This window comes from Megascapheus bottae, chromosome 4 (assembly GCF_031878675.1).
Source record: "Megascapheus bottae isolate mThoBot1 chromosome 4, mThoBot2.hap1, whole genome shotgun sequence".
Taxonomy (NCBI): Eukaryota; Metazoa; Chordata; class Mammalia; order Rodentia; family Geomyidae; genus Megascapheus; species Megascapheus bottae.
Genome location: NC_143512.1, coordinates 11272855 through 11344943, shown reverse-complemented (window position 1 = coordinate 11344943; position 72089 = coordinate 11272855). Strand labels below are relative to the sequence as shown.

Genomic DNA, 72089 nt, shown 5'->3' with positions numbered 1-72089 from the left:
TGGCTGTGTTAAGAAAAACCCAAAGGCCATCTTGGGCTTAGCTGGAATGATGAACCCCAGCTACCATGGGGGTATTTGTGGGAAGTGGAGTCAGTGGATTTCCCTGGCTTGGAGAGCAAACATAGTGTGGGTGGTGACACGCTCTTGCCAGTCGTTTATAGCCTCTCCCATTGCAGTGTGCCATCCCATCATACTGTTCCCCATAGTGTTTCAACATCTCAGGGGGAGAAGCAAAGTCTAATGGAAATAGGAGAGAACAGGAAACCTAACAGTGCGTGAAATTAGCAATGAACGCTGAAAAACTGAACACAGTTCTGTTCTGGGAGAGGATGGAAATCACAATCATTTTATCAGAATAGAAGCTAAAAGAGAAAAATGAGCGGCAGCTTAATAAAAGCACTCTCTTTCAAGTGGTGATCTTACCACCTGCCACCCATAATGGTCTCAGAATTGGATGGAATCACCTAGAGGGGTAGGAGACACACCTCTCATTCTTTTGATAAACAATTCATTATGTGCCAACCACATTATCACAAACAAACAACATATGCTCTTTTTTTCATATATATATATATATATGTATATATATATATACATATATATGTTTTTGGTTTTTTGCCAGTCCTGGGCTTGAGCTTAGGGCCTGAGCACTGTCCTTGTACCTTCTCAAAGCTAGTGCTCTACCACTTGGGCCTCAGCACCAATTCCAGCTTTTGCCTGTGTATGTGGTACCAAGGAATCAAACCCGGGTCTTCATGCATGCTAGGCAAGCACTCTACCACTAGGCCAAATTCCCACCCCAACATATACTCTTTTAAAAAAATGTTACTGGGGCTTAACTCAGGACCATGAGCTCTCATTTAGTTTTTATGCTTAAGGCTCCCATTCTGTCACTTGAGCTACACCTCTACTTGGGGTTTTTTGATGGTTTCTTTTTCTTCCTAGGCAAATTAACTCCATTCGCCACAGTCCCCCTATGGCAGCTGGGGTTCTTCAGTCCTCACATTTCAGCTTCCTTTGTAGCTAGATTACTGGCATGAGCCACTAGCACGTAGCAACATCTGATCTTTGCTCTCAAGCACTTAAAGGCTGATGAAAGAGTCAGGCTCAATAAAATCTGTGTCTGGGGGCCGGGAGTTTGGCCTAGTGGTTAAAGTGCTTGCCTAGCATGCATGAAGACCCGGGTTCGATTCCTCGGTACCACATACATAGAAAAAAGCCAGAAGTGGTGCTGAGGCTCAAGTGGTAGAGCTCTAGCCTTGAGAAAGTCCAAGGACAGTGCTCAGGCCCTGAGCTCAAGCCCAGGACTGGCAAAAAATAAAATAAAATAAAATAAAATAAAATCTGTGTCTGAGTCCAGCACCAATGACTTATCCCTTCTCAAGTCATCATTGGGTGAAGTGGCATATGGCCATCATCCTGGCTATGTGGAAGACTGAGATCAAGAGGTTCACGGGTCTGGGTTAGCCCAAGAAGGAAGCCAATGGACTCCACCTCAAAGAACAAGCTGAATGTGATGGCATGTGCTTTATTTACTTTCAGGGGGGGAGACCAGGACTTGAACTTGGCACCTGATGCTTTGTTTATTGGCTGGCGCTCTACCAACTGAGCTATGTCTCCAATCTTAGCATGAGAGTCTTGTTTTTTTTGTTGTTGTTGTTTGTTTTTTTGCCAGTCCTGGGCTTGAGCTCAGGGCCTGAGCACTGTCCTTGGACTTTCTCAAGGCTAGAGCTCTACCACTTGAGCCTCAGCACCACTTCCAGCTTTTTTTTTTTTTTATGTATGTGGTACCAAGGAATCGAACCCTGGTCTTTGTGCATGCTAGGCAAGCACTTTAACCACTACGCCAAACTCCCGGCCCTCAGCATGAGAGTTTTATTCCAGCAATGATAGGAAGCCTAAAATAAGTTGACGTAGTCCAGGGATGAACAGGGAAGTGAAACTTTATATCAAAAATAACCATTGCTGGGCTGGGAGTTTGGCCTAATGTTAGAGTAGTTGCCTAGCATGCACAAAGACCTGGGTTCAATTCCTTGGTACCACCTACATATAAAAAGCTGGAAGTGGTGCTGTGGCTAAAGTGGTAGAGCTCTAACCTTGAGAAAGCCCAAGGACAGTACTCAGGCCCTGAGTACAAGCCCAAGGACTGGCAAAAAACAAACAAACAAACAACATCATCAAACATGGTAAAAATGGCTGAAAAAGTAACTCAGTGGTAGAGTACTTCATTAGCAAGTGGGAGGCCCTGAGTTCAAACTCCAGCACGGGGTGGGGGGAGGGAGATGAAAAGAGAAAACCACGGAATTGGTTTTATTTTTTTTACCAATTCCAGACAACTGATCCTGTTGAGACAGTGTTGAGGATGATTTTTTGTTATATCTGACTCAGGGCGTGGGCACTGTCCTTGGACACTTTTTGCTCAAGGCCAGTGCTCTTCCACTTGAGCTGCAGTACTACTTCTGGCTTTTTTCTGCGTATATGTGGTACCAAGGAATCGAACCCAGGGCTTCATGCATGTTAGGCGAGTGTTGGGGGCCGAGTAACGCCATGTCTAATAACTTTCTGCTGAGACAAGGCAAGGCGCAAGAGGCAGGGAGCAAGACTTGATTAGCATTGGTTACAAATGTGTTATTGTTTATCACTCTCTGCTGGGACCTAGAGTGAGGGTATATTAGCTGGAGGGACTGCCTCAGGAGGGGGGGGATTATTGGAGAAAGAGATTTTCCTGCCTTGATGAAGCTGCATGGTGTCTGTTCGTGCTCCAGAGAAGGAAGGCCAGAGGTGGTGGGCCCTCTCCTCTCGCGGCTTGGACTGGTCGGGGTGTGTTTTTCCTCATCCCTCCTACTAGTCGAGAGGGACCAGGGACGAAGGACCCCGACAGGGGAGCATTCTAACACTAGGCTATGCTCCTGATCCCTTGTTATTTCTATATGAGCTACACACCAGGCTATTTTTTAAAAGATTATAAAGGCTGGGTGGGTAGCTCAGCAGTGTGAGCTAGGCCTTGGGTTAGATCCTGGCACAGCCCATCTACTCAAATATTCTATAAAAAGAGTATGTTAGCCTTTTCAAAATAATATCTTTTAAGAGCACACTTGTTCTCAGGAACAGAAAATATCCCAAAAGAGATCCCTGATTTATGGCCAGAACCAAGGGTGGATATAGGCATATCTTTATGCTGAGTGTGTGTGTGTGCGCATGCTAGTTCAAGGGCTTGAATTCAGAGTCTGAGAGATGTCTCCACATCTCCACTTCTAGCTTTTGAGTGGATGATTAGAAATAGGAGTTTCCCAGACTTTCCTGACTTGGTTGTCTTTGAATGTCGATCCTCAGATCTCAACCTCCTGATTAGTTAGGATTACAGGCATAAGCCACTAATGCACAGCAATATCTTTTTATATCTAGACAAGGTCTGTTTGCCTTCAAACTATACTTTGTATGTGGACAGAGAGGGAAGGCTTTTATTTTGTTTAGGAGATGAGAATGTCCATGCTAAGTCTATGCTCAGCCCCTGACCTCAGGCCTAGCCTTGAAAGTGGAGTTTAAAACAGAGAAAACTGCTTGTAGAATAAGAATGAAATATCCATTGAACTCAGGAATACAGGAGTAAAATAAGAGAACTGAACCTCTAACATGACAAGGTTTAACTGGCAGAGGCACTGCAAGGTCTTGGTAAGAACAGACAACCCTCCAGTGTAACAGACCACAGACTTTTCCCACAGCTGAACCAAGTTCTAGTCCTAGCTCCTCAGTTCTGTGGTTTGCTTTAAATCCCCATTAGCTCTCATGAGCTCAGTTTAGGGCTGAGTTCTGGATTGCTTCTAATCTCAGTACACCAGGAGTGATCCACAGAAGGCCCCGGCTAGGGAGAGTCCCCAGGTTTGATGGGTGGAAAATCAATGTCACAAGAGATAGCACTAGTGACATTACCCACTCACTATGATTCTCCCCCCAACCCCCACATTGTTGGATATGGAACCCAGGGCCTTGTACATACTGGGCTCTATAAGTAGCTCTATAACTGAGCCACACACCCAGCCCACTCACTAACATTTTGAAAAGGAAGAAAATACCCGAGTAATTGTATATGAGCTAAAAGACTGGATTGGAATCTCAGGCCTTTCTCTTTGAAGTCATTCTGCTTTAAAGAGACAGGTTCTTTCTTTCTTTCGTCCTTTTCTTTTCTTTTTTCTTTCTTTCTTTTGCCAAAACTCCTAAGAAAGGTCCTTCCTGACTGGAAAGAAATATTTTTCTCTTCAGCTAAAGAAGGAATTCTCTTGCCCAGGCAAAAAGAAGGTCCACTTTTGAGTGTGGAAATAAGAGCTACACATTCCCTGGGCACACTGGGAAAGCTGTGTTTTGGAAGGAAGAAGAGAGCATCACTTTTAGGTTACAAATTTCTTCTGGGAGTGCTAATGATGAATAGATATGTTCTCAGACATCTGCAAAGAATTCCAAAGGTAATCAAGTGTCTAGCAGGTTCTGGAGAACAGGACTGTTGTTAAGGGCCAGGGAGCCTCTGCTTGTTCTGAGTCACAGTGTCTGAAATCACCAGCCTGAGGCAGAGTGAGCATGAAGCTTTTTGCTTTGTTTTGATTTGATTTGTTTTTTTTTTTATCATAATTTGGTTGGAACAGCACACCAGAGAAGGGCACAATCCTCCAATTATAAAACGCTAGCTCATACTCTTGCAGAGCCCAGAAGGCCATGGCAATGCATACTAACCTTTAGCTACCTCCTAGTTGTATGATTATGGACATGTGGGTTAGTCTGTCTGAACTTAGTTTTCTTATCTACAAAATGGAAGCTCAAACCCAATTATTTGTCTCTCTCCCTCCTCCTCCTCCTCCTCCTCTTCTTCTTCTCCTTCCTCCTCCTCCTCCTTCTCCTCTTCCTCCTCCTCCTCCTCTTCCTCCTCCTCCTCCTCTTCTTCTCCTTCTCCTTCTCCTTCTTCTTCTTCTTCTTCTTCCTCTCACTATATAGCACAGGCTAGTCTTAAGAGATCTTGAGTTTCTTAAATTTTAAAATTTAGGTGTGCTCTATCATTTTGCTCAAATAAATAGGTTTTTTGTTTTGTTTTGTTTTGGCAGTCCTGAACTCAGGGCTGGAGCACTGTCCTTGGGCTTTCTCAGAGCTAGCACTCTACCACTTCTGGCCTTTTCTATGTATGTGGTACGAAGGAATGGAACCTGGGTCTTCGTGCATGCTAGGCAAGCACTCTACCACTAGGCCAAACCCATGGTCCCAAATAAATATTATTATTATTTTTTTTTGGCCAGTCCTGGGCTTGAGCTCAGGGCCTGAGCACTGTCCTTGGACTTTCTCAAGGCTAGAGCTCTACCACTTGAGCCACAGCACCACTTCCAGCTTTTTTCTATATATGTGGTACCAAGGAATCGAACCCGGGTCTTTGTGCATGATAGGCAAGCACTTTAACCTCTAGGCCAAACTCTTGCCCCCCAAATAAATATTTTTAAAATTACATTTAAGCCTAATCTCTCTCTTTCTCCCTCTCTCTCTCTCTCTCTCTCTCTCTCTCTCCCCCCCCCGTTTCTGTCTCTCTGTCTCTGTCTGTCCGTCTGTCTCTCATACACACACACACACACACACACACATTCTCTTTCATAATCCCTGTTTTTCCAGTCATAGGATAAGATAGAAATAACTTTACCTTTTAGGTTATTATGAGTGGTTAAAAAAAAAAAGTTACCATGTGTATGCAAATTACCGTGCAGAGTCCCTGGTATAAAGTTATGTTCTATTTTTCATAGCACTTTTTCTAGGTCATTGAACATTAAAAATGTGCCTTAAAGCTTTCAGTAGAGGAACTTCGGGGGCAGTGGGACCCTGGATGGCCTGTGAACTGTTACCTTGACCTCACGTATTTATGAGGTTATGATGGCCTCCTGAACAAAGGAGAGGTGGCCAGCGGTGTTTGGTATTCCAAAAACCAAGAACAGAGCCCCCATTCGGCCACTAGGCAGGTGACTATGACACCATGTGATGATGACTCTAATGTTTGTGACATGGTTTGTTATAACCAGCTCTAAAAAGACCTTCCAAGGTACTATCTCACTTTGTACCATCACCTATGTTAGTCAGCTTACGTTGCTGTAACCAATATCTAAACTATCTCATAAGGAGAAAACATGTATTGTGGCTCACAGTTTTTGAGGTTTTCAGTTCATTTTCAATTGGTTCTGTAGCTTTTAGGCCTGCAGAACAAGGCAGCATGTCATGGCAGAAGCCCATAGTAAAGCAAAGCGTCTAATTTTGTGGTTGGGACTCAAAGGAAAGAGAGGGAAATTAGGGTCTCACAGTTTCCTTTAGGGCACATCTCCATTGGTGTAAAACCTTCCACTAAGCCCTATATTAAAGCCCAGACTGACTTTGAACTCTTGAAATCAAATAAATGATCCTTCAGACAGCTTTCTATGTGTTGGGAATTATAGGTATATGCTATTGTGCTTAAGATTTTTTGTATGTGTGTGGTGGTAGTGGTGGTGATGGGTGGTTGTGTTTAAGGCTCTACCCTTTCAAGGCTTGACTCCCTCCTAATGGTGCTGCTGCACTGGGGAACATGCCTTTACCACATGGGCTTCTGGGGGACAGTTAAGATCCAAACTACAACACCGCTGTTTACTCCAAAGGAGCAATGTGACACGAAAGGGGGCCTGTCTTTGGGGTCTATCTTTGGCTATAAAATGTTGTGATGGATAATTTGTTTAAATAATTGGACCAGGATTCCAATACCACCTTAGAAATAGTGGTATTATTTCCTAGCCCTCGTATAGTATTTAGAGCTGGAGAGTTATTTTTTTATTATAATCATTATCATTATTATCATCATTATCTTTCATCATCATTATCATCATCGTGTGTGTGTGTGTGTGTGTGTGTGTGTGTGTGTGTGTGTGTGTGTGTGTGTGTGTGCCAGTCATGGTTTGGAATATATGGTTTAGGCACTGTTCCTGAGGTTCAAGGGTAGTGCGCTACCTCTTGAGCCACGCCTCTACTTTTGGCTTTTCAGTCATTGATTGGCGATGCAAGTCGTGAAGACTTTTGTGCTGGGGCTGGCTTCCAATTATGATCCTCAGATCTCAACTTCTTGAGTAGATAAAATTATAGGTGTGAGCCACTGATGCCCAGCTGGCTCTATTGTTATCTTCTAAGTAGCTGTACAAAGGAGTCTTCCCTGTACTTTGCTTGTGGCCTGCTCTAAGTCACCTGGGCAGTGTTCCTTGGAGACCTACAAGAACCAGTCTGAATCCTCACAAACTACTGCTGTGTTCCAGCCAACATTAGCTCCTTCCACTGGGGGCCCCTGCAGGTGGCTTCCCTATGTGTCATAATTAGCACATATTGCTTGTCCCCTGACACACCCCAGGCAGTGCAAAGCCCCTAGCTTTACCAACTCCCTTGTGTAATTGTGTTTCTTATAATACTCTCTAAACACAAGAAGAAAACTACCATCCTGGGAAATGAGAGAAACCCTTGATTTACCTTAACAGCCTGAGGGCTTGGAGAGTTAATCATCTCTTTTACTCTTAGTTCTTTATTCAGGGTATTTAATTAACTGATTGGAACAGTGTGTTCAAAGATGAGGTTCAGAGACTTGATTTCCTTCTAGGTGGACATTTTGCTCCTTTCTCATTCTTCTGGTTGCCCACAACCAGTAGAAGGGAAGGGTAAAATAAGTTTCCCTATATTATGCTCTAAGTTCTTCACTGAGACCCCTGAAACAAAGGACAAAGTAATGAGGAAAACAAATTTACTATGTGTATACTTCATGTATATGGGAGAGATACCCAGATGAATGAGTAACCCTCACAGAGGAGGCTTAGACTTCAGGTCGAAATACAATCTTCAGCTAAGTCAAAGAATAAAAAAAAAAAAAGAATTAGGGAGGTAAGAGATGAGGTAACCAGGAAAAGTAAAGGAAGGTAAGGTTTGTTTTGTAGTTGGTAAGAGCCTCTTGTGATTTAGAACTCTCTTCCTGGTTTAGAGAGATTCTCTTACAAATAGATATTTCTTTTTGTTTGAATCAAGTTATATCATCAATATAGTTGTGTTTATGTCTTACCACAATGACAAATATATTGAATAATAATAAATGAGCTATGTTAATGTTATCTTCTTTTAAGTCACCAAGTATGCTTGATTTTATTTGGAATTCATGACCATTGTGGCAAACAGGTTCTTTTATTCCATTTAAATCTTTATTAACTCTTAGGTTGCTCATTATACTTCACAGTGATATTTAAGTTATAGAACAGGAAGAGTTAAAGTGACTGGCTGTCACATCTGCAGGAAAGGTTCAGAGGGGCTTATTGAAGACAAGGACAGATTGCTGACCCAAAGCAAGAGTTTATGATGATTAAATATTAACATAATGAACCCAGTCACTAAGATGTTCAGACATAGGGCTATCAAAGCCCTATGAGACATGAAGTAGGATCAAGGTGCAGTGAATCCAGACAAATGGCATTTAGAGCAGTTGTGTGTCTGTGTCCAAAAGTAAGATTGTGTTGAGCTGAAGTCTCTGGAACAAAATGGGGGCTTTGTCACCTGTGGATCCCATTACATTTACACTGAATATCCAGATGGATTGGAGGATGCCACTGTACTCTAGTATTTGGTGCTCTTCTTTATTCATTATCCAGATAAGGGGGCTACAGCAATCCTTTCCTTCCTCCTTCCCTTCCCCTTCCTCTTTTCTATAAGCTCACAAGCCTGGTTTTTCTGAAATGTTTAGTGTGTGTGTGTGTGTGTGTGTGTGTGTGTGTGTGCGCGTATGCATATGTATGCATGTGTGCTGGGACTTGAACTCTAGGGCCTGGACACTTTATTATTTTTGGTGATCATCGGACTTGAACTCTGGGTCTGGGCACTGTCCCTGAGCTCTTCAGCTCTTCTGACATTGTCCCTTAGCTTTATTTATTTATTTATTTATTTATTTATTTTTGTGGGTCATGGGGCTTGAACTCTGCCTGGGCATTGTCCCTGAGATCTTCAGCTCAAGGCTACCTCCCTACCCTTGAACCAAGCCCCACTTCTCATTTTCTAGAAGAGATAAGAGTCTCAGATCCTTTGTGCCCAGGCTGGCTTTGAACCTTGATCATCAGATCTCAGCCTCCTGAGTAGCTAGGATTACAGATGAGAGCCACCATACTGGCTTTTTTAAAAAAAATTTCTTTTTTTTTATTGTAATTAGTAAAAGGGTTACATGATATTTGCCAGATAGAAGGTGCATTAATTCACATACATTGATACCCTTTCACATGTCTTGGTACCCATTTCCCTCCCCCCCCCACACCCCTTAAAAAAATTCTATTATTTATTTTTTGTGTCATGGGCCTTGAACTCAGCCTGGGCATTGTCCCTGAGCTTTTCAGCTCAAGGCTACCACCCTACCCTTGAGCCAAGCCCTACTTCCCATTTTCTAGAGATTAATTGGGGATAAGAGTCTCTGGTCCTTTTGTGCCCAGGGCTGGCTTTGAACCTTGATCATCAGATCTCACCCTCTTGAGTAGCTAGGATTACAGGCATGAGCCACCACGCCAGACTTTTTTTTTTTAATTTTTTTAAGGCTAGAGCTCTATTACTTGATCCACAGCTGCACATCTAGCTTTTGGGTGGTTAACTGGAGATGAGTCTTAAAGACTTTCTGGTCGGGTCTGTCTTTGAATTCTGATCCTTACATCCCAGCCTTCTGATTATCCAGGATTGCAGACATGAGTCACCAGTGCCTAGCCTGCTTTTTGGCTTTTTTTTTTATTAAAGAATTTATTAACATTGATTTTTACATCATATTTCAAATGACAAATTTAACAAACAAGTGTTCAAGAAGGGAATCTCTATATACAATCACTGGGACTTAGTTTTTAGAACTTAATCCAAATTAGGCTAAGGGTTTGTATGTCATAGAAACATATTAATTTATAAAACATTAAGTCTATAGAGTCATAGGTTTTTATGTCTGTGTAGTTGTGTTTATATTTCCAATACCATGTCCATAGCTTTGGGTATGCAAATATTGAGTCCTTGCTCTTGTACTCTTTGGATTTAATAGCCACATATTAAGGATACCATGCGCCTTTTGTTCCTTAGGTCTTGACTTGTCTCATTCGACATGATTCGCTCTAGATTCATCCACTTCCCTGCGAATGCCATTAATTTATCTTGTCTGTTGGCTCTGTAGAATTCCATTGTATATATATACCACATTTTCTGTATCCATTCATCTGCCGTAGGGCATCTGGATTGTTTCCATCGCCTGGCTATTGTGAATAGTGCAGAGATGAACATAGCTGAGCAGGTGTCCTTATCATATCTTGGGTTATGATATTCAGGATAGATGCCCAGAAGTCGTATGGTGGGATCATAGGGAAGGTCTATTTTCAGTTCTTTAAGAAACCTCCACACTGCTTTCCAGAGTGGCTGAACTTGCTTACATTCCCACCAGCAGTGTAGTAGGGTTCCTTTTTCTCCACAACCCACCAGCAACTTGGTTTTTGGCTTTTTGTGACAAGGTCTTGCTACGTTTGCCTTGAAACCTGGTAGTACCAGGTTTTAATGTACTGCATTAAGAGTGAAGTTGGGAGATAGATTGAAATTCTAGCAATAGCTATGCCAATTTGGTATCATTTATGACTGATTTGCAATACAATGTCAATGTACAGTAGTTGTGACAGAGAGCTAATGGCTCACAAATTCTAAAATATCATGTATTTACATAAAAGTTTGCCAAGCCCTATGCTAAGCAAGCGAATCCACAACTTAGTATGCTTTCCCTTCTTCCCATCACTGCAAAGACTCTTTAAAACTTTTTTCTCCCCAGTTCTCATCCATCTGGTCACATAATTCTTATATCTTTCAGCATTCGATAATATAGGAACCTAGGGAGCTTAGAGTCCTGCTTCTATTTAGGCAAGTGCTCTGCCACTAAGTTACAGTCCCACTTCCAACTTGCAAACTTTTTTTTAAAAAATCAAGTGGTTGTACAAAAATTTCCACTTATATAGAGAATGCATCTTGATCAGTGACAGCTCTCCCACAATCACTCCTAATAGGTTGCAATTTCTATATTAAAAAATCTTGACTGTATGTTACTGTTTCCTACTATGTTTCATAGTGAAGATCCAAAGATTGGCCCTTCTATGTCCTGTATTTATTTCCACACACACAGCAGTGTTTATATTTTGAATCTGTAGTTATATTGTGGCTTTGTTACTCCATAGCTGAGCAACTGATGGAAATTTCTTGAGTCCCTTCATCTGCAGTATGGAATTATGAGCATTAAGGAGATGATCTGTGATAGATTCCAAGACATAAAAAGGCCCTACTACAATAGCAATTGCCAGTAGATGATTTCTTTCTTTGTGCTAGGGGGAAATTACCTATTGCCCCTAATAAAACCAACGTAATATGATCACTAAAAGAAATAGTGAGACAATAGAAATGAAATTGCATGGTTTAGTTGGTGCTCTGTAAAGATTAACTGAGACATGCAAGATTTCAGATGAGAGGTTAGACTAATGGGACTTTGAAAGATTTAACACACACTTGTTGGTTACCAAGCACAGCACCACCTATGTCAAGCCAGGTAAGGGTGAGAAAGACAGAAGACTACATCTTTCCTAAAGATTTTTCTCTAAATTCAAGGCAAAAAGCAATACTGACACGAGGTATGTTCTTGTCTACAATGTTTCCCTTCTCTCTCAGAATGGATGATTCAGCATCAGCAGTTCACATAAAAAGTACTGCATATGGAAAGTATTACTGTTATTCTGTGGGGAAATAAGTTTCTAAGTGCAGCAATATGAAATTAGCTTTCTCAGTGGAAACTCTCTTGACAACAACTCAAGATGAAGCCAGAGTGCAATTTTTACAGTCTTGGATTGATTATCTTCTCTGCTTGATTTGTACCAGGCATGGATCCACAGTACAAGAAATTAAGTTTCTCCTTTTCTTGTACAGTTGGTTTGCCAACTACAGGCTTTAGACAGTGGTGACTTGATTTCCAATCTATCTACTTATTAAATCCAGGCAAATACTTTCTATTTATTATAGGATTTAAGAAGACAGAGTAGGAGGAGAGAGGGAGAGACAGAAGGAGAACAAGAAAGAGTAAAGAAGAGGAGAGAAGATGACACCCCGCCCCCAAGTCTTACCGTTAATATAAAACATTTGATTGAGGAATAGAAAAAGGATATTGGAAGTTGTAGATCAACTTTCTTTTGCTTTTGAGAGACAATATTCCCATACGAAAGGATTTTATTATATTACACTAAAGATTTGTATCTATATACAAGTAGTATATAGCTATCAAGATAAATGATAATTTAAGAAATAAGTAGACTGAAAGGAAAGCAATGTCTTTACCAGAAAAAGCCACCGTGCCACAGACATGTAGAAAGATAACAGATGTTCCAGTAGCCATATGTGGCAGAATAGATGTATTCTTTTTTTATTCCTTTTTTTTTTTCCATGTAAATTTAGATAAAGTAGCCTGCCTTTCTATTTTCCACCAATGATTTTTTTTTCTATAATTTCAATTTTGACTTTTTTCCCTGTCTTATATAAGGCATTACGTTTGTTTGGTTCACAGTACCTTATTACATTTAAAGGTATTGACTTTCTGGGCTGTGGATGAAAACTAGTGGTTGAGTGCTTGCCTTCAGGGTACAAGGCCTTCCACGTACAACTCTACACACACACAAAGTAACAACTGAGGGAAAGTAGACCTTATAGTCTGGCCAGGCGGGCGGCGCGGGGCGAGGCCCGGCCGGGCCGGGCGGCGCGCGTTGGGGGCGGGGCGGCGCGCTGCGTCGTCGCCGTCGTCCGTCCCCGCCTCCTCCCCAGGGGCCGCGGCGGAGCTCAGGCGGCGGCGGTGCTTACGGCCTGAGGAGAGCGTCTCTTCCGGAGCGGCGGCAGCCATCGAGACCCCACCCGCGGCGCGACCCCCCTCCCCGAGGCCTCTCTCCGCGTCCCGGCCGCAGCGCCCGCGTCCCTTCGGCTCGTTCCTGCGCGCTCCCTTCCCCGCTGCCGGCTGCGCGATGGCGTTGGCGCTGGCGGCGCTGGCGGCGGTCGAGCCGGCCTGTGGCAGCCGCTACCAGCAGGTGAGCAGCGCCCCGCAGCCTGGAGTGTGGACCCCGGCCCGGCCCGCCGTTTCAGGCCTGCGCGGGGCCGGCCCGTCGGCAGCTCGACGCTGCGGCTTGGCCGGCCGCGCTGGGCCCGGGCGGTGGGGCCTCGGCCTCCATTCCAGGCCGCTGCGGATCCCGAGCGTCCCCCCCCTTGGCGACCCCAGGGAGACCCGGCTTTGGTTTCCCGCATCTCCCGGGGCGGGAGGGTCTCCGGGCAGCGTCCTGGGTGGGTGGTGGGGTGAGGGGGCGGCATTTATTTTTCTCCTTTCCACCTTTGATGTCACTGGAAAAAAAAAAAAAAAGCAAGGGGGAAAAATGAAGTGCGAAAGGAAACTGGGTGGAGAGCGTAGATAGCATCGCCGGTCCTGCGGCGGCGGCGGCTCCCCCGCAGCGGGAGGCGGTCACTCGGGGCCCCTGCGCCGCTGCGGGTCGGGCCCGCCCGCGCCGCCCCCTCGCCGCGCCGCCCCCACCCCGCGCTCCGGAGACAAAACCGACGCGGGAGGCCAGCCCGCGGTTATCTGCGGGCGGCGAGGTGCAGTCGGGGTGGTGCCCCAAGGCGTAGCGCCTGTGCCTGGGAGGGCTTGAACCCCTTGGAAGTGACGTTTGGGGAGGAAATGTATGGGGCAGGATTGCGGGATCAGCTCGCGTGTGATTTGTCAGTCGAGGCCCCCGGGAAAAGGGCTGCCAGGTAGTTTTTTTTTTTTTTTTTTTTACTACGTGTCTGTAGCTGTTTTTCTTGGGGAATGTAAAGGCCTTGTGAAGATATGTTGCTGCTGCTGTTGTTTTCAAAGGCATTAACGTAGCCCATCGTAATTGTGGGAATTGAGCCAGGTAGTAAGTGGTGTTGATTGAAACCGCAGATCACTGTGTTTTTGTTAGGTTTTCAGATGCCTTGGGCATAACTTACACGCAGATGTCCAACCTGCCTTTATGAAATTGAATTTAAAAGCTACATTTTCTTCATTTTACAAATAAGGAGGGGAAAAAAAAAACCAACACCACTGAAACGTGTAGCTTTAACCCTGGTATGGCCAGTTACTGGTTTGCTTTGCCATCTTTTCCTTGGGTGTTGTCACCATCCCCCCTACCCCGCCCCCAGCTCACAGAATGACTGGTAAGAATTTAGCTTCTTGGTTTCGTAAATATCCCCCAAATTGTGGCAGTGTACTCTAACCTACAAATCTCTTTTTCACAGTCTGGAGTCAAATAGAGGCATTTTGATATGACCTTGAACCAGACTCGAGGTTCTTTTCTGCTTTAATAACATTTGAATTCCAGATGTCACTTGTCACCAATGTGTTTCCAAATCACCTGTGTCTATAGTGTCATCAGATTCATTATCTTCATCTTGACTTGTATACGGGAAACAAGCAAAAGCGCCTTGGGTTTTCCTTCTACTGCCATCTTCTTGGATTATGCTGGCATAGTGCTGGTAATAAAATTTGTTAGAGTATCAAAATTATTCATTGCCCAGTCTAATGTGTAATAGCTTGTTCTTAGATAAGATGGAAGTGTGTCAGAGAAGGGCCATCTTATTTCATTCTTTTTTTTTTTTTTTGCCAGTCCTGGACCTTGAACTCAGGGCCTGAGCACTGTCCATGGGCTTTCTCAAGGCAAGAGCTCTAGCACTTGAGCCACAGCACCATTGTTGGCTTTTTTCTATGTATATGTGGTACCGAGGAATTGAATCAAGGTCTCTGTGCATGCTAGGCAAGCACTCTACCACTAGGCCAGACTCCCAGCCCTCTTATTTCATTCTTTAAAAAAAAACAATAAAAACAAAAAATGCTCTTCCTAGAACAGTTGTAAAATATGAACATAAAGCTTTTCCTAACAAAAGTCTTGCATATAGGTAACCAGAGTTAATAGTTAGATGTGTATTCTATGAGTTTACAGCTGATAAATATGCACAAGTTGAGATCAGTATATCTGTGTAAAGATAAGGGACACTAATATTGATTTGTTATGTATCAATCAGCACTAAGTGGTTTACATCCATTTTACAAATGTTTGAGTCAGAATGTGTTCTCACAGTGTAGATGAAGCAGTCAGGTCTCAAAGAAGTTCAGGAACATGCTCAAGGTCACAAGGTTATCTTGTGATTATGAGGTTCTATACATAAATCCTCATGATATATGTATATATCCTCATATATATACGTATATATCCTCATAATGGGGCTCTCTGCCCAAAATAGACCATATAATTAGCAGGTATATGTACAGTATTTGTGTATATGCTCTCATATACACCTATACACATATTTCCAAGCACATCTTTATACACATGCAGTTCTTGGGCACATTTTGTACATGCATTCATGCATATTATGTCAAGCATCTGCAATCACAGGTATACAATAAAATGTCCATATTCTAATATTATTGTGTTTTTTTCACTGTATCCCTTTCTCTTTTGTGTTTGTGTAGGTGTGCACGCATGCACGTGCATGTACACTTACACATGTGCACACAGGTACTGGGGCTTGAACTCAGGGCCTTGTGCTCTTGCTTAGATTTTTTTTTTTTTTTTGCACTAGGCTGGTATTCTACCACTTGCATTGAACCTCAGCTTCTCTCGCTTTTTGCTGGTTCACTGGAGCTAAGTATTGTGGATTTCTTTGCCTTGGCTACCTTCATGCCTCCATCCTCAGATCTCAGCCTCCTCAGTAGCTAGGCACCTAGCCTTGGGTTTTTTTTTTTTTTTCTTTGTGATGGAGATACATTGAACCCTTGACCTCAAGCATACTAGGTAAGTACTTTGCCATATCCATATCAAATATTTTTGGAGTGTACAGAGCACATACATATTTAAAAGTCTTTTGAATTATAGAATGTTAGTGAATTGCCCCAGCAACTTGATAGGAGCATGATAATCTTAGGTAGTTTCAAAAGGCTATTCTGACTTCTCTTGGAACTGATTAATCAAATTGAGATGGTCCTCTAGCCCATGTAATGAAAACTCTGATTCATAAATGCAAACAGATATTTTTTCCTTTTTTTTTTTTTTTTTTGCCAGTTCTGGGCTTGAGCTCAGGGCCTGAGCACTATCCTTGGACTTTCTCAAGACTAGAAGCTGTACCACTTGAGCCTCAGCACCATTTCCGGCTTTTTTCTATGTATGTGGTACCATGGAATTGAACCCGGGTCTTTGTGCATGCTAGGCAAGCACTCTACCACTAGTCCAAACTCGTGGCCCCTTTTTTTCCGTATTTTTTTGTACTAGGGATTGAATTCAGGGCAGAGCGTTGGTTTACCACCTGAGTAATGTCTCCAGCCTCTTTTTGCATATTTTGAGGTAGGGTTTTGCTTTATGCCAAGATCATTCCAGGCTTTGATCCTGTTAGTTGTGCTTCCCATATAGGTGAAATAATGGATCCACACTGCTGTGCTCAGCCATTGGTTGAGATGGAGTCTTAAGAACATATTTTCCCTGGGTGGCCCTCAAACAATGATTCCTAGCCCCCCTGTCTTCCAATAGGTAGGATTATAAGCTTGAGCCACCACACCCAGCTGCCTTTATGGTTTTTATTGATGTGCACAACTTGAATTTAGCATAGTGGCCCCTTATAGAAGGGCTGGGCCAGATATTGGTGGCTCTAATTCTAGCTACTAAAGGGACAAATCTTAGGCACTGGGTTGGGTCTCCAGCTGAGGGAGACAAATCAGGGACTGTTTATCTCCAGTTAAATAGCAAAAAGCTAGAAATAGAGAAAGATGTGCTGGTTCTAGCCCCTGAGGAGTCCTCCCTCCCTACAGGATAAAAGGAAAGAGTGGGCCTGCAGTTTCCCTGTGTTGTGATTTTATTTTCTGTTTTAAAGCTGAGTTTGTGTATCCAAACATGGGAAACACTGTTTTAAGATAGGTCTAAGTGAGTCAATACCCAGTGATGAGAAACCTGTTTTGTGCTACACTCATTCTCTTTTGTCTTCCTGGTATAGCGCTTTGCCTACATCATGAATGTTTCCACTTTATGCCAGTTTTGAGATATTTGAATTTTGAATATAATCTAAGCGGATAGTAGTACTGACACATAGGTAGAAAAACTGCAAATTGAACTCATTTCCTGCTATTTGTAAGCAACACCAGTGAGAGCACATCTGAGAATATTTTTCTAGATCTTTCTTTTTCTTTTCTTTTTTTGGCCAGCTGCTGGCTTGAACTCAGGGCCTGAGCACTGTCCTGGGGCTTTCTCGAGGCAGGCACTTCTACCACTAGGCCAAACTCCCAGCCCCTAATTTCATGTCTTTTAAAACTTTCCTCATATTTAAGTATTAGATGAAATCATGATTATGAAAGAAGAACCAAATAATGTCCTTATCATTTGTTTTATTTTTTAGTTTCAGAAGACACAGTTACATTATGTCACATTACAGGCCTGTAATGTCAGCGGTGGGATGGTTGAGACAGGAGGTTTGTGGGTTCAAGACCAGCATGAGTGCTACATAGTGAGACCCTGATTTCACTACTAAATATATATCACTTATATAATGTATGTGTGTGTGTGCATGTGCATGTGTATGTGCATGTATGTGTATGAGTTGGTTCCAAGGTTTGAACTCGACTGTTCTGAGTTCTTTTTGCTCAAAGTTGTTGCTTTACTACTTGAGTCACAACTCTTATTTCCAGTTTTTTGTGGCTATTTAGACTTTTTTGAAGGAGCAAGCTTTGAACCCTAGATCCTCAGATCTCTGCCTTCTGAGTAGCTGGGATTATAGGCACAAGCTAGTATTATAGGCATCCCTACATAATGATATATATTTATGCACACACATTTATGTTTATTTATAGAGAGGTAAAATGAATACATTGTTTCTTTGAAAACTTAGAATTGTGAATAAATTTGCCATATTAATCTTTGGTTTTGTTTTTGGCTCTTTCGTTAGTGTTTTTTTGTTTTGGTTTGGTTTTGGTGTTGGGGAATAATTCTGTCGCCTTGTGCGTATTAATGTAATTTAGTAGTATTAAGTATGCTTATATCTGGGCAGTCAGTTTCTAAAATGTTATCCTGATTTTAAAGAACTGGATTTTATTTATTTTTTGTCAGTTGTGGGACTTGAGCTCTGGGCCTGGGCGCTGTCCCACAGCTCTTTAGCTCAAGGCTACTGCCCTACCCCATGAGACAGTGCAACTTCCGGTTTTCTGGTGATTAAGTTTCATGGGCTTTGTACTGCCTGGGTTGGCATTAAACTGTGATTCTCAGATCTTAGCTTCCTGAGTAGCTAGGATTACAGGTGTGAGCCACTGCGCCCAGCCAAAACTAAAAATTTTATAACCATTATATTATAATCTGCATTCCTTGCCCAAGTCCCTATTAATTATCAACTTGTAGTGGAATATTTGTCTTACAAGCAGAATCTATTTTTGTCCTTTTGTGTGTGCACGCGCCTGTGCACATGTTGGTGGTTAATTGGAGGTAAGAGTCTCACAGACTTTTTCTGTCAGGACAGGCTTCAGAATTCTCACATCTCAGCCTCCTGAGTAGCTAGGATTACAGGTCTGAGCCACTGGTGTCTGACAATATTTTTCCTTTTGTGACTAGGCTGTTTCATTTAGTATGTCTTCAAGTGTTATCTATGTTATAGTAAGTATCAGAATTGTTTCATCTTTAAGACTGTATAATGTTCCGTTGTGTGTTTATGCTGTTTTCTTTACCCATTCCAGTCATTTGTTCACAAAATACTGGATTTGCCTCTACCTTTGGTTATTGTGTACGGTACTGCTATAAACACAGATCCAAATACCTGTTTGAGTCCTTGCTTTTTATTTATTTTTTTTCTCTGCACCTCATCATCCCTTTGGATGGGCATAGACCACCGCACATAGACTTCTGTCTCAGTTCTTTGGAAAGAGGGAAGACATAGTCTTCCTGTGAATGTAGGAAGGTGTATTGGAATGCCTTTTCTGGTTCTTCCTTCAGTTAGAAGTGACTAAGGGATTGAACTTCATTTTGGCCACTCCTGCTTCAGCAATGGCTGAAAGGGGTTGCTATTGATTCTTTTTTTTTTTTTTGCCAGCCCTGGGCTTGAGCTAAGGGCCTAAGCACTGTCCTTGGACTTTCTCAAGGCTAGAGCTCTACTACTTGAGCCTCAGCACCACTTCTTGGTATGTGGTACCGAGGAATCCAACCTGAGTTTTCGTGCATGTGAGGCAAGCACACTACCGCTAGGCCAAACCCCCAGCCCCTGCTTTTGATTCTTTAGGGATATACCTACAAGTAAAATTTCTCAGTCATGCTAATCTTATTTTAGAGATTTAAGAAATGAAACTTCTGTTTTCCATAGCATGTGTCCACCAACAGTGCACTGTGTTCTAGTTTTCTATATGCTTGACAACACCTAATGTAGTCTTTAATTTTTAGTATTTGTTCTACTGGGGGCCAAATCCATGGCCTTGGTATGTTCTCTACCTGTGAGCTCTATCCTCTTCTTATTCTGTTTTGCTTTTTGTTTGTTTCATTTTGGATGTGCTGGAGTTTGAATTCAGAACCTTGCATAAGTATTCTTGAACCATATTTCTTTCCTGTATTTTTCAGATGAAATCTTGCTTTTTTTCTCAGGGCTGGGCTTAGACTATAATCTTTCTACCTCTGTGTCCTATGTACTTAGATTACAGCTTTGCATGTAATCTAACCATGTTCAGCTTGTTTCTTTTTCTGTTTTGAACTCTGGGTTGAACTCTGGGCCTGGGTGCTGTCTCTGAGCTGTTCAGCTAAAAGCTAGTGCTTTCCCACTTTGAGCTACTGTGCACCTCCCCTCAGCTTGTTTTTTTTGAGATAGAGACTCCATTTATTTTTTCGCCACGGTTGGCTTTTTATTGACAACATCTCATCTCTGCCCTCCTGACTAGCTAGGATTAAGATGTAGGACAAAGCTTATTATGTTTTTTTGATATTCACTATCTAATGGGTATGAAATGGTGTTTTTGCAGTATTGATTTCCACTATTGATTAGTGAGGTTGAGTATATTTTCATTGTATTAGCTATATGTATTACCTTCTCTGGAGAAATATCTGTTCACATCCTTTGCCTGTTTTTAAATTGGCTTTTCTCTCCTTTTTTGGGGGGGGGGCCAGTTTTGGGGACTGAACTCCGTATCCTTGGACACTTTTTGCTCAAGGCTAGCACTCTGTCACTTAAGCCACAGCACCACTTCTGGCTTTTACTGCATATGTGATACCAAGGAATTGAACTCGGGGCTTTGTGCATGCTAAGTGAGCACTCTACTACTAGGCCATACTCCCAGCCTGGGTTTTCTATTTTATTAAATTGTGGGAGTAGGATGATGATGATGATGATGATTATGATTATGATTATTTTGTGTGTCATGAGGCTCGAACCTGGCCTGGGTGCTGTCCCTACCCTTTGAGCCAAGCCCCACTTCCCATTTTCTAGGGGTTAATTGAGGTAAGAGTCTCAGGTCCTTTTGTTCCTGGGCTGACTTTGAACCTTGATCCTCAGATCTCAGCCTCCTGAGTAAGGATTATTATTTTTACTTTTTTTTTTCGAGGTGAATAGTCTTATGCTTTATGTTGCCAATGTTGGGCTCAAACTTGAGATCTTCCCACTTCATCCCCTCAGGTAGCTGTAATTATAGACATACGTTACCATGCTTTCCCTTAGAATTATTTCTGTGTGTGTGTGTGTGTGTGTGTGTGAATATGGTGTTGATCCTGGGTTTGAACTCAGGGCCTTGATGCTGTTTCTGAGCTCCTGAGTCACAACTCCACTTCCACCTGCTTGATGGTTAATTGGACAAAAGAATCTCATAGACTTTTTTGCCTGGACTGGCTTTGAAACTATGAACCTCAGATCTCTGCCTCCTAAGTAGCTAGGATAACAGGCAGGTGCCACAGCAACCAGCTTGAACAATTTCTTAATATTTACCTTTTTAGCTGTTTCAACGAGAATTTCAAAGTTATACAAAAATAAAGAAGTGTAGTAAACCTAATTAACCCGTTAGACTTAGCAATTATGAACTAATGACCAATATTGGAAGCAAATTCTAGAGCTCTCACGATATCATTTTCATTTATACATATTTCTTTGTGAAATCTAAAATAGAAGGATTGTTTTATTAAGCAGATATCACAGGATGATATGAAAGCTCTTTTGTATTCTGTTGCATATATTGAAATAGTTTGTGAATGTGTGGAGCCACAGTCTGTAACTCTTGTATTTGTTAACTCTTGGCAAGCCTTATTCTTCATGTAGTTTTTGTAGTCCTGATGGGTTCTTATTGATCCATATTTATTTTCTTGCCTGATATCACTGATGACTCTTTGCTATGGAGATTTATTTGACTTAGTCATTCTATCAATGTCCTGGAAACAGGGCAGGACTTCGTGATATGGGCAGAAACTAAGACCCAAATTGAGCTTCCCTCAGGAATCCTGCTATAAGAACCTAATATAAGTTCTGTATGTAACTTCGCATTATTTTCTTCCAGATATCAAGTAGTGCATCTCCTGCTATAGGAATCATTTTGTATTTTATTTATAAAGGAGAAGAAAGTTTGAAGAAATTCAAATTATATACTTTGATTTATTTGTTCTTAGGACTAAAAAATGATTCCTTTGGTTTCTTTATGTTATCTTTTAGTGCGGTTGCTTAGTCAGAACCATATTTATGTAGTAGTGGACAGTGGCCATTTAGAGAAAGCAATATAATGTACCTAGAGATTTATGCTGAAAATTAAGTTGAGAGTCGTGTCTTTTTGTCCTAAAGTCATTGTTACTAGTAAGGTAGACTGATGATAAACATCATGTGTGGAATTTTTGGGGCTTTACAAACTTCTTAATTGTTTCTAGTGGCTAGCCATGTGAAAGTCCAGTATGTATTCTCACTTGGAAGTGTTGTAATAAGGCAAATATAATCAAGTATCATTTAGCACATCCTGCTGTTATAATTAACTAGGCTGACTTATTTTTCTAAATAACCTGATTTATAGTGGAAGTCTCATACTACATCTTCTGATCAAGTTTAAAAACACCGCTAGTGGGGGCCGGGAATTTGGCCTAGTGGTAGAGTGCTTGCCAAGCATACACGAAGACCCGGGTTCAACTCCTTGGTACCACATACATAGGAAAAAGCTGGAAGTGGTGCTGAGGCTCAAGTGGTAGAGCTCTAGCCTTGAGAAAGTTCAAGGAGTCCAAGGACAGTGCTCAGGCCCTGAGCTCAAGCCCAGGACTGACAAAAAACCAAAAAAAAACCAAACAAACCCACTGCTGGTGAAGTGTTTTCTTAATGATGAAGCAGTTCCATTCACACATACACACACACATTAATTTCTTACACTCCTTGAAATTTGCCATGAGCTTGACATCTTTCTGTTCTAGCCTTTAAATTAATATAATGATATTTGGAGGTTTTACTAGAGATTGAGCAGTTAATGGATAGAAAAACAGGGTTTATGGGTTGCTCTAGCCTTTAAATTAATATAATGATATTTGGAGGTTTTACTAGAGATTGAGCAGTTAATGGATAGAAAAACAGGGTTTATGGGTTGCATTTGTTTAATAATAATTTTACTTTATTTCAGTGCTTAAGTGTAACATGAAAATTAAACATTGCATGTACCACATGATACATAGATATAGTCTTGTGTTAGATTAAAAGTTTTAATTTAATTAACTTTTAAATTTTATTGTTGGGATGATGCATAGAGGGGTTATAGTTACATTCATCAGGTAATAGTTGCATTACTTCTTGCACATTGATACCCCTTCTCATGTTTTTGTTCCCATTTCCCTCCCCTCATCCTGTCCCAATCACCTTGTTTTCCCCCCTTCCCTATTTCAAATAATATACCGGGTATCAAAGTCAGATACAGTAACAACATGGGATTAACCTTAAGGGCAGAGAGAGAGGGGGGGGGAGAGGGAGTGGGAGGGAGGGAGAGGGAGAGAGAGACACAGACAGACAGAGAGAAATAACATAGCACATTAAGAACAACAAGATAAACCTCTTGTTTCCATATCATAGAGTTCATTTCATTTAGTCTTATCCTATATGACCTTACATTACGTACCTAGGTTTTGAGCTATTGTAATCCTCTGCTAGGAGGGTCCTAGGTGTGTACTAATTATTACAAATGAGGGAAACCATTGAGCCTATGTTCCTTTGGGTCTAGCTTACTTCACTTAGTAAGATTTTTCCAAGCCTTTCCATTTCCTTATAAATGGGCCCATGTCATTCTTTCTGATGGCAGCATAGAACCATTGTGTATAAGTACCACATCTTCCTGATGCATTCATCTACTGAGGTGCATCTGGGTTGGTTCCATATCTTTGCTATGATAATGCTGCATTGAACATCGTTGTGCTCTAGTGGCTTTAGTTTGTCCTTGTTTCTGGACATTTGGTAAGTGCCAAGGAGTGGGATTGCTTGGTCACAGGGGAGCTCTATGTTTAGTCTTTTGAGGAATCACCATACTGCTTTCCAGAGTGGTTGAACTAGTTTATACTCCCACCAACATTGTGGTAGTGATACCTCCTGGCCACATCCCTGCTAGCATCTGTTATTAGATTTCTTGATAATGGCCTTTGTAACTTCAGTGGAATCTCAAAGTTGTTTTGATTTGCATTTCTTTTATGGCCAGAGATGTCAAGCATTTCTTCATGTGTCTATAGGCCATTCTTATTTTCTTTTCAGAGAAGTCTCTCTTTAAGTTTTTAGCCCACCTTTTTTTTGGGGGGGGGGGAAGTAATTGGTCGTGGGGCTTGAGCTCTGGGCCTGGGTGTTGTCTCTGAACTCTTCAGCTCTAAACTACTAGCTTACCCCTTAAGCCACAGCACCACTTCTCTTTAGCCCATCCTTTAATTGGATGTTTGTTTCATTGAGCATTTGTTTTTGAGGGATTCAAATTTTTGAGCTGTAGGTATATTTTAGATATGAGGCCCTTGTCTGTTGTATGGTTAGTGAAGATCTTCTCCACTCTGGGCTTTCTATTTTAATTGCTAGCTATATCCTTTGCTGTACTGAAGCTCTGCAGTTTAATGCAGTCCCATTTGTCCAAACTTTAATTTTGTTGTGTTTCTGGGTCTTTATTGAGTAAATTTTGACCTGTGCCAAGGAGACCTAGTGTATCTCCTATTCCTTCTTATAAGTTTTCAGGGTATCTGCTTTTACCTCAAGGTCTTTGATCCATTTGGAATTAATTCTGGTGCAGGATGACATAGAAGGATCCAACTTTAGTTTTCTGCAGATGCTTAACCAATTCTGTCAGCAACATTTGTTGAAGAGGCTGTCTTTCTTCCATCCTATCTTTTTGCTCCCTTATCAAAGATTAGGTGGCCATAGGTCTGCGTGTTCATTTCTGGGCCTTCAGTTCTATTCCATTGGTTCTCAGGCCTGTTCTTGTGCCAGTACCAAGCTGTTTTGGTTACTACAACTCTGTAATAGAGTCTAAAGTTTGGTATTGATATTCCTCCAGAACTGTTCTTTCTGTTAAGGATTATTTTTGCTAGTCTGGGTCTTTTATTATTCCATATGAATTTTTGAGTGCTCCCCCTATTTCATTAAAGAATGACATTGGGATATTGATGGGAAGTGTAATTTCTTATTTAGATTTCTTACCTTTTCCTTTTAAAATAACAAAATAAACTGCTTATTTATTTATTATTTATTGTTTGAACCCAGGGCTGTGGACATGAAAAACATTTACCAGATCCTTTACCCATTTTTTTACGTGTATTTTTTGGAACATTTTTAAGTTTGTAGAAACATAGCTACCTGTAGGTAGGATGTATTAACATCCTACACACATAAATTACACTGATATGAATATATTTATAGTTGTTTTCAATAACACTTTTATTTTGTGTCTCTTTAACATATCTCCATTTTTATGTGCTTTTTTTTTTTTTGTGGGTCATGGGGCTTGAACTCTGGGCCTGGTCACTGTCCCTGACTTCTTCAAGAAGCTCAACGCTCTCTACAACTTGGAGCTACAGTAACACTTCTGGTTTTCTGGTGGTTAATTGACTTAATTGAATTAATGGACCTTCTTTTCCTGGGCTGGCTTTGAACTGTAGTCCTCAGATCTCAGAATTCAGTCTTCTGAGTAGGTAAGGATTATAGGTATGAGCTATTGGCACTGTTTTTTTGTTTGTTTTGTTTTGTTTTAATAGAGCACTTTAGTACTTTTTTAATATCACTGTAGAGTCATTTTGTATATTTCTTATATTGATATAGAATCAGACGTTCCTGTAGAAGCCTGGTTCTTTTAATTAGAAAATGATACTAGAAACCAGATATTCATTCTTCCTTACTGGGGGTGTTATTGGGTGTAGGTCTTCTAAGTTGACAGAACAAGGTAATAGATAAGGATGTGTTACTCTTGGTTTATCTCTCTCCCTTTCTCCTTTCCTTATTCCCTTCTCTCCTCCCCTCTACCCTCTCTTTTGCTCCCTGTCTCTCTTTTCCTTCCCCCTTCTTTCTACTCCCTCTTTTTCCCTCCCTCTACTTCCTCTCTTTTTTTATTTAAAGAATTTATTAACATTAATTTTTACATCATATTTCAAATGACTTGTTTAACAGAAAAGTATGTACTTTCCCTCTTATTTTCTCACCTCTCCTCTCTTTTTCCATGTTGGGGATTGAACCTGGGATCTCATATATATTAAGCACTCTCAGCCTCATAACTCATGTGAGGTCATCCCTGCAGAGATAATTTCATGCCAATATCTACAGCTTGAATCCATTACCACATGAAGTATTTCTCCATCCTTCCTCACTCCTATCAGTAAGAGATTTGTCTTCTAGCATCTGGCATCTGTTTACCTCGTTATTTCGTTCAAATATTCACATGTGGTACTATCAGCATTGCTAACCCATACACATGTGGGCAACAGTCTTATTCTTTGAAGTCTGTATCTTCAGTTATAGAATATTAATCTCCAGAACTTCCACAAATCTACAAATTTAAGTGTATTGATAGGTGTGTAGTTTAACAAAGCTATATCTGATTGAATTAAAAGGGTTAATGCTTTTTATAATATATATTTTATTTAAGAGTTAAGATTTAATCATATACCTATATATGTTTATATATATATATATTGATCTTAATGTGTATATGTGTCTGTGTATAAATCTTAATGGGGACTAGAAAGTCAAATGAGTTATTGAAACAAATAATTTTGGGGGAGGGTGTCGGTTGTGGGTGTTGAACTCTGACCCTGGGCACTGTCCCTGAGTAGGCTATTACCCTACCCCTTGAGCCACAGCACTACTTCCAGTTTTCCAGTGGTTAGTTGGAGATAAGAGGCTCTGGGACTTTAGTGCCCAGGCTGGCTTTGAACCATGATCCTTAGATGTCATCCTCCTGAGTAGCAAGGATTATAGGCATGAGCTGCCACGCCCAGCTAGAACAAATAATTTTTAAAATTGTTCTTAAAATCTAGAAGAATTCTTAAAAAATGCTGGTGTAGTTCATGCTCTATTGTATTTGTGTATCCTTTTAAATAGGGAATAATTAGCAGCTTGTTTTGCTTTCATGTTTCCATTTTATTGGAATTTTAGCATATCTTAGTAGAAAAGTATATATTTTATTTTTTTGTGAGTTATGGGGCTTGAACTTGACCTGGGCGCTATCCCTGAGTTCTTCAACTCAAGACTACAGTCCTACCCTTGATCCCAAGCCCCACTTCCCATTTTCTAGGGAGTAGTTGGAGATGAGTCTAAGGTCCTTTTGTGCCCAGTCTGGCTTTGAACCTTGATCCTCAGATCCCAGTCTCTTGAGTAGCTAGGATTACAGGCATGAGCCACCATGCCGGCTTAAAAAGTGTGCATTTTTAAAAATAGAATGTACTTACCTACTCACATTTAAATTACATGTTAGATGTTTTGTAAATTACCTTAAATGATTCTAGCTCTTATTTTAGTATTTTTTATTTTATAAACCATCTATCCAGTCAAACTTAAAAGCAACAAGCTATGTGCTTACTCTCAATTTGGATTTAATTTTTTTTTTCCCTCCCTAGATCATGATTTTCATAGAGGATTAAGTGGAGAAGAAGTAAGATTCAGAACAATGTAAAGACCTGGATGTGTTTTTATAAGTGGTTCTGATGTTGGTTTTTTAAAAGAAATTATATTACAGGGCAGAGAGATGTTTTTAATCTGTTTGACAACATTGCTATTCCGCTATTAGGTTCTTCGCCGCAGATTTACCAAAGCTGGGTGTCATAAACCACCGGTGACCATTTGTTTGATCAGGTCTTGGTATAGCCATCAGTTGTATAAAGGCTCCAAAGGCTGACAGGTTCTTGACAAATACCTGATCCCTCTCAAATGTCTGTACCATGGTTGTGGTTGTTCATAGGACTTGAACTCTAGGCCTGAGCACTGTCCCTAAGCTCTTCAGTTCAAGGCTAGCATTCTACCACTCTGAGCCACAGGGCCACTTCTGGTTTTCTGGTGGTTAATTGCAGGTTACAGTTTCACCGACTTTCTTGCCTGGGCTAGCCTTGAACTGTGATCCTCAGATCTCAGCCTCCTAAGTAGATCACAGGCATGAGCCCTGGCATCTGACAGTCATGTACAGATTTTAATGTGAATATGTATTTCAGCTTTTTTTTTTTTTGATAACCCGGGAGTAGAATTGCTTAGACAGTTTGAGAACCAAGTTTTTCTATTGTTATCTATGCTGTTTACATTCCCACCAGCAGCCTGTTTTCTGATTTCTTCATGTGTATAACAGCACTTGTTACTGTTAGTCCTTTTTATTTTAGCCATTTAGTAGATGTGACGTGATATCTCATGATTTTCCCTGATGACTGTGAGTCCTGATGATTTAATGTTTTTGAGCATTGTCTACTGTTTTTGGAGAAATGTCCACTCACATCTTTTCCCATTTTATTATTAAGTAGTTTTACAGAGGGGTTAAAATCCCATATGTTCCTTTGCCCAATTTTAAAAGAAGAATCAGCCTTACTTACCATCCTTTCTCTCTTCACTCTATCAGAATTATGTAAAATTGCAATGCTAATTTATAACAATTGAATAGGAAATTCTTCTTGAATGTGCAGTTAGTAATGTTAAAATGACACAATTTAGTTGGATTATATTCAGTAAAAAAATTTACAGTCTTCACAAACTTTCTTACTGTTTCTCAGTGGCTGAGCAATACTCAATTGTTTTCCTAAAGACATGTGTTTGTTTACTTCCTGGTAATTATACTGTCTGGCAGGATTTTAGTGTATGTAGAAGTAGTGGACTGATAATGAGAGGTTTGAAAGTTGCATTTTATGGAAAAAGTTTTAAAAATTGACTCTAGCATTAAAAGTAACAACCAACATTTAAAGCTAGAATTTAGGTACTGATTCAATTTTTTTTTTAGGCACTGAATCTGAAATGATTTTTAGATGCATAAAGAATTATTTAAAATTTATGAGAGTAGGCTCCAAGGAGAAAGTTGTCGTCCAGTGTTGTAGAAATAAGGCAGAGTGGGAAGGTATATTTCGAGGTCTTGGGGTCATCCTTGCATGTGGAGCCTCCCTAGTCAGCATTTTCATTTGATTTTCTTTCTTTCTTTTTCTTTTTTTGGGGGCAGTTACATGATTTTAAAGTGAATTCTTTATCTGGCAATGTTTCTTTTTTCCTCATCAAAGAGCAAACTGGGGTTTCTGAGAGCATTGGAATTTCTTTTCTCTGCTATTTGTTACTGTGGTAACAGAATTTGATCTGAACTGATCAAATTTGAATTTCCATGTTGCTAGGAGACAAGCAGCCTATCTTACAGATACTGGCACAAAACACCTCTTTACCTCTTTATTCTTTGAATGCCTGTATTTCTTAGAATTGCAAAGCTTCCTTTCTGAAACCTGTGTTATATAGAGGCTTCCACCAAGCTCTGGAAATATAAAATAGGTTTAAAATGTCAAGCTAGGTTCAGAAATTCACTTTTGCTTCTTTCTTGCTGGCAGCTCTTGTCATTCTCCTCCCCCCACCCCTACCTTCCTTTGACAGTTGTGAAGAGGCTAACAGTGCCCTTTTTAAGGTGTCCCAGGAACAGATGACTTTCATGTAGCTGTTTATCCCATATGCTTTCATTTACAAGAAAAAACTGCCTTAGCTTACAATTCAGTTGTTCTAGGAGTACCTTAAGATTAGATTGCTGCATTCAGAAAATATATACTTAGTTGGTGGTTGCTGCTGAGAATATGGTACAAGAATCCCCTTGAAGTTGAAGGTTTGCAATATTGACCAGAAAACATTTGTGGGCACTAGGTTTGGAATAACCAAAGGATTTGGAGATTCTACTGGTCAGTTAAAATATAATAGATTAGAGAGCTCTAGATTGTTGTGACTCACCAGAACAAAATTCTGTGTGTGTTGATTTACCAATAATTTGTTTTTGTCCTAGCAGGTTATTTATAAATGATAAATACTCCTTACAGAAATGAAAACTAGAACATACACATAAATAAATATAAATACTCCCATATACCTCCTCTATTGCCTAGAGAGAACAGTGTTGAAGTGTAGATATTATTCTAGATCATCTTCCCATTTTATGTCTTGTTAGAATAAAAAATATGATACATATTGTTGGTAAAATTTAGCCTTTTTCATTTGCCATTTCACATAGAATATCTGTCCAAGTAATCATTTTTTCATTTTTGTTATTTATGAATTATTTATTTTTGAGCCAAATTACATTTTTTCATATAGCTCAGACTATAGCCTTTAACTAGATCCTCAGCCTCCCCCCTGCTGATACTGCAGGTGTATGCCATGACACCAGCTTTCAATAACATTTGTTTCTATTTTTTTTTCTTTTTGTCTGATTATCTCCATGGAATAATTTCTTGGGATTAGGATATTCTTTAACAAGATTTATGTATCTGAAGACTTTCAAAGTACACTGCCAAATAACTTTCTATAAGGGCTGTTTTAGTTTTCATATTCTCATCTTTCTACTTGGCTTTTTTACATGTATTAAGATTGGAAATTTTTGGTTAGTTGCAGAATGAAGAAGAGCCTGGAGAGCCTGGAGAACCCGAACAGGCTGCAGGTGATGCTCCTCCACCTTACAGCAGCATCTCTGCAGAGAGTGCAGGTAGGTAAGCAGGCCAGGTGATCACTCAATTCCTTAGGTGGCACTCATGGGCTTGCACATGTTTGTTGGTGAGTGCCTTTATATCAGCTTCCATAAGTTGACTTTGAGCTTATTTTTTACTTTTTAGCATAAAGTTTAAAAACTGCTCTTCTGATCTGAAAAATGGATAACACTCTGTTTCCTTGCCCGCGCGCGCATATGTGTGTGTGTGTGTGTGTGTGTGTGTGTGTGCGCGTGCGCGCGCGTGCATGCACATGTGTGCGCGCGTGTATGCATATGCAGGCACGCATGTGTGCCCACGCATACTCTGGTCCTGGTGCTTGAACTCAGGTTCTGGGTGCTGTTGCTGAGTTTTTGTGCTCAAGCCTAGTTCTTTACCATTTTGAGCTACAGCTCCACTTCTGGATTTTGGGTAGTTAATTAGAGATTAATCTCATAGTCTATCCTGCCCAGACTGGCTTTGCACGGTAATCCTCAGAGTTCAGTCTCTCCTGAGTAGCTAGAATTATAGCCAGTGAGCCAGTGGCTCACTTTCATTCCAGCCAGCTCAGTGTAAAGGGAATTGAATTGAAACATAGGAATAGGATGATCACCTGATTTTTCTTTTTTTTTTTAATAATTGCTTTATTTGATGTTTTATCTGATACATATAACTAGGAATGTGGTGGGAATGATGAATGGAAATTGAATCTAGGATTTTAAAACAGTCTAGGCAAAGTATTCTACCACAGAGCTATGTTCTAAGCCCTTGTTATTTTTTATTTTGAGACAGAAACTCTGTAGCCACAACTGTCTTTAAACTTGTCCTTTGCCTCAGCTTCTGGGTAGCTGGAATTATAGGAATACACCATTATGCCCACAGATGCTTACAAATTTTTAAGAAAGAAAAATCTCCCAACTCTTTAATCCAGTTCCTCATAGATTAGATCCCCAGCTAGTGTCTCTTCTCACTTTGTATCAGATTGTATCTTAGGTTTTCATGAATATGTGTAGAAGGGATAGAGAAAAAAGTAATATCAGCAGTATAACTCTTCATCACTAGAGTTTCCTCAACATTAACTAGTTTGCATAGAATGTCTTCTGTACCCTCTGAGTGGCAATACATAGCTATGTGCCACCACTGAACTCAGCCTACTTGCAGGATAAACAGGAAAGCTGAAGCAATTATTTGTTGCAGTAGACCCCTAAGAGCTCCAAATCCTTTCCTTTTCTGTTTGTTTTTTTGTGGGTCATAGGGCTTGAACTCTGGGCTTGGGTCCTATGCCTGAGCTCTTCAGCTCAAGGCTATCACCCTACCCCTGGGTCTGGGCACTGTCCTTGAGCTCTTCAGCTCATGGCTACAGCCCTACCCTTGAACTAAGCCCCACTTCCTGTTTTCTAGAGGTTAATTGTAGATAAGAGTTTCAGGTCTTTTTGTGCCCAGGCTGTCATTGAACCTTGATCCTCAGATCTCAGCCTCCTGAGTAGCTAGGATTATAGGCCTGAGCCACTGCACCAGGCCTCCAAATCCTTTCCAAGACAGCACATGTCCATTATGTCCATATCAGTGATGTGAGATTAAACCTATTGGTTGTCTTTGTCTGAGGCTGCCAATATAATTAATTGGAACCAGGTCAAAGTTTTCCCTCCATTTTGACCTCTGAATTCTGCTTTTAGTCTCCTTACATTTTAGTCTTCCTGTGCCAGTTACGATTGATTTTTTAGGAGTACCTGAAACTAACTCTGCTAAAATAAATGGGGTTTTGGAAGAATTCTAGGTCATCTCTTAGAATCTAAGACAAAAATGTGATCAGTGCTATTGTAGATTTCTAGAAAATGTAAGGCCCTGGAGTTGATCTTCAGCACCAAGAAACAAAACACTTGAACACTAAGACTTGAAAAATAAATCACAATTTACTTCTGTTTACCCAGACCATAAACACTGGCCTTCCACTGAATGTACTAAAAGTAAAAACTATATCTCATTAGTAAGAATTGGATTTTTCTATCAGACATGTTGGCTTATACCTGCAGTGAGTGATTGTGTATCAAGGCCAGCCTAGGCCAAAAGCTCTGTGCATGGTGGAATGCACCTGTCATTCTAGCTATGTGGGCAGGGTAAATAGGAGGATGGGTGATGATCTTATTTGAAAAGTAACAAAAGTTAAAATGGCTAAGAGTATGACTTGAGTGCCCTGAGTTCAAACCCCAATGAAAAAATGATTTCCTAAGATATTAATGATAAAGTTGTTTTTTTATATTTTTTGCTCTCCCTATTAATTAGCATATAATATAATTTTTCCTGAATAGTATCATGAGTTTCTATCATCTAGAATTCTAAAACTTTTAACCATGTCAACAGAATGTTTTTTTCTCCTCTGCCTTATTTATTTACATCTTATAAATGGTCTCTGGTATATATCTCATTCAGGGATTTACAAAGTTCCCTTTATTCATTGAGATTTGTAGTGCTACCTCAGCTTTTTCATATCACCCCACAATCCCCCTGTTCTCAGATGGTGTATCCTGTTTCTGCCAATGTGCTACCCGTTCACTTTGACTTTGTCTTTATGTGACATGAACAACAAATAGTAAACCATCTCAAGAACAGATGTAAACTTGCTGAAATACAGGTCTAAGAACTGTCTCTTGAATGTAGTCTTTGGGATTTGTAATATTTTATTTTATTATTTAGAGGCTTTGGAATTTTAAAAAAAAAAAAGGTTGTTTACTTCCTAGTTCTCTATTGAGCTGTTAGAATTCTAAATAAGTGATATGTGATATGTCAAGAAATGAGGGTTTTTTGGGGGGGGGGTCAGTTGTGGGACTTGAACTCTGGACTTAGGCACTGTCCCTGAGTTGGCTACCACCCTACCCCTGGGCCTGGGCATTGTTCCTGAGCTCTTCAGCTCAAGGTTACCATCCTACCCCCTTGAGCCACAGCACTTCTGGTTTTTCTAGTGGTTAATTGGAGATAATTCTGGCTTTGAACCAGAATCCTCAGATCTCAGCCTCCTGAGTAGCTGGGATTACAGGTGTGAACCTCCAAGCCCAGCTAGGAAATGAATTTTTATGGATCATAAATTACTTCCAGCTCATAGCTATAATCCCAACAACTTGGGAAGAGCAGTTTGAGAACAGCAGAAGAAAGAAGTGAGATCTTTTATTATAATATAGATTAATGAGAGTGGAGACAGTGATTAAGAGAGGAAGTAAAAGATCAAATAGAGGGGCCAGGAGTTTGGCCTAGTGGTAGAGTGCTTGCCTAGCATGCATGAAGACCCGGGTTCAATTCCTCAGTACCAAGTACATAGAAAAAAAGCCAGAAATGGTGCTGAGGCTCAAGTGGTAGAGCTCTAGCCTTGAGAAAGTCAAAGGACAGTGCTCAGGCCCTGAGCTCAAGCCCAGGACTGGCAAAAAAAAAAAAAAAAAAAAAGATCAAATAGAGATAAATAATTGTTCTGTAACTAAATCAGTTACCTGAAAACATAAGAGAAAAAAAGGCCTAGTAATAAAATAAAATGTGAGTTAAAATGTCAAAACAAACCTGTAAGAAATGACTTTTAAGGCTTTTTCCCTTCTTAAAATGTTTTTGTGTTTATTAATAGAAGACTATAGTTTAAATTTATATGAATACTTACAAAATAATTTTAGGTTTAAAAAATTATTTGAGATGAAATCTTACTATGTTGGTAGGCTTGAACTTAGCCTTTAGCCTCCATTTTCCAAGTATCTGAAATTACAATACAAATGTGAAGTATTTTTAGCTTAAATGTTTTGCATATCTAATATTAAAATTGAATGGATTTTGAGAACTCAAAGGTTTTTTTGTTTTTTTGCCAGTCCTGGGCCTTGAACTCAGGGCCTGGGCACTGTCCTTGGGCTTTCTCAAGGCTAGAGCTCTACCACTTGAGCCACAGCATCAATTCTGGCTTTTTTTTTATGTATGTGGTACTGAGGAATTGAATCCTGGTCTTCCTGCATGCTAGACAAGCACTCTTATCACTAGGCTAAACTCCCATTCCAGGACTTTTAATGTATTAGTATTTCAAAACAGAAGCAAGGATACAACATATTTTAAATGTCAAGTGAATAAATTTAAAACAAATGGGTACATTTTCTGAGTCTAACATTTTGATTGTCTTTCCTTCTGTTATTGTATGTGTAGTTTTAGGGATATACCTGGGTCTGTCACAGTAGATAGGACCTTTTGTTCTTTCTATTCAGCTACTTATCTAGTAATTGTGACTTTTGTTTTTCCGCAGTATATTTTGACTACAAAGATGAGTCTGGGTTTCCAAAGCCCCCATCTTATAACGTGGCTACTACGCTGCCCAGTTATGATGAAGCCGAAAGAACCAAGGCTGAAGCCACAATCCCGTTAGTTCCTGGAAGGGTAAGTATAATTTGTTATCTCTGCACAGGTAGCTTTAGGGGAATTAACTTTCATTTTTCAGTTTGAGTTATTACCTAGGTTTGTATTGACATATAGAAGTACAACCTATTTTAAACAGCCTATTTTTTCCCCTGAAACAAAGAGAGAAAGAACTACAAAGTGAACAGAAAATCACTAAAGGAGCCTGCATATTTTTCCTATATTTTTACAGCTACTACAACCACATTTTGTGTGTGTGTGTGTGTGCACGCGCGCGTGCGTGTGCACGTGTACATGTGCATGTGCCACTTCCAGGGCTTGAATTCAGGACTTGGATGCTATCCCTGAGCATTTTGCTCAAGGCTACCACTTGCCACAGTTCCACATCCAGATTTTTGGTGGTTTATTGAAGATAAAGAGTCTCACCAAGATTTCTGCCCAGACTGACTTCAAACTGTGATCCTCAGATCTCAGCCTCCAGAGTAGCGAGGGTTATAGGCAGGAGCCTCAGCACCTGATGGCTATAGTCACTTTCTTTAAGTCTTGGGATGGCTGAAGCATCTTGGAACAGGAGTTAATTTAAGAAACACAGTGGCCTTGTCTTCATTTTGTACAGTTAATATCTTGGTGTTAGGTGAGGGCCTGTGGAGAGAAAAACTATATATGTGACTTCATAGGAAGAAACGCACAAGAGAGATTTCAGTAGTCATCTAGCCTATTCAGCCTTCTGTTGATTGGTGGGGCTGGAAGTGGGTAAGTAAATTTAGGGAACTCTTGGCTCTTGGTATTAATAATAGATTTGATTTAAAAATATTCGCCCAGGGCTGGGAATTTGGCCTAGTCTTAAGAGTGCTTGCCTAGCATGCACCAAGACCTGGCTTTTACTACTTGGTACCACACACACAGAAAAAGCCAGAAGTATGCTCACTTCGGCAGCACATATTCTAAAATTGGAACGATACAAAGAAGGTTAGCATGGCCCCTGCACACGGATGACACGCAAATTCGTGAAACACTCCATATTTTTTGAGACAGTGTCTAGAGATGGGCAAACCTAACTGAACAACCAGAGATAAGGAGCAGGACCAGTTAAGAGGCAAATCTGATTGATTTTTGCTGAGGAGTAGATTTTGACCTTTAAAGATGTCTCTTACCCTTCCATATCTTAAAGATGCCGTCTAACAGGATGTAATGAGAGGATGAATACACTCATAGATAGCATTTTAAGAATCATCATGTCCTTCTACAGCTACTCCCAAGTTCCTTTCCTACTTCTATATTGCGTTTCACAAAGAGTAAAATCAGCCACCTGATTCAGTCTCAGATCATTTTCGAGATACGTTTTTCCCTGCCCCAGTGTGACGATAGTATGGACTTGCCTTGTTGTTGACTGTTTTGTTTTGTTTTTACAACACCATTTCCCTAAAGACCTGAAGTCGCTTTTTAATGATAGAAATATATTTTCCTTTGTTGAAAAGGAAGTAAGAGGTGCAGCAATGAAAGAAAAGAAAAAGCCAAAAGTGGTGCTGTGGCTCAAGTTTTAGAGCTCTAGCTTTGAGACCTGAGACCTGAGCTCTAGCTCAGGACCTGAGTTCAAGCTCCAGGACTGGCCAAAAAAAAAAAAAATATTCACCCACATTAAGGTTGGTGGGACTTGGGAGATACTGAGAGAATATATGCAGGATGCAGTCTCTAAGCGTATGGGGACTTTTTGCTGTAGTTCTGACAGGAAATGAAGTGAATGATAAAGGAGATTAACTTTGGATGGTGATTTGAAACCCAGGCAGAAAGTCTGTGAGACTCCTATCTCCAAAAAGCTAGAAGTAGAACTGTGGCTCAAGTGTAGAATGCTAACCTTGAGGAAAAAAAGCTAAGAACAAGAGACAGTGTCAGGCCCCAAATTCCAAGTTCCAGGACTGGCATAGAAAAAAAAAAAAAAGACTAAAAGCGCACTGTAGCAGTGCATGGCGTAGACCCTAGGGATGGGATTCCTCATTTTAGCCTAGTGAACTGTTTGTAGACTGCACTACAGGAGTGATGTATCGAATATCCCTTCCTGGTAGAAATCGTTGATTAGCACAGTCTAGGCTGACCCTATGTGGTGTCAGTGCCAAGGGCAAACTAAGAATTTACATGGAGCTTATTGTCTAATGACAAGGGAGTCATATTGTAACTACCATATATTGAGGACCTTTAAGACACTTAGTATTGTGCTGGAGTGTTTGCTATATTTTGTATGCTTCCAGTCCACACAATATTACCTCCCGTTTACAGGAGTAAAAGGTCCAATGAGATGAAGCAATTTGTCAAATGCCATTTGGCTAATAAGTAGGAGAACTAAGAGTCAAACTCTGATAGTCTAGACTCCAAAGTCCATCCTTGTATGTTTGTTGTACTGCAGAACTGTTAAGATATGTGGTAAATAAACTAGTATGCAGATTTGACTGGGCAAAACATAGAATTCTTCAGAATTCTTTTATTTGACAAATGTACATATTGAGGACCTTTATTTTTTTGGTCCATCATGGGGACTTGAACTAGAGCTCTTCAGCTCAAGACCACCCTACCCCTTGAGCCACAGTGCCACTTCCAGTTTTCTAGTGATTAATTGGAGATATGAGTATCACTGATTCTGTGCCAGGGCTGACTTTGAACCATGATCCTCAGATTTCAGCCTCCTGAGTAGCTAGGATTACATGTGTGAGCCACTAGTGTCTGGCTAGGAGATAACATTCTGTTATTCAGCATACTTGTACAGAACACTTTTTGATATAAAACAAATCAGAATAAATAGAATGAAAGGCCCATTAATGCTTATATCTCTGCTACCCAGAGCAGTGGCCATCAAGAACTGTGACTTTCTAATTTAAAAAATTTGTGGATATTAAAACGAACTTTGCAAAAATACTAAACATTAATGAAACATATGGGATGATTCCAGTCCTAATAATTTATCTTAATGAGAGAAATACACAATTTGAATAAAGATATTGATTGCAACAACATAAATATTACAAAACTAAGTATGCTTCAACTATACAAGATACAATAAGCAGCCATTAAAAATATTTGAGTAGGGCCAGGAGTTTGGCCTAGTGGTAGAGTGCTTACTTAGTATGCATAGAGACCCAGGTTCCATTCCTCAGTACCACATACATAGAAAAAGGTAGAAATGATGCTGTGGTTCAAGTGGTTGAGCTCTAGCCTTGAGCAAGCCCAAGGACAGTGCTCAGCCCCAGGACTGGCCAAAAAAAAAAAAAAATTTGAGTAGTGTGAATGTGTGGCAGATGTTAATTATATATATCAAGTGGAAAATCCAAGTTGCAAAATCAAATGTTCAGTGTGATACCAATTGTTATACAGACCCAGCTGTTTGGCCATATGAAGTAGCTTACTTAAGTGGATATATCTTTATGGTTTTTTACATGGTGAGAAATGGCATTTGTAGTGGGTCTGGAGGGTCTTTTTGTTGTTTTTCTTTGTTTGTTCTTGGTGGTACTGAGATTGAACTCAGAGACTATATCTTAAGCCATGCCTCTAGCCCCTTACTTGGAGTTTTATTGTATAAGAACATTGCAAGAAAGATATGGAACCAACCCAGATGTCCCTCTGTTGATGAGTGGATCAACAAGATGTGGTATTTATACACAATAGAATTCTATGCTGCTGTCAGAAAGAATGACATCGCCACATTTGTAAGGAAATGGAAAGACTTAGAAATACCATATTAAGTGAAGTAAGCCAGACTCAAAGGAACATAGGCTCAATGGTTTCCCTCATTTGTCATAATCAGTAGAAACCTTGGGCTCTCCTAGCAGAGATTTACAATAGAGCAAAACCTAGATAAGGCCATATAGAATAACACTAAATGAAAGGACCTCCAGGATATAGAAACAAAAGCCATATAATAAATGATTGTTGTCTTTAATGTACTATGTTATCTCTTACCTCTTTTGCTGTCTCTTGGTTATCTCATATTGTTACAGTATTTCACCTGGTTATCTGATTTATTATATATATGCCTATTTGGTTATTTGAAGTGGGGTAGGGAAGGGAGCAAAACAAGATGAGGGGTGCGGGGGGGAGAGGGAAATGGAGACCAAGACATGAGAAAGGGTATCAATGTATGTGAAGTAATGCACCTTCTATCTGGTGAATATAACATAACCCTTCTATTACTTACAATAAAAAATATGTGAAAAAAAAAGAACATTGCAAGAGGAAAAAAGCCTTAGAAAAAGATAAGAAGAATTCAAGTTCAGGGCAGTTCTGTGAATGTAGTAATTGGTTTTATTTGAGTACAAGGAATTTGTTAAGGGATGTGGGGGATATGACCAAAATTGTTATTTGTAGAATCTGTAGAATGCTAGGCAGAGACAATGAAATTTAGTATAAGGTTTGTGTAGTCCTTTGCTGATTTTGAGCACCAAGCCCTGATCGTAGTGTGCATGCCTGTAATTCTAGCTCTTGAACATGGAGATAGTATCAGGGTTTGAGCCCAGCCCAGACATGAAGTTAGCAAAATCTTACTTACCTGTGATACTAGCTACCAACTACTGAGAGGTAGAGGTAGAAAGACCACAGTCAGCTGAGTATTGTGGCTCACAACTGTAATCCTAGCTACTCATGAGGCTGAAATCTGATTATCACTGTTCAAAGCCAACCCAGGCACTAAGGAACGTGAGACTTTATCTCCAATTAACCACTAGAAAATGGGAAAATGACTCAGGGGTAGGGTGGTAGCCTTTAGCTGAAAGGCTCAGGGATAGCGCTGAGGCCCTGAGTTCAAGCCCCATGACCCCTAAAAAAAAAGAAGAAAGAAAAGAAAGAAAAACCACAGTCTGAGGCCAACCTGGGCAAAGTAGGAGACCCTATCTAAATAAGAAACTACAAAGAAAACAGGACTGCAGATGTAGCTGAAGTGGCAGAGAGCTTGCCAAGTCTCTGAGTTTAGTCACAGTACCACCAAAAAGATAAAAGGGTTTTGACAAGGAATATGAAGGACTAGTGGCATTAACCTGGAAAAATTTATAGGAGTAATTGTGATAGATACCAAGGATAGGAAGAATAGCTTGAAGGCGTGTAAGGTACTATTAGAAGTTGCTTACATACATCTTTTGCAATATATCTGAGTAGTTAGGTTAAAAACAATGTTTTTTCTAATTTGGGAAAACCTAATATTAAGTCAGAATACTAGACATTTAATATTTAAGGAAATAAAACAAATGCATCTTATAAAAATTTGAAACAGTGGCGAAGGATATTAAGTTAGAAAAGGAAGCTGTTAATGCTACTTCTGCTTGATATAGTTCCTATTCCCTAAGGAAACCACTTGAAATAGTTTGGTTTGCATTGTCTCAGCCCCTTTTGGTTATTTTGTTTTTATTTCAGAAATCTTCTTCACTTCTCACATTTAAGTTACTGTTAAAATATGTCTTTATATACTTGAAAAAACAGTCACAAATGTTGGGCCACATCTCCTTCTATTTTTATATCTTCAGTATTCTGTTTTTACGTTAGGATGGAAATATCCTGTCTATCAGTAAAATTGGAAATGCATGTATTTCAGACTGTTACCAATACAAACAAATCCTTCTAGATCTGAGCAGTGGGCAGCTCTTTAGTTTGATGTGTAATCATGTTGTCCTTTCTGTGCACCAACTGGTTGACTCCATCTCAATAGGTAGGCCTTGGATTACATTCTAGAGTTTAAGCTGTATTTTCCATATTATTTTTCCTTTCTCTTTTTTTTGGGGGGTTGGGGGGGAACATGGGGCTTGGGTGCTGTCCCTGAGCTCTTCAGCTCAAGGCTACCACCCTACCTGGGCCTGGGTGTTGTCCCTGAGCTCTTCAGCTCAAGGCTACTACCTTACCCTAGGAGCCACAGTCCTACTTCCCATTTTCTAAAGATTAATTGGAGATGAGAGTGTCATGTTCTTTAGTGCTGGCTTTGAACTGCCAGGCTCAGATCTCAGCCTCCTGAGTAGAATTACAGGCGTGAGCCACCACCCCCACCTTCCTTTCTTTTATTGGCATTATAGTTCTGTGATAGAGCTTGTGCTTAGTTTGTGCAAAGTGCTAGATTTAATCCCACCATCAAAAATAGGGAGGGAGGTAGATAACTAGCTAGGTAGGAGGGTACGTAAATAGGTAGGATGGATGGATGGATAGAGTGAGTGAGTGAGCTTGTGCTTAATTTGTATGTGCAAAGTGCTAGATTTAATCCCAGCACCCAAAATAGGTTGGTAGGTAGGTAGGTAGATAGATGAGTTTGGGTTATAAAATGAAAATTTCATTATTTACAAGCTTATATCTATTACTTACAATACAGAATGAAATCCCACTAACACCACCCCTCTGGTCCTGGGGACTGAATTCAGGGTCTGAGCACTATCCTTGGGCATTCTTCAAGGCTAGTGCTCTATCACTTGAGCCACAATACCACTTTCAGCATTTCTATGTATATGTACCGAAGAATGGAACCTGGGTCTTCATGTATGCTAGGCAAGCACTCTACCACTAGACCAAACTGCTGGCCCCAGAATGAGCTTTTGACTCTCAGTTTTCGTTGTGTTTGTGTGCGCACGCATGCATGTACCCGTTTTGGTCCTGGGGTTTGAACTCTGGACCTGGGCTCTTTCCCTCAGTTCTTTAGCTCAAGGCTAGTTAGTGTTCTACCACTTTGAGCCACAACACTACTTCCAGTTTTCTGGTGGTTAATTGGAGATAAGTGTCTCACCTTCGTGCCCAGACTGGCTTTGAACCATGATCCTCAGATCTTAACCTCCTAAGTAGCTCTCATTATAGGCATAAGCCACCAGAGCCTGGCTCTCAAAGTTTTAAATTGAACCAAAGCAATAAATTTTCTCCTTGGTATCCCTAATTGTTCCTTATTTTATATTTTAATGTCAAGTCTTTGCCTAAAAGTCATTAAAAATTACTCTTTCTTTTTTCATTTAGGATGAAGATTTTGTGGGTCGGGATGATTTTGACGATGCTGACCAGCTGAGGATAGGAAATGATGGGATTTTCATGTTAACTTTTTTCAGTAAGTATATATTTACACAGAACAGAGTTGTTCCCTACCAACTCGAGTGCTTTGGATTCGTCTGTGGAAAGTACAATTAAAGCATCTGTGAGAATGCTGTATCTGTATGTGAGCTAAGCCTCATCTTCCAGATCTCCAGGACCCCTTGGCATAATTCCCACTTATATTCAACTTGTACAACAGGAATGAATTGCCTTAGACTGATGAATTTTGTTCTGCAATTTCTATCTTCTGACAGCTCAGAGTCAGCCAAGTTTTCCCTTGTCTGATGTTTGACCCAATTACCTTTTACATACCTTACTTAGGAGGTGAGCAACTGGCGGGGTGCTGCTGCCTTGCACCTATAATCCTGGCTGAGATCTAAGGATCACAATTCAAAGCCAGCTCAGGCAGGAAAGGCCATGAGACTCTTATTTCCAATTAACTACCAGAAAGGAAGAAGCGGTGCTGTGGCTCAAAGTGGTAGAGCCTTGAGCTAAATAAAAAGCTCAGTGACTGCATCCAGGCCCAGAGTCCAAGAAGTCACATGAAGAAGAAAAAAAAAAAAAAGAAGTGACCAATTATGTGCTGTATTTTTTTTTTGGGGGGGGGGGGGGTCGGTGGTGGGACTTGAACTCTGGGCCTGGGCATTGTCCCTGAGCTCTTAAGCTCAAGGCTCCTGCCATAGCCCTCAAGCTACAATGCCACTGTAGGTTTTCTGGTGATTAATTGGAGATAAGAGTTTCACTGACTTTTTAGTGCAGGGGCTGGCCTTGAACTGCATTAAAGGAAAGGGGCCAAAGAATAGTAGCTCATACCTATAATCCCACCTTTTGGGAGGTAGAGAGAGGAGGGTTGAGGTCTGGCCAATCTAAAGGAGACTCTGTTCGAAAAACAGACTAAAGCAAAAAGGACTGGGGATATGGCTCAAGTGGTCCTAATTTAGAACCCTAAAATCACCAAATAAATAAATAACCACCAATGACAAAAAAAACAAACTATAAAGAAAACACAATACTTACAGAGACAATGTTATATAAATTGCCATTTCATATAACAAAAGGATGAGTAACGAGTCAATTTTTTTAGAATGGTCAAAGTTTAATGTCCCAAGTCATTTTATTTTTGTTATTATTTTCACTTGTGGGGTTTGAACTCAGGTCCTGGACACTGTCCCTGAGCCTCTTTGTGCTCAAGGCTAGCATTCTACCACTTGAACTACAGTGCCAATTCTGGTTTCTGTGTGGTTAATTGAAGAGTCTTGTAGGGCCTTTTGTACCCAGACTGGCTTCAAACGGCGATCCTCAGATCTCAGCCTCCTGAGTAGCTTGGATTACAGGAATGAGCTAGTGGCACCCTGCTCCCAAGTCATTTATTTATTAAATTATGTAGCAGCAAATAGCACAGGTTCTGTATATACAGTTTGGTGAGTATTGAGGCATTTTTGACAATGGGTAAAGTACCATAGTAATAAAAAAACTAATTCACAGAGGACATTGTTGCTTTTAAGGGAAGACAAGAATAAGGTTATTTGGGGAGAGGTGTAGGGAAGGTTGAGAAGGGTCAGCTATCTTTTATCCTGGTGGAAAGGTCTTAAGCAAAGGCAGTCCAGAGCATTTCTGTTCTTTGACTAAGGACTACATTTTCCCTTCTGCTTTTCTAGTGGCATTCCTCTTCAACTGGATTGGCTTTTTCCTGTCTTTCTGCCTTACCACTTCAGCCGCAGGAAGGTATGGGGCCATCTCCGGATTTGGTCTCTCTCTAATTAAGTGGATCCTGATTGTCAGGGTAAGTGGTATGATGGAAAAGGTACATTGTGAAAAAATAGTGATAAAATGATTTTGCATATTTGACTTTTCATTGGCATTCTTTGAGTTATCCTAACATTTAAAATGGTACTTGATTTGTTTTTATTTTGGTTTCATGATGAAATTGAGCCCAAATATTTTTCAAATGATTCTTGACTACAAGGTTTGCAGTCAAAGCTAGTGAATACTGATACACAGTGATCGATTACCTATTGCAGGAGTTACATTCCAGAGACCCGTGTGATAGGTGAAAATTTGGGAAGTAGCAACATTAAACAGTCTTCCCTTGCTGTATGGAAGTTCACTTAATGCTGCTTTGCAGAGTTTCATGTATCACAGGACTCTCTGGAATGTAACTCCCATAACAGGTGAAGAGATCACTATTTTCTTTTCTTTTTTTCTTTTTTTTGTCCCGGGGCTTGAACTCAGGGCATAGGTACTGTTCCTAACCTCTGTGGTCAAGGTTAGCACCCTACCACTTGGGCCACAGCTTCACTTCTGGTTTTTTTGTTTTGTTTTGTTTTTTGGGTTTTTTTTGCCAGTCCTGGGCTTAAGCTCAGGGCCTGTGCACTATCCTTGAGCTTCTTTTGCTCAAGGCTAGAACTCTACCACTTGAGCCTCAGCACCACTTCTGGCTTTTTCTAAGTATGTGGTACCAAGGAATCGAACCCAGGGCTTCATGCATACTAGGCAAGCACTCACTCTACCACTAGGCCATGCTCCAGCCCCTCACTTCTGGTTTTTGTGTGGTTAATTGGAGATAATAGTCTCTTGCGGACTTTTTGATGTGGCATGGCTTCAAATCACAATCTAGATTAATTTAGCCTCCTGAAGAGCTAGGATTACAAGCATGAGCCACTGGCACCTGGCAGGAAATACTAAAATATAACTACCTAATGGCTTAGAAAATCAGAAAGCAGTGGGGGAAAGTCTATATCTCCTATGAGATAATTCCTGACCCAGAGGTTAACTAAATTCCTCAACATCATCAGAGACAGCTGACTTTTCAGTGGATGGCTTTAATTCCTATTTCTTCAGAGTTAAAAGATGGTATTTTCAGGTGTAACACTTAAACACAACACTCCATACGAAATGCCTTACAAGCTGAAAATATTGCATTGGTCTATCTAACACACTGACAATCATAGCTAGTAGTACTACAGTCCACTGAGTGTACAAGTTGTTTCTTCCTCTGTATTTGTATCACTAACTACATGCTGTGGCTCACTGTCACTCAGTACCGTGAGTCATACCATCATCATCCCATATGTCATTATCCTAAGAACTGGTCAAAATTCCAGGGAAAGCTCCTGAAAAATGCACATTGCTTTTGTACCATTGTAAAGTTAAAAAAAATCTGACTGGGGCCATCTGTATTCCCCTTCTTCTTTAAAGGCAAAGAAGTGTTTCCAGAAGCTTTAACTCAAATTGGTAGAATGACACCTGGTACTCATTTCTAGGCCGTTACTAACACAGGATTATCGTGAGGTGTGGGATTGCTGTGATAGAAATTGCCAGGTCAGGCCATGAGAAAAATGGGGCCTTGTTAGGAAGGAGGCAGGGATATCAGCCAAACAGTTGTCTTTACTTAGTAGTAATGAATAAGCAAAGTAGAACGATTATACATACTTTTAGAAGAGCAAATGCTATATAGTCAAAACAAAAGGGCTAGGGATATAGTTTGTGGTAAAATATCTGCTCAGCATGCTCAAGGCCTTGGATAGCTACTCATAATTAAAGGTTGACTCTTATTTTGTTTTGTTTTCTTTTCTTTTGTTTGCCAGTCCTGGGCTTGAGCTCAGGGCCTGAGCACTGTCCTTGGACTTTCTCAAGGCTAGAGCTCTACCACTTGAGCCTCAGCACTACTTCCACCTTTTTTCTATTTATATAGTACTGAGGAATCGAACCCGACTCTTCGTGCATTCCAGGCAAGCACTCTACCACTAGGCCAGACTCCTAAAGGTTGACTTTCTATGAAAAGAAATAGATTTATATTTGTCATAACTTTCAAATTATTTGTCATAACTTTTAAATTTTTTGTAGGGCCTAAATAATAGTAATGGTATAACAACAATACAAATCTTGTATTTGTTCCTTAAGTTGTGAAAATATATTTGTTAAACTGCTATAAAGTGTTTGCCTTGTTTTTTTTTCAGTTTTCTACCTACTTCCCTGGATATTTTGATGGTCAGTACTGGCTCTGGTGGGTGTTCCTGGTTTTAGGTAAGTGCTTTTAACATAAGAGAAAGAGAGAAGTGGTTTTGTTAAATTTAATAACTAAAATTATTACAGTATACTCGTATCTCAGTATCATCAATTAAAAGTAGAATTTTGGGGGCTGGGGATATGGCTCAAGTGGTAATGCACCTACCTAGTAAGTACAAAGGCCAGGTTCAACCCTAGTACTACCCCCCTAAAAGTAAAATTTTTAAAATGTTTCTTTCCTGAAGAGTATGTTGTTACCATTAGAGTAACATGCATGTTAACAAAGTCTCTGTTGTAAGTTATTGCCACAAAGGGTAACCAGCCCTGGATTGCCTGTTGACATGTTATGAACAATTTAAGTAGCTCCTGAGTACATAAGTCATCTCTGGTTAGATCTGCCAGTAGGTAACAGAAAAGGTAAAAGCTTTGTTAGACTTAACTTCAACTTATGTCTAAACCAGTTCTGTTTTGGAATTCTTTGAAAGATTAAGAAATACATACATATATATGTATATGTATTTGTGGACTGCTTGTTTTTTCAGTACTGGAGATCAAATTCAGGAGCTTGCACACAACTAGGCAAGCACTCCATGATTCACCCCAACCTTGAGAATAAGAATTGTTTTATAAGTGGGAGAGGTTAAAAAAAAAAACAAGGCTTATGCCCCACCCTCCCCCCCTCTCTCCTCTCTCTCTCTACATTTCAGGTTGTCAGTCCTCAGATTATATTCTTTTTCCTAAATTTTAGTCTCCCTAATTACTAAGACAAAGAAATGAACAATGGAATAAATTGTTTTAATGTGGCTTCTTCATTATTTATAAAGAAAAGCATATGAAATAATAAAGATCATTGTCACTGCCATAATTCTTGAAAGCAATAGCAAGGCTACATTATAGATGTTAAAGTTGATATGATTGCCTCATTGTATAATTGTGACATTGCCTTGAACTTTGTTGTTGCTCCCTGTATTAAGGTGGTGATGTTGTTGCTAAGGTATCTGGCTGGCCCAACCTATACTTATGCCCAGCCGGGGCTTATTACAGCCAGGAACCGCCTTGCTTAGCTGACAGAGCTCTCCATTTCTGATCCTAAATTTGACTTGGAAATATAAGCCATTCATCACTTTGTTTCTGTCCTCCGCCAGTAGCATCATCCATTCTACTATGGATGGTCATTGACATGTCATTTGAGAAAGAGAAAGTAATTATCTTCCTTGCTTGATTATTCAGAAGTATAGAAATAAGAAAGTACTGACAAAGCTATTTAGGGAGAGTAATTCTGTGGCTTATTTTCTATGATATACTTTAAGAGAGAGTCTGGGGTTCAGGGTTATTTAGGTAGAACACTTCCCTAGTGTTCTCAAGGCACTAGGTTTGATTCTTAGCACCACCAGGAGAAAGAAAAAAGTAGGAAGGCTGAGCCTAAAATTAACCAAAATCCTAAATGAGCCAAAAAGATGATAGTAAGCATATTTTCAGATTGTTTATGGCATAGATTACTTTAAAAGTGAATTCATTGATTACTGTTGCCATTCTGTATGAATGGCTCAACATTTTTTTTTTAAGCCAGTTTTGGATCTTGAGCTCAGGTTCTGAGCACTGTCCTTGGGTTTTCTCAAGGCCTAGAGCTCTACCATCGGAGCCACAGCACCACTTCCAGCTTTTTTCTATGTATGTGGTACAGAGAAATCGAACCTGGGCCTTCGGGCATGCTAGGCTAGCACTCTACCACTAGGCCAAACTCAATATTTTTTTGAAGTTGAAATGCATTGTAAACTTGACCTAACCCATTGTATGGAGAGATAATATTTGCTGTACAATTTTTTTGCTTTTGGTGCACAATGGAATGGTGTTTGATGAGCCTGGCGCCATGACTCTTGGCTGTTGCCCCCAGTCCTTCCTTCTGTCTGGGCATTTCACCCTGGGTATATTATAATAAAAGTAAGAGTTTTTCACCCTGGGTATGTTATAAAAAGTGTCCGAAAGTACCTAGGGCTTGGAAAAGAAAGGAGGGAGCAGGTGAATGGAGTTGACTGTTGAGGAGTACCGGTTTCTAGGAGAGTCATTGTGATTATTTTTATTTATATAAAGTTATAAGTATATTAATTATACACGGGGTTTAAAGTCTGCTAGAACTCTGCATGCATCTCTGAAGGAAGAGGGTCAGGAGTGAGTTTTTGTTGACGGGCACATCACTACCTACCATACTGTTTTAAAAGATGCAAACCTCTGTAAATGTATGCAGTTATACAAAATCAGCTTTAATTAAAAGAGAGCATAAGACTTGCTGTAGTAGGTAAGGGGGTGCTGACATCTAGTGGACAACATAATGTACTGGCAGAAGAAGAAATCTCACAAGAAAGGTTAGATTTTTTTTTTTTTTTTTTAAAGAAAATCACAGTTATTAATTTGCCCTCTTTTGGGAATTGGAGTGCTTTTTTAATCTCAATAAGGCCTCCAAAGGAGAACATTTGTCTTCATTTAATTTTTTACTTCTTTTGCAAACAGATTTTATTTTGAATAAGCAAAAAAAGGACATTTGGCTCTTGAGATTATGCTTTTTCCCTGAGGAATGGATATTTTAGTACATAGATCCCTTGGAGATTCTGGTTGGAAGTTGTTTTAATAGCCTGCAAAAAAAAATGTAAAAGTATTGCTATCAGAAGGGATATTTCTGGAGAGGGGACTCAACATGCAAATCATAAATTCATTCTTGATTTTTTTTAATTAGGTTTTCTCCTGTTTCTCAGAGGATTTATCAATTATGCAAAAGTTCGGAAGATGCCAGAAACTTTCTCAAATCTCCCCAGGACCAGAGTTCTCTTTATTTATTAAAGGTACAGCTATATATAATTTTTAAAGATTCTGTTCCCAGTCTGTCATGTGGTACGTTGCAGATTTCCATTCAGTTTTTGAGTAAGGATTTATGGTGGGGCATACAGGGAAGGAAAGAAAGGCATAGTTTCTGCCTTTTGGCAGTTTTTAGTTTATTAAGGATAGGAGTTTGTGAAGGCAAACCTGCTCATATTTTACAATGGGAGAGAGGCAAGGATCTTAGTAGTAGTCACCAGAAGGTCCAGTACCCTGATAGCTTGATTAAATCTTGCACCTCCAGCCATGTTTACCATAATAGTTTTAGAAGATACCATTCAGAAGGGACCTTCCAGGCCCATGTGCTCTTCCCTCCTCTCAGAACTCCTTAACCCCTCCACAGTGCGAATTTTAGGACTTCCTTTCACTTGAGCTGCTGATAATCCCACAAAGTAAAGTTTTCATTTTTAATTGTTAAATCTTTTTTGTCACCTTTCTTCATGTTTATACTAAGATAGACACTCTGATGAGGGAGATCAAATCCAAGGAAAGGAAGGGAAGAAAGTTCCTTTCTCCTTGCCTGAAACAGGAAGAATAAACTCTGCCAAGGTTCTTTGATTCACACATAGCTAGGGATTGATCCACAGCCAGTACAGAAAGAGTGGAGGGCCTCGAGAAAGAGAGTACACCAAAGATCTCTTTGTCAATACAACCTAGGCCTTTTCAGACTTGGTTCTTTGCTTCTTACGCTTTTGGGGAGCTGAGTGATGGACTGGATCCTTGAACACTTAAAGAGGTTGGTCGAGTAGAGCCCCAGGCAAGGCTTTGTAATGCAGTTACACAGCAGTTGTGACAAAGGTGGAATTTTTTGAGTAGGCCCTAAGCCCAAGCCCCACTACCAAGGGGGGAAAAGTAAAATTTTAACTGATGGATGGGTTTGTGGGTTTATGTGAGGCCAGATAAAAAGCAGAAATAGAGGCAGGGAAGTACAAGGGCTTAGGAAGGACTCTGGAAGACCAAGGCCAGAAAGCCAGGTGGAATTTGTTCTTAAATGAGTGCTTTAGCCCATCTCCAGTGCAGCCATCAGAGTTGTGGACTGCCTTTTATTCCAGTGATAAGTTGGCATATTTTCTGGTGGGCATCATGCTTTGTATAAGTAATATATATTAAGAGTGGAGGTCTCAAGTTTGAAGACTAGTGGCCTCAGTATATGATTCAAGAAGAGAAAGCATATTTACTTTGCCAGGTAATGGAGCAAGCTTTGAGAGCTTTTAAGCAACAGAATAATATGATGACACCATGAATTCAAGCAGTACATAATAAAAGTAATGCTAGAAGTTTTCCATGTGTCAGATAGTGGTATTGTACATTTTATGTGCTTAATTAGATTACTTAATTAAAACGTGGCATAAGCTTGTATTGAAGTTGGTTTCTTCAAGAGAATATATACTTTGTGCTTATGGCTTTTTTTTTTTTAAGGGGGAACTTACATCTTTAAAAATGTGTGACATGTCATGAATTTGAACTCTATCACACAATCAGGACACAGTGTACACCACCCCCTGGCATGGAATCGAAGGCTTGTAGTGTATCTTTGTGTCTGAGACATCCTAACTCTGAGGTTCTTATCAAATATTCTGTGTAACTTTATTCAGTTCTTGTCATTTTTCATCTGTATTTCTGATTATGCTCAAGTTCTTAGCCTTAGGTTTCATTCTTAGCTACCAACAATCAAAAGTTAATACTTAGGTTACTTATGAGTCCTCCTCAAGCTTGTTAAGTCACTTACAAGTTTCTCCTGGCTGCTCAAAATACCATGAGGGAACAAATTTCTTTCTTGATACTCTATATGGGTAGCAGTAAATGATACCTCTGAACTTCTCAATGGACTGGGAATATCCTTTTGTCTATTCATTATAAGTTAGAAGGAAATTTGAGTCTTTACTAGAGAATTGCATATTGTTTTCAATGTGCTTCTTTGTTTTCAATGTGCTTCTAATGCATAAAAAATAGTGGTCAGGTGAAGAGAAAGACTGAAGGACCTGAATGGGAATTTTGTTTGATTTCTTAAGATCATTTAAAATATTAAAGCAATGCATCTATAGAACTATGATTTGAAGCTAGCAGTCCTGAATAACAGTTCTGTGACAGCAGTTTGAAGTCAGCAGCCAGGTAACACTAATTCTGGGTCCTTTAGGTGTTGTGAAAAATGTGTGCACAGGTGTGCATCCTCCTCATTGAAGGGCATGATAGCATTTATTTGCTTTCCTCCTCAGTGTCAATACCCTGGTTGATTTGGACCATTCCTGCCTGATATGCTCAGAGAGGATTCAGAGCTCCAGAATTAAGAGACTTGGGGGATTTAAAGCAGTATTTACAAGTCTAATAGCTTCTTTATCCATTCTCCAGAGATCCCCAGAGGGAACCTGATGTAATATCCATGGAATCCAATGCCCCTTATCGGTTGAAAGGGATAAGACCTCTCTATCCAGATCCAGATGTAGAAAATTTGCTTCTGTGGTTCCAAGAAATTTAGTTCAGTTAGAAAAAGGGGCTGGACACCATCAGGTGACACTTGAAGGCTTTCTTTTTTTGACTCCTGCTTTCTTTGATAGTGATAGCCCTAATGACAACCTGACTATAAGCTCCTTGTCAGAAAGATCAGGCAGGAATTTTTTTTTTTTCTTTCTGTGGGTCTTGGGGCTTGAACTCAGCCTGTGCGCTGTCCCTGAACTCTTCAGCTCAATGCTACCACCCTACCCTTGAGCCAAAGCCCCACTTCCATTTCCTAGAGGTTAATTGGAGATAAGAGTCTATGGGCCGGGAGTTTGGCCTACTGGTTAAAGTGCTTGCCTAGCATGCATGAAGACCCAGGTTCGATTCCTCGGTACTACATACATAGAAAAAAGCCGGAAGTGGTGCTGAGACTCAAGTGGTAGAGCTCTAGCCTTGAGAAAGTCCAAGGACAGTGCTCAGGCCCTGAGCTCAAGCCCAGGACTGGCAAAAAAAAAAAAAAAAAAAAGAGTCTCAGGTGCCGGGCTGGCTTTGGACCTTGATCCTCAGATCTCAGCCTCCTGAGTAGCTAGGATTACAGGCGTGAACCACCGCGCTCGGCTTGTACCAAAAGCTCTTGTAGACCAAAAGCTCTGAAATAGAAGGAAAATATTTACCTTTTAAAAAATTGCTTTGCTGCGGTCTTAGTATAACCCAAGCTGGCGCTGAAGTAGAGATCCTCCTGCTTGAGCATCCCGATGATAATAGGTGTGCTCCACTCTCATCAGCTTCTGGGAAAACGGTTTTTAAGCTCTGGCATTAATAAGCAGTTGATCATTAAAATATGATCCTGTATCCTAGTCAGCTTATTTTATCAAAGGAAGACATCCTGAAGGGTAAAGTTTGATTTAATGGACTGTATTGTAAGATAGCAAGACAGGGGGCCTAGTGGTAGAGTGCTTGCCTAGCACATATGAAGACCCGGGTTTGATTCCTCAGTACCACATACATAGAAAAAAGCCAGAAGTGGTGCTGAGGCTCAAGTGGTAGAGCTCTAGCCTTGAGAAAGTCCAAGGACAGTGCTCAGGCCCTGAGCTCAAGCCCAGGACTGGCAAAAAAAAAAAAAAAAAAAGCAAGACAGTAGAAATGGTATTTCTAGTGGACTTTTTCCTTAGGGGGAAAAAATCACAGTTAAAAAAGATATCCACGGTCCCTAAGTTGTGTTTGTCTTGTAGTTCTAGTGTCTTTGTGACACTCTAGTCAAATGGATCTGGATGGTGCCCTGGCCCTAGACACTAGCAGTCAGTCTTTCATGTGGAGTTGGTGTATGTGTGGGTTGGGGGTGGTGGCGGGGGGGAAGGGGTTGAATTGAGGTTTTACCTGTGGTAGCCTGAGTGTCTTCTTAGGGGATTTGGAATGACTGTCAGTAGCAGACTTGACGTTAAGAATCTTCAGAACTGTTGGTGAAGCAAGGAATGAGGGAGGCCACCTACATTCTTGTGCATGTTCTTACGAACTCCAGCCATTGCTTCATATGTTTTCTTCTACTGGTGGAAACTATAGAAATGAAATTACTTGGGTTAGGATTCACTGCAGAAATCCCCATTTGATAGCAGTCTAGAGATTTTTTTTTAATTTCTGTTTGTTTTCACAGCTCTCAGTAAGCCTGTCTCGTGTTTCTGCACATTCTGAGGTCTTTGAATTGCTTATATCTTTCTAAATAAAAGCTATCCTTGTATCAGTAATACTAGTTTACAAAACACAATTTAATTCAGAAAAATGTTGGGCTTTATAAAAATACATTAATTTTCTCCAGTATTATAGCTTCTCTGCATTTTGGCAGCCTTTAAAAATGCATGCAGTAGACTTAAGAAAAAAAATAGAAGCTGGGAGGTGGCTCATACCTGTAATCCTAGCTGCTTAGGAGGCTGTGATCTGAGGATTGTAGTTCAAAGCCAGGCTGGGCAGTAAAGCACTTGAGACTCTTCATCTCCAATTAATTACCAGACAACTGGAGTGGTACTGTCCTGGAGTTAAAATGCTCAGGCATAGTTTGAGCCCTACTGGGGGTGGGGGGAGTAGAAAAAAAGTTTCTTGATTATAGTAATTTGCAGAGAAGGATGGAAAAGTGAGCTAAGAGACTAGAGATGAGCGCATGGAATTGCTGCTTGGAGCTGGGAACCACCAAGTAGTTTCTCAGTAAAGTAGTTAATATGTGTTTCTTTCTAGCATTATGGTAGGGAGTTGTAATTTTTCAAAGTTCGTTCGTTCGTTCCTTCCTTCCTTCCTTCCTTCCTTCCTTTCTTCCTTCCTTCCTTCCTTCCTTCGCCAGCTTTCTCAAGGCTAAAGCTCTACCACTTGAGCCATAGCATCACTTGTGGCTTTTTTTTTTTTTAATGTGAACTCGGGTATTCATGCATGCTAGGCGAACACTCTACCACTAGACCACACTCCCGGCCCTCAAAGTTATTTCTTTGAGAACTAATAAAGCAATGTATGTATGGGGTAGGAGGATGTGTGTCAGTGGTCGAGCACTTGCCTTAGCCTGTTAGACACCTGGGATGAGTTACAGGCCCTGTGGGAAAAGTATGGACATTAGTTTGAAAGTATGTACTTCAGTCATGCCTATTAAAATTAGGGGCTAAATATATTGGTTATTTTCAGAGAAATATGCCCTCCAAGTACATTGGCTTTTAAAGAAAACTTGTTCTAAAAACATGTATTTGTGGGATCTCTGAGCTTACGCTTTTTTCTTTTAATCTTTGCTTTGGTCTGTTAAATACAATATGAGACCATTTACTTCCACTTCATGTCTTATCTGTTTGGTAAACAGTAGCAGTGTTTTCTGATTGGTAAATAGTTGCATCAGGTATATTTGGAAAATTACCTGTCACTGGAGCTCTGTTCAAATTTACAGGGTTAAGTGTAGGGTGAAGAATGGCTACTTCTATTCTTTTGTTAGAAGAGAGAACAGAGCAAAATTTCTGACCCCATTCTTTCTATTTCTGGAGGCCTTGATAATGTTAAGAACTGAAAATGGAATGTTTATTCAGTACTATGAGGTCAGTGTATAGTAATCTTAAAACTATGTTAAAATGAACTTCTCGTATCTCCAAACATCCTGTCTTCTTTTGTGACTACATCCTTCTCTAGCCAAAATAACAAGCTAACTAGAATTTCACTACTCAATATCCTTTTCTGGCAGATGTTTTCTGGCAAGGGCCTTCCTGCGTTTATGAATTCCCTCTCAAGAAGCAAGAGGACACCTGCAGGAAGTGAATCAAGATGCAGAACACAGAGAAATAATCACCTGCTTTAAAAAATAAAGTGCTGTTGAAGAAGATCATTTCTCTCTATTTGTTCCTAGGTGTAAAATTTTAATAGTTAATGCAGAATTCTGTAATCATTGAATCATTAGTGGTTAATGTTTGACAAAGCTCTTGCAATCAAGTCTGTGATGTATTAATAATGCCTTATATATTGTTTGTAGTTGTTTTAAGTAGCATGAGCCATGTCCCTGTAGTCAGTAGGGGGCAATCTTGCTTTTTTTCATTTTCCATTTCAAACTGAATTTGGAATGAATGGAATTAAAGATTTTAGTGTAAGATATGTATACAGCTGACTGTTTTAAAGGGGTTTTCTCAAAAGTTAAGATTTTGGTTATGACTGCATTTCTACACATAATCCATATTTACTGTTAATCTAGAAATTATTCAGTTGTACTGTGTGTAAGCACCTGAAGTCAAAATCATAGTGTAAAATACATTTAAGGAGTGATAAAAAAAAATATGTTCTTTATTGGTAAATAAGTATTCTCTTTTCATTATCTGTATTCAAAACTTTGCAGTACCTTTTTGTTCTGTGACATATACCTAAGGAATTTTAAAGTGTTGTATAAAATAGAAAGAACAAAGATAAATGCAGCTTAATAAAGTGTAATTCTTGATCTATGTATGATTAGAATCTAAGTGGATCAGGTACTAGGAGTAAAGAAGGAATTAGTGTGGAACTTTTGAGATGATCCCTAACATACTGTATTACTTGCTTTTACAATGTGTTAGCAGAAATCTATTTGTTATAAGTGTAGAATGATGTGCTTTCTACCCAAGTGGTAATTTACCTTGGTTTGCCATATTAAAACTGTAAATACAACAGAATATTAATAAATGTCTCTTGTGTACTGTATGTTAGTGCTTAATTTTTTGGCTTGCATTTTTTGATTGGCAAAAGCAATAGAGGCTGTGGATTTTTCATTCTTCCTTGTCTCTGCTTATTGTGGTTGTTTTAAGTTTAGAAGCCATTGGTTTATAAAATAGTTGTTTGCTTTGTTCCATTTTTCTACTCACTCAAATGAAATATACAGCAAGGCAGCAAGGCAGTCAAATTACTGCCTAAAACAGCACTTGGTGTCATGTAAGAGCACTGAGTAACACCTGTAATTGGTCACTTCACTGCTGCCCTTCAACATCTGGAATTAGCATAGGAATTCTGTTTGGGGTTCTATCATACACAGAAGGTAGGTTTCTTGGAAAACAAACAGGAATACCAAGTCTTCTGCATTCTGATCTGTTGGTTGCTTTATGGTTTTGTTTTTTTGTTTTTTTGGTGGGTCTTGGGGCTTGAACTCAGCCTGGGCACTGTCCCTGAGCTATTCAGCTCAAGGCTACCACCCTACTCTTGGGCCTGGGCCTTGTCCGTGAGCTCTTCCGCTCCAAGCTACCACCCTAACTCTTCAGCCAAGCCCCATTTCCCATTTTCTAGAGGTTAATCAGAGATGAGGGTCTCAGGTCATTTTGATCCTCAGATCTCAGCCTCCTGAGTAGCTAGGATTACAGGCATAAGCCACTGCGCCTGGCTTGCTTTATGGATTTTTTTTGTAGAGATGGTCTCACTGTGGCATTTATGCTGACCTCAAATTTATGATACCAAGTGCTTGGATAACTGGTGTATACCCATCTGTATATTCTTATTTAAAAGTTAATGTGACTTGCAATAAAGAAAAGGCATTTATGAAAGTCTCAGAAAACATTTTTGTGTCAGATTATACCAATAGGGCTTGAGAGTGCTTTTCTTTTTATTGTGTGGATAATATATAGTGGGGTTACAGTTAAATTCGTAGGTATAGTACTTCTCACACACTGATAGCCTCTCATGTTTTTGTCCCCATGTCCCTCTCCCCAACCCCTCCCAATCATCTTGTCCCCCCCCCTTTACTATTTCAAATAAACAAGTAAACAGTATACCAGGTAACACAGACAGATACAGTATAACAATGAGATTAACCATAAGGGCAAAAAAAAAAAAAGAGAAGAGAAATAACATAGTACATTAAGAACAACAATCACTCAAGATAAAGCTCTTGTTTCCATTTCCTAGAGATCCTTTCATTTACTCTCATCCTATAAGGTCTTATGTACCTAGGTTTTGAGCTGTTATAATCCTCTGCTAGGAGAGTCCTAGATATGTACTAATTATTACAAATGAGGGAAACCATTGAGCCTATGTTCCTTTGGGTCTGGCTTACTTCACTTAATATGATTTTTTCCAAGTCTTTCCATTTCCATATGAAATGGGGTTTGAAAGGTTTTTTTTTGTTGTTGTTGTTGTTGTTGCTTTTTTTTTGTGGGTCATGAGGTTTGAACTTGGCCTGTATGCTGTCCCTGAGCACTGTCCTGGACTTTCTCAAGGCCAGAGCTCCACCACTTGAGTCTCAGCACCACTTCCAGCTTTTTTCTATGTATGTGGTACCAAGGAATCGAACCCGGGTTTTTGTGCATGCTAGGCAAGCACTCTACCACTAGGCCAAACTCCTGGCCCCGTGTTTTGTTTTGTTTTTTAAATTCACTGAACTGAAATATTTACAATTCCTGTTTGTACATATGTGGCTGACTTTGTCAAAGTAAACATGCAGTTTGATAGGCTTTTAAGACAGTCGAGGGGATGATTTCTCTTTATCCTTTTAAATAGTTGTTAAAGTTGTTTGAGGTATGGGAAATTGGTACCATGTGTTATCTAGAATCTTTACTCTTTCTACACTGTTCCCATTCATTCTCTTTTCTGTTGGTAGGTTCACTGTTGTGTAGAATAGGGTCTTACTCTATGGCTCAGTCTGGCCTCAACTCAAGTGACTCTTTCCTCAGCCTCCCTAGTAACTGGGACTATAATTGCTCAGCAGTGCACTTGGAATGATAACTTATTGAGGACAGCCCTTTTGGCTAGAGAGTGGGTCTTTATAATTATCTTGGAAGAAGAAACAGAGGAACTACTGTGAATTGCCAAAAGTTTTAGACTAAACTGGTTGTCTGGACCCTGGGCCTCTTGTGTGTAATAATGCATGCTTATATTTAATAGTTTTTCTGTAGCCAATTTCTGTTGTCTTTTCCCCCCAAAAAGCTCCAGATTGTTTTGTGTTGAAATAAAAGACATTAAAATGTGCTTATTAAAATAGTAAGAACAAATATTTTTGCTAATTTTGTATTGAGTTTTTCTTTAAAAAGGATATTTTTATGTTATTTTGTTTTATTTTGTAGTGCTAGAGGTTGAGCCCAAGGCCTTAAGCATGCTAGTCAAATACTAGTACTGAGCTACAACCTCAACCCCAAAACAAACTTTTTACTGAAGAAAATTATAATTCCTCTCTTACTTTCTATACCTGTCCTAGAGCTTGAACTCAGGGTCTCAAACTCAGTTTCTGCTCATAGCGGGTGCTCTACCACTTGGGCTACACTTCCACTTCTAGCTTTTGCCTGGGTCATTGGCGATTAGTCATTTATCTGCTGCAGCAGGCTCCTATGATTCTCAGTTCTCAGGCTCCTGATTAGCTACGATTATGGGAGTGAATCAACTGCTCTGCTTTCTTTACTGATTTGAGCTCTGGCCCACCGTGAATCTTCAAGTAGCACAGATAAAATGTCTTTGGCTTTACTGTGGTCTTATACTAAAAAATATTCTGCTTAGCTATAAACTGCTGTACATTGTTTATACTTAATGATAAGTGATAAATCAAGAAACAACTACTGACATGGAGAATCAGGGCCAATAAAAGTGATGATTCAATTTGTGTGGTGCCTGAGGTGACAGGGTTGTAGAATAAGAATCATCAAAATAAGACCCTAGGAATGGAGCCCTGGCTGTAGTTTGAATCCAACTCTACCTATTGCTACCATCCCCAATATTCTTGAGGTTTGGCACAGAAGATATTGACATGAACGGAAAAAGACTTGGCCCTGATTCTTGTAAACATTAATGATCAAATATTAAACATAAAGTATGCCAAGAACATAGACATAGAACTGTTCAGTTACTCAAGGGTAGATCATACTTTCTGGAAAAAAAAAAAATCATGCCCCTATTATCTACTAAATCTGGGCTCTTTGTTAAACTTTAGTGGTGAATCCAGTTAAGTCCCATAAAGAATACAACTTCATTGGTTTCTCAAGTGCAAGACCCTAAGTTCAGACCTCAGCAAAATAGTTGTAATTTTTGCTGGTGTTTAGTTGGTCTTTATTTTTCTGTTTGCTACAATTTTCACTTTTCAGGTTTGTTTAGGCAGTACTGGGGTTTGATTTCAGTGCCTTCCACTTGCTTGGTTTGCTTGCTCAGCTAGTGCTCTACCACTTGAGATATGCCTCCAGCCTGATTTTTTTGCTGGTTGTTTTGGAGATGGAGTTCTACAGACTTTTCTGCCCAGGCTGAATTCAAACCCCAGTCTTTCCGATATCAGCTTCTTGAGTAGCTAGGCTTATAGGTGTAAGTCACCAGCATCTGATTTAGGCTTTCTGAAGGTGATTAAGAACTGATGAGAGAGCAGACTTAACAAAATACAAACTGTTTCCATAAATAGTTTAAGACAGTTTGTATATTCTTTATTTGGTTGGTTTTTTGCCAGTACTGGAACATGAACTCAGGCCCTGGAGCTATCTTTTTTCACATAAGGCTCTAACACTCTACTACTTGAGCCCATAGCTCCACTTTTGGCTTTTTTGGTTGCTAATTGGGATCTCATGAACTTTTCTGTCTGGGTTGTCCTGATACTGAGATCTTCAGAGTTCAGCCTCCTATGTAGTTAGGATTATAGGTGTGAGCCACCGATATCTGGCTTAGTTTTTGTTTTGTTTTTTTTTTTTTTTGCCAGTCCTGGGGACTGAACTCAGGGCCTGAGAACTGTCCTTGGACTTTCTCAAGGCTAGAGCTCTACCACTTGAGCCACAGCACCACTTCTGGCTTTTTTCTATATATGTAGTATCAAGGAATCCAACCCAGGTCTTTGTGAATGCTAGGCAAGCACTCTACCAATAGGCCAAACTCCCAGCGCCTTAGTTTGGCTTTTTCTTTGTTTTAGCTGCACCTGAGAGGTTCACTCCTATAATTACAGAATTCTAATTATTACAATTCCTTTCATTTTAGGTGGTCCAGAGACAGGATTTAAGGATCATGGCAGGCCATTTCAAGACCCCATCAACAGAAAAAATTGTGTATGATGGCACAGATCTGCCATCCCAGCTTTGGCAAAATGGATAAATAGAAAAGGTTGGTCCAGGCCAGCCTAGGCAAAATCTTAAGATCTTATCTCAAATATAATGAGGAGGGGGCTCAAACCATCGAGTATCTTAACAAGCACAAAGCCTTGAGTCCAAATCCAGGATTGAACCCCCCCCCCCCCGCACCAAAAATTTAGAAAGTCTGTGTTAAATATTTTAAGCCTATATATTATTTTATAGTAAGTAAAAGAAGATTGAGTAAAAGCATTTCTTAAGCCATTTCTTGATTTAATTTCCTCTTTGACTTATACACATACATTTGGATATATATGTAGTTGAAATCCATTTAGGCCACCCACAATTAGTGCTTCTCAACAAGTGGCCTCTGAATATTCTTTATAGGCTCTACCACTAAAGTGAAAAACATGACATGAAAAACAGACGAGGAATTCTCAAAGGGGAGCAGAAGTTTCGTTGGAGAACAAGGAAGTTTTCAGGAAGAAAAGGTGATTACCAAACTTGATTTGGTATCTTGGTATTAAGGGAAGAGATCATTTTATAGTGCAACAGTTTCCATCATCTGCAACTTCATGGCTGTAGAACCAGCTGCTTTTATGTAGAAATAGATCAGTGGAGAGCCATGTCTAGAGACCAACCTCCCTGTCTATAAAATGTGAGATATGCCATCTCCATAGCATTTTAATACCCACATGCATATAGTTATTCTCAGAATTTGTTCTTGTAGAATTACTGAGACTTCAGGTTAACTTGATACCCACTTTTACTTTCAGTCTTGGGAGTTTCATTCTTGACGGGATTTCAAGCATTTAAATTCATTTTTTGGGGGGGTGGGGAGGAGGGAAATGGGGACCAAGACATGAGAAAGGGTATCAATGTATGTGAAGTAATGCACCTTCTATCTGGCAAATATAATGTAACCCTTCTATTAATTACAATAAAAAATATATGGGGAAAATTCTTTTTTTTCTTTCTTTCTTCGTCTGAGGCCTTGAATTCTGGGCCTGGGCGCTCTCCCTGAGCTCTTCAGCTCAAGGCTACAGCCAGGGGTAGTGTCCCTGAGCTCTTCAGCTCAAGCTACCGCCCTACCCTTGAGCCACAGTGCCACTTCCGGTTTTCTAGTGGTTAATTGGAGCCGAGAGTCTCACGGACTTTAGTGCCTGGGCTGGCTTTGAACCGTGATCCTCAGATCTTAGCCTCCTGCGTAGTTAAGATTGTAGGCATGAGCCACTCACCTGGCATTTTTCTGTTTTTTGTTTTGTTGTTTTGCCATTCCTGGTGACTGTACTCGGGGCCTGAGCACTGTCGTTGGGCTTTCCTCAAGGCTAGTTCTACCACTTGAGCCACAGCACCACTTCCAAGTTTCTATATATGTGGTACCAAGGAAAGAAATCCGGTCTTCTTGAATGCACTCTACCACTAGGCCAATCTCCCAGCCTCAGCATTTAAGTTATAAGTTCATCTGTTGATAAACTAGTAAAGCTTAAATGCAGATCTCTTAAACATAACCACAAACTATATGAATTGCAGAGGACTCTTGCCTTGCATTTGGTACATGTCAGAAGCTGAGGTAGTGGTTGTGAAAAAATAACAGCACCTGACCTGTTTTGGAAACTGTTCATACTGCTTTAATCACAACTAAAAACATTTACAAGGCCTTGAGTTCAATACCAGCACCTCACAAAACAACAACAACCCAGTCCCTGATTGTCTTTAAGCCTTTGGGAGATTTTTTTCCTTTTTTTGGAAGGTCCAAGAATGATAGGGAAGAAAAAAAAAATGTAACCAACTCCTCCACCTCCAAGATCTCAAAGTAAATAACTCGCTGAAAAGTACAGCCATTGTCACCTTGCACAGTTATGGTCTGCATTCTTGTCTCCTGTTGAGAGCTGTCTTCCTGGATTACTCACCCTCTTCATTTGCAGAATATTAGCAGTGTCCATACTGTTACTGAATCCATTTGTGAGGAAGAATTTTGCCATCTACTTCTTGAGTCTGTGTGTATTTTTTCCCCCGGGTCCTGGGCACTGCCCCTGAGTGCTTAATGCTAGCACTCTACTACTTGAGCCACAGTGCTACTTACAGCTTTTTCTGAGTAGTTTTTTTTTTTGGAAATAAGAGTCTCACAGACTTTCCTGCCTGGGCTACCTTCAAATCACAATCCTCTGATCTCAGCTGCCTGAATTGTTAATATTACAGGTGAGCCACCAGTGTCTGGTTTCTGTGTGTAATTTGTTTGTTGCCAGTCATAGGCTTTGAACTGAGGGCCTGAATACTGTCCTTGGGCTTTCTGCAAGGCTATAGAACTCTATCACTGGAGCCAAAGCACCACTTTCGGCTTTTTCTATATATGTGGTACCAAGGAGTCCAACCTGGGTCTTCGTGCATGCTAGGCAAGCACTCTACCAGTAAACCAAACTCCAGGCCCCCTATTTCATAGTCTATTCAGCAGACTGTGTTTAGACGTGATTGAGGTCATTTTGGTGTGTTGCTTTCTTCTCTAATTATCAACATTGGAGTTTTACATATCTGATCTATCAACTGGCACTGCAGATCATTTGAGCCACTTTTTCACCCGACCTTTTAACACTCACATGGTTTTGATGCCTATGTGATTGTTAAAATAGTGGGCACTGGTGGCCTAAAGAAGCAAAATAAACAGTTTTTCCCCCCTACATTTGACCTAGTGACTAAAGACCTAACTCTGTATCCATGATCAGATACAAGACAAAAATAGGTGTTTGTTGTTATTTCGACTCTGAGATTTTATCTATCATGGAATAAGCTTTTCATTACACAACTGAGGTCTTAAGTTTGTGATTTAGCAGTTCCTAGATTTAGGCACTCAGATTGAATTTCTGTTTTCCAAATGTTCTTATGACCAATTAGAAATGGTCACACATAGTTTCTGTGGCACTTCCATAGAGCTTCCGGATAAGAGGAAGGATAAGCACTTGTTTAATTATCATCTCCCATAGAAGACTGGCTGGAAGGAGCTTGCAGAACCTGTGTACCTGCACTTAATATGTTATGAGTGCCTTTGATTTTAGACTATTTTCATGACATTGATTGGTGAGTAAAAAATTATTTTGTCTTGAGGTTGTGGGTGTAGATCAGGAGCTCTGGGTTTATTCTCCAGCATCACACAAACAAATAATACTATTTTGTCTTTTTGTAGGTCTCCTCAAACTTAGGGATACACCACTTCCTCTTCTTTAGAGCAAGACTATGGAAGGAAGGATTGTGTATCCAGGGCAATGAGGAAAAACCACAGGGAAGTGACTTCTAAATATTTGACTGAAAGTGATTGTGGACTCATCCTTAGTTTCCTGAGAACAGGGCAGAGTGTCCTCTGTTTGAAATGGGTTAAAGGGAAAGGAAGATATGTGGACTCTTTAAAGAGTGGGCCCTCAAGAGTTTTAGAGGTTTCTATGGAGTATGTCAGTGACCGATGGAACCATAGGTTCAACAGATGTCCTATCTGCTGATCCCAGGCTGTGCTTCCTTTCATGTGGTGACCTTCCAAGAGCATTGTCCTAAGTTGTCTGCGTGAGATAATGCAGTGCATCTAAGCTTCTGGTAAGCCAAATTTGGGTGGCTTATAACCTACTGTGACTTTATTTATAGAGACCTAATGATTCAGCAAAGTTGTCCTTTGCCTAGAATTTCTAAAATGAGGAAACAACAAAAACACTCAATTCCAGAGCCCTTTTCAAACCTGGATTGATTCTGAAGGAATTTTAAGTGGATTCCTTAATAGTAAGGATCCTTCCCCTAAGGGGACTATACGGAGAGGAAACGAGATGAGATGGGCCAGGAGGGTACCAGAACACATAAAGCCTGATTGGCTGAGAAGGAAAGGAGTGGGGGAGGGCAGCAAATCAAATCTGCACTTTGTTCTTTGCCCTCATGTGATCCTGGAGACCCACAGGGTGAGATTCCTGCTAATTGCTGGGAACCCCCTATAAAAAGGAGCTAGCTTAAATTGAAAGAGTAAGGATTCAAAAGAGAATTCTTCCTTTATTCCTCTTACTTTTCTTTACATAATGCTTATGTCTCCAAGAAGTGGTGGGATACCTATTTGAGGAGGGTTTTTTTGTTGTTTGTTTGTTATTTACAAAAATGAAAGGAAAACATGTCTGTGAAATTCCAGACTGCTACCACAGCACTTAATGATGGAAACGTGATGAGCTGAATTCACTAGGCTGCAGTTTAAACTTACAAAACAAAACAACCCCCCCCCCCCCCCGCTGAAGTCTAATGTGCTTTATGGTGGCATTTTTATACAAGTGACTCACTGCTAGAAGTATATTGACCATTTTAAAGTGCAATCTGATCTTTCAGGGAGAGACATTGAAATGCTCAGTACAGACATTGTGCTCGAGACAGATTTCTGTGTTTGTACCTTACCGCTAATCTCAGGCATATTTTCGTGGGATGATGGTTTTCAATAATACTTGAAGCATCCAAAAACAGTACACTAAAACTTGTCATTAAAAGTATATCAAGTTTAATAGCAAACCATGGATTTTTTTTTATGACCTTTTATTTATTGCTTGGTGTATTTTACTAGAAAGAAAGGTAAATAAATGTGTTTTGCAGCAAATATGTAGTATAAGCACCAGTAGCCGTTATTATTTTTTAACTAGATGGTGGAGCACTTACACACTTTGTTTATTAGTGACCTTCCCATAAAATTTTCAGGTACCCAAGGCCAAATCAAGGTCATAAGTTTATCCAAACGAGGGCTTTAGTGTGTTCCCTTGGTAACATACACAGCTGAAAGAGAGGCCAAGGAATGCTGTTCACATCTTCCAATTCCAAGTCACCATAGCTTTGCCTCCATTTATGGTGTTTAATCCCCCTGAAAAAACTTGCAAATGAAATTTGGATAGTTACTTGAGTTTGTTTCTAGGTATTATAAATAATTTCACTCTGGCTTTCCTTTTTCTTTTTCTTCTTTAGTCCTGGAGATTGAACGCAGGGCTTTAGATTTGTTAGGTAGGGACTCACCCATTAGAGCCATGCCCCCATCTTATTTGGCTTTTGCTTCTTTTTCAGCTAGATTCTTGTGCTTTTGTCCTGGCTCTCCTGGGACCATGATCCTGTCTCTGCCTATTAAGCACCTGGAATTACAGTTATATAGCACCATACTCAGATTGTGGCTTTTTGAATAGAGTTATTTGGGGCTTCCACTCAGAAATGTGCGTGTGTGTGTGTGTGTGTGTGTGTGTGTGTGTGTTGCTAGAGATTTGCATATATTAGGCGAGTGTTCTACTGTTGAATCAAATATTTTTATTTTCCATTTAGGATGTACATGACCTTAGGCCGGATATTTTGTACACAAAGGTTGATTGTACATGACAGTCCTGGCTACAAGTGGGTTCTAGTCTGATTTTCATTGTGTTAGTGTTCTCTTGGCCTTATTTGCATAGTAGTGTTTTCTTGGCCTTATTTGCATAGTAGTCAAAGTTTTTTGTTTTTTGTCTTTTACTTTTACTGTTTCAAGCTATGCTTGCTTACCTGCTGCTGATTTATTTTTTTCTCCGAAGCTACTAAAGATCTCCCTAAGACCAAATACCCTCAAAAGAGGGAGAAATTATTAGCACCTAGAGAGGCCACCCGAGATAGGGCCTAAAAGGATGGAAGAGGAATTATCTCATGGCTTGAGGCTTAAAAAGCCATCTACCAAGAGGCGTTGCCAGCAGGAACCTGACAATCCAGGGCTAGAACCCTCACACTCCCACTTACTGGCCTACCAATCTGTGTGTCAGAATAGTTTCTTGTACGGCTGTCTTATGCTCTAAATAGAATAATGTAGATAAAGATGCCTGACATAGAAGACAGCTTTTTGTAGCCCTTTAACTAGCTACAGCATTGAATCCAAGGGTAAGAAATTAACAACTTGAACCTGTAATTTAAACCCAGGGCATTCATTTTTTTCTCAGGACCATGCAGCCTGCATAAGCCCTGTCTTTCCTCATTCTTTCTGTCCTAAAGTCTGATAAATCCATCCCTGTTTTTTAAGTCACACCCTTCTTTTCCTTTTAGCTGCAGTGCACACGAGATTCAGAGTTACTTTTGCTTTTCTGGTAACACCCTCATATGTTTATATAGGAACTATGACCATGCTCATTTGGCCTACACAGATTACTATAAAAAAAGGGTTATTTCATGTTCTTTACCAGCAAGCACTCATGGCCTCCCTCCTCCTGGCAAATAATTTTTCAGCACTCAGTCACATCAAAACACTATAAATCCAGTAAATTCGGATGCTCATTTCCTGAGTTCTATAGGCTGAGACTACAGCCTCTTTCTTTTTTTTTTTCCTTGAGCTGTTTGTATTACATTATAAGGTTTGCTGTACTCTATCTTTGTGTGGATTTAGGTCTTCAAAGCACTCTTTGAACTGTTTATCCCTTGCTTGTTTTTTTCTGCACTTGCTTTAAATTCTCTGCCACTTTCCCTGCTCATCACCACCCTCTCCCCAGCCTTCCTGCACGTCCTCTCCATGTTTTCAGTACTTGCCTTACTCCATTGCTTTTCTTTTGTCTTTATGTATGTGTGCCTGCTTGCCTGCCATTACTGGGTTTTGAACTCAGGGCCTGGGCACTATCCTAGTTTCTCCACTCAAAGCTGAATCTCTGCTACTTGAACCACACCTCCACTTCTGGCTTTTGAACCACCATCATCAGATCTCAGCCTCCTGAGTACCTAGGACTATAGATGTGAGCCATAAGTGCCTCGCTGTTACTCAGTTTCTTCTGTCCTTTCCTGTCCCACTTTTATACAGCTTTAGATAGGGTTCTTTTCTCAGTGGCCGCCTACTTTCTTTGCATCTCCTATGCCATCTGAACCCTGAGTCACTTTCTTTTCTTTCACAGCCTTTCTTTTTCCTTTTCCTTTCTTGGCAGTAGTGAGGCTTGAACTCAGGACCTTGAACTTGTTTATCTTGTTTGCATGGCCTGCACTCCTTGCTTGAGCCACATCCCTAGTTTTTTTGTTGGCTACTTTGGAGATGGAGTTGATTGAAGCTTTTCTGCCCAGGCTGGCCTCAAACATGGTTCTCCAGGTCTCAACTACCCAAAGAGCTAGGATTATAGTTTGAGCCACTGCTGTCCAGCTGAACCCTCATCATTCTCTTCCTTCTCGTACACCTATACCTGTCCATCCAACAAAGAAACTACATGCTTTATTTTTCCTCTTGAAGCTCTGCAGTTGGCTCTCCTGTGCCTCTTGATAGGTGAGCCTGGCCTGTAGGTCTTGCTTTTGTCACCACCCTTGTAAGTCCAACCTTGCCTAGGTATGCCCTCGTCTCCCTTTAATTGGAGAACAGCACTGATGTGGCCTTTGTGACAGAGTTGACTTCTTCATATGCCTCTGTGTCATTTGGTCTGGTCATTAGGCTGAGGACACAGGTACCCTCTGCTCACTGTTCCTCCTCACTACACGTGATCTCAGCTATCCTCAATGGTCTGTAGCAGCTTGTGCCCCTCTGTGAAAAAGTACCTGGCATTGGTTAGCTTCAAGTTGTATGCCCCTCCCCCCACTCATGCTTTCAAAGTGATCACCCACAAAGTACTAAGAATCTTTAGGCTTTGAATTTGAATTTTATAACTCACACCTGTAATTCTAGCTATTCTCAGGAGGTTGAGATCTAAGGATTCAGATTCAAAGCCAGCATAAGCAGACAAATCAGAGAAACCCTTATTTCCAGTTAAATAGCAAAAAGCTGGAAGTGAAGCTGTGACTCAAATTGTAGCGTATCTACCATATTTAAAAAAAAAAAGCTAAGGAAGACAAGAGGTTCAAACCTCACTAGTGGAACATAGATAACGAAAGTCTCTCTCACTCTCTCTCTCTTTCTGTCTCTGTGTGTGTGTGTGTCTCTCTCTGTCTCTCTTTGTCTCTGTCTCTGTTGCTCTCCATATATAGTTTTGCCAGTCCAGGGGCTTGAACTCAGGGGGCCTGAGCACTGTCTTTGGGCTTTCTCAAGACTAGAGCTCTACCACCTGATTACTACTTCTTGCAGCTTTTTCTATGTATGTAGTACTGGGTCTTCATGCATGCTAGGCAAGCACTCTTACCAGGAGGCCAAACTCCTGGCCCCGAAAGTCTATATCTTAAAATGTCTATATCTTAATGAGTATTAAACCTGTTAATATTTGTACTCTCATTTGTAAACCTAAGTGAAGCAAGCGTGAAAATTAAACCTATCACTGAATTTATTCAAAATATTTTGGAGTCTCATTAAGCTTTTGTCTACAAAAAGGGCTCTGCAGCTGGGAAGTTAGCTTATAAGAGCTGTCCCAGGTAATCCCTGCTCCCTCCCTATCAGGTCAGCCCATATCTTGCTCCCCTTGATCCTTCAAGGCACTCAAGACACCCTCATTTTGCAAACCATACCAACAAATCTTAAAATTCACTTTTCAGTGTCCCCACAAGTCAACTACTTGTTGCTTTTTTCAGCTTGGTTTTGTGAATTTTATCACTTTTTGCATAAGGTTGAACTGACAGAACAAGGCAAAGTCCACTGCCTTAAGCTGTCTGCTTAGGTCAGAATCCAGTTTCTTTTTATAGTCCTTTGGTGCACTGGAGATTATCTTGTCTTTTCCTGCTTTTCAACTAGTTCTGACAAATCCTAAATGATAGTGGTTTTTAAGCCAACTTCTAATACCTCTTCTCTCCTCCTTCCACTGCTGAGGAGGAGGGAGGCAAGGTTTTTGCTGCAGTCTGACAAAGGCTTCTATTCCCTGGTCTCCTTTCATCCGGAGGTGTCCAATAGAGACCCAGCTTCTCTGTAGATCTGAAATTCACATCAAATTACTTGATGCCAGGGATTAAATGACAGGATGTATATAATTATTGTCTTACAGTTGCTTGTCATAAATAGACAGTAATGGGCACCTTTATTGATCACTTACCATGTACTAAGTACACTTCTCCATTATCTCATTTAGTCACCTCTCCCACACTTTGAAGGAGATGGTACCATTGTTCTCCTTCATCCGCACTCCGTGCTGGAGCTCAGCTCAAACTTAGGACCGTGACCTTTCCTGGTTATGATTTTATTTTTTTAATTGTTATCATAAAGGTGGTATACAGAGGGGTTGTAGTTCCTTAAGACAGCTAAAGAGTACACTTCTTTTTGGACAGTGTCACTCACCTCTTTTCTGGTTGGTTTTTAGATAGGGTCTCACTTTTCTCCCAGGCTGGTGTATACGATCCCATTTACAACAAGATGACAAGTGTGTACCACCATGCACAGCAATTGGTTGCTAAGGGGTCTTTTCTTTTTTTCTTTTTTGCTTTGGCTGGCCTCGGTTCAAACCCGTGCTTCTCAACTGGTTAGGAATATAAGCATGAACCATGGGTGCCTCTCCTGTCCTCATTTTATACTTAAAAAGATATAGAGGGTGAAGCTAGGCACTGGTGGCCCATGCCTATAATTCTAGCTATTTAGGAGACTGGGATCTGAGAATCGAGGTTCACTGCCAGCCAGGCATGAAAGTCTGTGAGGCTTTTATCTACAATTAACTACCGAAAAAGTAGAAATAGAGCTGTATCTCAAGTGGTAGAGGGCTAACCTTGAGCACAAAAGCTCAGAGACAGTGCCCAGGCCCTGGGTCCAAGCCTAAGACCAGGAACAAACAAACAAACAAATAAAAAACACCCCAAAAAGCGAGGTTCACACCTGGATAACAGTGTACCTTTCCTGTGAGCCTGCTCCGAATATTGAGAATGGGTAGATCCTGTTTACAGTCCAGCTAGCTGAGAGACCATTTCTCAGTTCACAACAACAGGAAGCATAAAATGGGCAGATTATGGTCCAGGCATTTGCCTGGATAGGAGCAGGGACCTAAAAAATAATCAGTGATAAACAGGGCTGGAGGCATGGTTCAGCAGTAGAGAACCTACCTAGTCAGTATGAGGCCTTATACTGCAAAACAAAACAAAACAGCAGCAGCAACAAAATACTCAAGAGAAGTTAACTGGCTGAGAGGAGTTTGGTTTGTACTGTGGGAGCAGGGACTCAACAGTGCAACAATCATTTCTCCTGGGGGCACCCCTGCTTGTGTTCCTTCTTCATTCTCTTACTTCTTGCATGTGATGGTGCTGAACGCAGAGCCTAATGCTTGCTAACACTCTGCCATGTTTGCTCCATCCCCAGTCCTCTTTTGTCTTTTTCACAGGCCTTCCTTTTCCCCCAGGGGCTCCACTGTTGGAGGCAGAGATGCTGGACCCGAGATCACCTCCTGACTGAGGCTGCTGAGACATCCTCATGGCCCTGCTGACAATCTGAGTCTTCTTTCTAGCTAAGGCTCCCATGAAGCAGTTCCTGAGTTCTTAGGCTAGCATTGGACAGACCGGGCTTAGGGCCAGGTATCTCTCTGGTAAACCAATGGCATCTTGCTCTCTTTCAAACAGAATTTAAATACTATATTTTAGAGTAATAGCTAACACTCATTACACAATAACAAAGGTTTGACGGCTCGCTTCATGCTGAGGGAGCTGTCTGTAGCTAGGAACTGTGGTAAAGTCACACAACAGATAGGAAGAATCTGAGCCCAGGCATTCTTGCCTGTTAATGAATGGCCCTCCCCTTTCTTTAAATACAACAAAAGGAATATATTCATTATAGAAACATTTTAATTCTGATTTTTACTTTATTGTAGAATTTTATCTATTTTATTTTCATCTTTTACTAATTTAGCAGCCAGTTTTAATGACTCTTTATAAAATAGTCTATAACATTCTCCTAGTTTATATAGAAACTGTTCTTTTTACACTAATATTTTATCAGATTATGTACTATTCAATATGTGTAATTGTAGTAAGTATAAAATGCTAATTCGGAGTTTTAAAAGCTTGTCTTCTGGGCTGAGTATGGAGGGTATACCTGGAATTCTAGCCCTCAGGAGGCTGAGGCAGGAGACTCTGGAATTGAAGATTAGCCTGGCCACATAGTGAGGCCCTGTCTCAACCAAAACCCAGTCGACCTCTTATCAATAATACTAAATCCAGAATGCTCTTTTCATGTCTCAAAATGCCATCACTTCTATAATATACAGGAACAGTGCTTCAGGGGAAGAATGCCATGTTTAGGCCTTGAAGAGGAGGGCAGTCTTCTATGACATCATAGAAGACTGTTGGAAGTTGCCGAATTGATGCCTGTGCTCTGAGTTATTCACAGGAAGTAATTTCCTCACACATGGAAGTCTCATGCTCCATTACTAGTCTCATCTTCTAAAATGGACCTTTTCAAAAAAAATCTCAATATTTAAGATCTATTGCAAACCTGAGAGGAAACAGATCACAACCCTCACTCTCATATATCTGCTCAGCAGCTTTGGGAAGGCTCCAGTTCAGTGCTCCCACACAAGAAGGAAGTGTGAATGGCCCTGGGTATCTTGTTCCATGCAGGCCTGTTTGGGAGGTGAGACTGCCGTTTAGGCTTCTGCACTTGGAACAAACTATTAGGGATGCCCTAGTTGCTTGACCTGCAAAGTCAAAACTCAAATTGTTTATTTAATCTTTTAAGAAAATACAAAAATAATAACCCTGTCCTCCAGCTCGAAGGTAGTCTGGTGCCCTGGGAGTTTCTCTGAGCTTGATCTTACCTCCTTTCTGGGTGCATGCAGGTAAACTCACCGGCTCCCCCTTATGTTTCCCCATGAGCTGAGTCATGCATCTCTTTCACGTGATGAGCTAGTCATGTGGCCCACATGTCCTATTTAATCTGGAGGGAATTTTCTAGAAAACGTTCCTAAATCTTGATAAGCGATATCTGTGAAATGGTAAGAGTAGAGACAAAGATCCAGAGCCCCAGGATTGAAGATTAGCTTGCACACATTTATTTATCTGACAAAGGGCAGGAAATGTCTTTTCTTCCTCTACATCTACCACTCTGAGTGGGTCAGATCAGCTGGTGGCTTGTGGACAAGGAGAGCACAAAAGGTTTCTTGTTTGCTTCAGGGTCTATCAGTGATTAAACAGAAATGGCGGAAGCGCAGGCACCTGTATCAGCAGCTTATCACCCGGGACTTCCACACAAACCTAGCAGCCTCTGGAGTCTAGCAGCTCCATCAGCACCCCGTTAAAGATTGCACAGCCAGGCAGCACCATGCAGTACAGGGCAGGGAGAGAAGACTGGTTTCTGAGTGTTGAAGGAATGGGTAGACATGAAGACAAAAGCTGTGATGGCCAAAGACAAGCCAAGTTTGGCTTAAGAACGCAAGATGAAGCCAAGCCTTCGTGAGGTGAAGCAGATGGAGATGGTTCTCATTCACTACCTTAGTTTACTGGATCTGTAGTGTGCAGTCTGTTTCTGGATGTGGTTAAAGGAGCTTATCAGTTGGGAGGCCTGGAAACTCCAGTGGCTCAAGCCTATAATCCTAGCTACTCAAGAGGCTGAGATATGAGGATCACAGTTTGGAGCTAGCCCAGGGAAGGAAAATCCAATTAACCACCCAAAAGCCAAAAGTGGTAGACCACCAGCCTTGAGTGAAAAAGTTAAGCAAGAGTTTGAGACCAAGTTCAAGCCTCAATATTGGAAAAAAGAAGAAAAAATCGTAAATATGTATCACAGGTTTTTGTTTTGTTTTGTTTTGTTTTGCTCTTTTTTGGTGCTGGGATTAAAACTCAGGACTTGGGCGTACTGAGCAAGCACACTCCTCCTAAGCTA

At 40.3% G+C, this 72089-nt stretch overlaps 1 protein-coding gene and 1 non-coding gene across 3 annotated transcripts; both read left to right on the top strand.

Annotated features, from left to right (window-relative positions):
* The first annotated feature begins 12968 nt into the window (after window positions 1-12968).
* Ndfip1 (Nedd4 family interacting protein 1) lies at window positions 12969-60251 on the top strand. 2 transcript variants are annotated; one of them, XM_090331313.1, is made up of 8 exons: window positions 12969-13121; window positions 30112-30208; window positions 34453-34583; window positions 41523-41610; window positions 43253-43377; window positions 45554-45620; window positions 48334-48439; window positions 59313-60251. In XM_090331313.1, the coding sequence occupies exons 1-7, from the start codon at window positions 13059-13061 to the stop codon at window positions 48435-48437; spliced, it is 675 nt and encodes a 224-aa protein (XP_090187439.1). In that variant the 5' UTR covers window positions 12969-13058; the 3' UTR covers window positions 48438-48439; window positions 59313-60251. The 2 variants fall into 2 exon arrangements, with proteins under 2 accessions (XP_090187439.1, XP_090187438.1); XM_090331312.1 differs by lacking the exon at window positions 59313-60251 and adding an exon at window positions 54112-55086 and having other exon boundaries at window positions 12971-13121.
* On the top strand, window positions 35483-35589 carry LOC150063960 (U6 spliceosomal RNA). Its single transcript, XR_016535339.1, has one exon. It is a non-coding gene; the product is annotated as a U6 spliceosomal RNA (small nuclear RNA).
* Window positions 60252-72089: the final 11838 nt, after the last annotated feature.

Bases quoted from the DNA above. Each gene is read 5' to 3' on its own strand.
- Ndfip1 (XM_090331313.1), top strand. From the start codon at position 13,059: ATGGCGTTGGCGCTGGCGGCGCTGGCGGCGGTCGAGCCGGCCTGTGGC. The intron at 30,209-34,452 runs GTAGGTAAGCAG...GTTTTTCCGCAG, and splicing joins CATCTCTGCAGAGAGTGCAG to TATATTTTGACTACAAAGAT. The intron at 45,621-48,333 runs GTAAGTGCTTTT...TTTTTTAATTAG, and splicing joins GTGGGTGTTCCTGGTTTTAG to GTTTTCTCCTGTTTCTCAGA.